At 41.4% G+C, this 51,306-nt stretch overlaps 2 protein-coding genes across 3 annotated transcripts; one reads left to right on the top strand and one right to left on the bottom strand.

Moving 5' to 3' along the window:
• Window positions 1-6,521: 6,521 nt before the first annotated feature.
• On the top strand, window positions 6,522-35,184 carry APOO (apolipoprotein O). 2 transcript variants are annotated; one of them, XM_065741496.1, is made up of 9 exons: window positions 6,522-6,531; window positions 10,554-10,664; window positions 12,991-13,110; window positions 16,372-16,426; window positions 17,399-17,494; window positions 19,418-19,509; window positions 25,475-25,582; window positions 31,504-31,599; window positions 34,444-35,184. In XM_065741496.1, the coding sequence occupies exons 1-8, from the start codon at window positions 6,523-6,525 to the stop codon at window positions 31,570-31,572; spliced, it is 660 nt and encodes a 219-aa protein (XP_065597568.1). In that variant the 5' UTR covers window position 6,522; the 3' UTR covers window positions 31,573-31,599; window positions 34,444-35,184. The 2 variants fall into 2 exon arrangements, with proteins under 2 accessions (XP_065597568.1, XP_065597569.1); XM_065741497.1 differs by lacking the exon at window positions 6,522-6,531 and adding an exon at window positions 8,636-8,653.
• A 10,984-nt stretch (window positions 35,185-46,168) lies between these two features.
• SAT1 (spermidine/spermine N1-acetyltransferase 1) lies at window positions 46,169-48,948 on the bottom strand. Its single transcript, XM_065741481.1, has 6 exons — window positions 48,701-48,948; window positions 48,522-48,573; window positions 48,349-48,432; window positions 47,129-47,230; window positions 46,995-47,035; window positions 46,169-46,668 (listed from the first exon to the last, which is right to left on the bottom strand). Exons 1-6 carry the CDS (start codon window positions 48,764-48,766, stop codon window positions 46,498-46,500), a joined length of 516 nt encoding a protein of 171 aa, XP_065597553.1. The 5' UTR covers window positions 48,767-48,948; the 3' UTR covers window positions 46,169-46,497.
• Between the last annotated feature and the right edge of the window lie 2,358 nt (window positions 48,949-51,306).

The following is a 51,306-nucleotide window of genomic DNA, read 5'->3' as shown; positions in this document are numbered from 1 at the left end:
TGTTTGGTTTTATGAGGTGGATACGTCTTTGACCTAAATTGCCAGTTTCTTTCCCACACCCACTTGCTGCATGTCCTCAGGCAGTCTAAGTATCACTTTGTTTACTCCTTTTTGTCACGTAGCTCATCTCACAAGTTTGAGTTAGACTCATCATATCATTCTTTATTCTGTGTGAGAATCTTTTATCTCCTGAAGTCAAATGTGTATGTGATGGGTGTGTTCCTAGGTATTTGAGATTTTCTAAGTTTACCATCCCTTCTTTGTCAGAAGAACTGGAAGATGCGAGCTAAAACCAAGCATTTCACCCGTGTGCAGCTCTGTGGCTTAATCTGAAGGGAGGAATTCCAGGGTGGTTAGTACATTCCTCTCATGTTAACCTTTTGATATTGCTGAAGTCATCAGAATGCATGGAATTGTGTTTGTGGTGGTGACACTGGTGCCAATACAAGGCATGGCCTAAGCACTGTTCCTCCATATTGGTGTAGCATTCGTTTTCGCTCCTGGAAAGCCAGGGATTGCTAACTTCTTGCACCTCACAGAAAGCCCAGCTGGCTGATTTATTCCCAAGATGGAGTTTTAACCATTTGCATTGTTGTGGATGTTCTGTGAGATTTGCCTTGTAACAGCTCTTCTGGCTCTGCTCTTAGAGGTTGTTCTCCTTGGATTTCTGACCTCCCAAGGGTGGCAACTGAATATCAAGAAATTACCGTAACTGCCAGTGGTAATTTTTAATATGACAAACTCAAAACATTAACAATTAAGGCATTTTACAGTGCAAAACATTTCACCCTGATTCTCAGTACATTTATCGCAACCTGGAAGTCTTAATGTCAAGTAATAGTTTCCCTTCACCGTTTCTCCTGACAGATTATCCAAAGCACTGAAAAGAGTTATGCAGTCAGGAAAAAAATAGATTATTATAATTAACTAAAGCTCTTATTATAATGAATATTCATGTTCTTAACTCTGAGAGCTGATGCAATTATTACTAAGCATATCAGAAAATTTTAGCTGATTTCTGAGAGGGCTGGATTTGGACTAAGTACTGTTCTCTGGAGCCAAGAGGAGTAAGGCTTACCTCTGCGTAATAAATATTTGCATAAACTAAATACTCTAGCCAAACGAATCTCTATACAAGCTTTTTAACACCCAAATATTCAAATGAACTTCAGAGAAGTTCTGCTCCTAAGTGCTTAAGTATGATAATTGCATACATTCCAGTTTTATGCCATCTTTGCAGTGCAGTTGGGTTTTTTGTCTTTTTTTTTTTTTTGTAGTTAATATTACTCTATCTGTTCTGTTAAACTTGTTAAACAGGTGTGAGAAGCCATATTTTCATATGGCTGCATATTTTCATAACCTGTACCACACAAGATGGAGCACAGCATACAGTGGTTTACTTTACCTTCTCCAGCAGTTTCCTTTGTGCGTGTGAATGGGTAAGTCCCGTGGATTCTCACTGTTAGAAGTGTGTGTGGATGCTGTCAGAAACATTAAAATACAACTGGTATTCAGGTAAATAAAGTGCTCCATTTTATATTTATATAGACAGAAGTCAATACCTCATTTGCCAATAAATACAAAGATAAATAAATACATTTTCCTGGTAAGAAATACAGCATTACTGCAAAAACAACTTCGTTATTAAGATGAAAAGATTTGATGTAGTAAAGATCTTAGAAACTGGTAACTGTTACAACACCTTTTACATTCTTGCAGTAAATAACATCCTAAATGTAGCCAGCTCAGTAGAAATGCTGAAGAGTTGGATTTTGTTGTGATGAGTGCTAAGAATCATAAAAAAAAAGCCTGTTAGTTTATGTTCTCACTGCTATTAGTAGTATTACGACTGTGCACCTTTTAGCTGACATCTCTGCTGGTAGCATCAGCAGCTTGTTAGCAGAAGAATTATTCATCAGTGCTTGGAGAGTGTAATTCAAAATGAGGAACTAGAGCTACTGATGGCTGCAGTAAGAAGTCAAAGATCTGGATTATGGATGGAACACTGCAGTGTTTGACCATGGTAGCAACAGTGAAACTCAATTCAATTGGATTACGCTTTTTCTCCAGGATACATTTATCTGTTTTACCTGTCACCTCTCAGGATTTAGACAGCACTAAATATGTTTGGGAAGCTGTTAGAATGTGGCCAAGTTGATGACACAACATGTGCTAAAATGCAGAAGTGCCTGTTGTGAATTGGCTGTTTTATAACAACCGTTCTAAAAGTCACATGAACACGAGAAACAGACTGTATGTTTTGGAGGCCTGTCTGGCAAAGCTGTATACTTGATGTGTCACATCTGACTGTGCTTTGTGCAGAATATTTAGAAAGCCCACCAAAATATACGGCCTCTTTCAGTTCAGCTTATTGGAGCCCTCATGATTGTGTGTTTTCATTAACGACATACTTTCAAAGTAACTTGAAAGGGAAAAAGATCTGCCAAACAGTGTTCCTTTAAGTTAAAACACACAGAAGTACAGTAGGAGGTGGAAAAATCCATAAAGATTTTAAAAATTAGCTTTAAACACAATGGCAAAACAGTAGTGGCAAGTCATGGCATTACAGATTTCATTGCAGTGAAGAAAAGATGCATGGAAAAAATAAGAAACATACAAGATTGATCATGCAGGAGAACACCAAAATAAGCCAGCTTTTCAGGTTTGTAATGTTTTCCAACTGTTGGCGTCACTAGGTGATTGCACTGATGTTTAATAAGTAGATGTGCAACAAATCCATTTTTTTTCTACCATAGCTCTAAATATGTGCCAAATACCTGTTGGGCTGTAAATAACAGACTAATACAGCATTTAGAAAGATCAGACTGCAAGGCAAAAAATGAGTTTCTTAAATTATATTTCTGCCTGGTCTGATATAGTTATGAGCTGTAACGTTTATTCTCTGAGCTGCAGCTTTCTAAAGCAAATATTTATTTTGCAAATATTTAGAAAAGCTATTTACCAATGAGAGAGAAAGATACCACACGCAAAATAAAACTCAAGCTTAGTATAGGTTCTTACCTAACATTAGAAACAGCCATGAGTTGATTGGGTCAAAGGCCTTTTTTCTGTAGCCTAAGCTACAGAACTTCAGTTTCATTTTAAGCCTGTCGGACAGTGTTTTGGACTGTGCTCATTCCATTATGTCATATGCTGTCAATATCCTAGAGGAATTTGGCAGGCAACCTTACCTGGCAGTTTTTCCTGTCATCAAAATATGCAGAGATTTCATCCAGATTACTGATATAACATAAAGAACTGCACACATACATGAAAATGAATGCATTTTTATTTGGCTTTCTTTTTTATTTGCCCACTCTTTTCAGTTAGTCATATCAATCACTTAATAGATGAACTTCCACATAAAACAAAAAGTGCACCGTTAGTATTCTTTAATCAGGTTTTAGGTACAACTGAACATTTTAGATACAACTCTTGTTAGAGGGAATGGTTATAATCAAACCTGTAATAACAGATCTAAAAGCATTTCTTCCATGCCTGTCATCTTTCACTGTAGCAATACCTGTTATATTATGTTTTGCTACTGAAACTCGTCTTGTGCTGCTTGTTCGAAATATTTCCAATATCCCATTAACTTGCAATCACCTACTGCCTGTAAAACACAACTGAAAAATATGATACAGCTTTAAAAAGAAGAGGCAAGCACAACCTGCAGTCTTTTTACTTCACCTCAGATGGCTCCTAACAGTGGTCTAATCCATCAAGAAATAAGGACTGTCTGCTATTTTTACGAATAGCACATTGAGAAACATTGTCCAGTCCTATAATATGAGGTTTAAACATCCCCATTCATCAGGAAAATGTTTATTCTTGCTTCACCCGGTTCCATCAAGTCCATAAAGAAACTGCAATAAACAAATATGGGAACTTCCTCTAGGATGGAACATGGAAAATTGTAATCACAAAGAAAATGTACGATTGTAAAAGGTACGTGGCTCATCTGTCTTTCCACAATACACTTTCTGATGAACTATTTGCTACTGTGTTCTTTGGGTGCTTTAACTTTTAAGTATTCATTCTTTTTTATATTTTTTGCAGGGCTGTCAACAGTTTACAGGCTGGTTTGGTCCAGCTCTGTGACAGATGGGGTGGGGGGACCCACAGACCCACACTCCAGGAAAGGGAAAAGGGCAGAGGGGAAAAAGGCAGGGAGATGGGCCTAAAAACAAAACAGTGGCAGTGATCTGAGGAGGAAAGCTAATTTACTAAAAAAGATCATGGAATGCAAAATAACACAATGTAATACAATATAATTGGAATTGAAGCTAATCAATAAAATGAGAGAGTGTTTGAAACGGAAGGCCTTATGTTAATGCTGAAGGAGAGACAGCTAGGGAGCTCACATGCTGCTGGGATGACCCAGTGGAAAAAAGAGGGATCTCATGACTTGCCAGCAATGTTATCCTTCCCTCTGAATGGAACAGAGAAAAATGCAGTCCTCTGGGGTACGTACGTAGTTCTTCTCTTCTGAGACAGGTGTACCTGTATGCCTGATGATCCACGGAACTGGAACATTAACTCTTTAACTCCCAGTGCACTCCATGGTGTTATGATGTGGAAGGCCGTTAACAAAAACCATAAAACTATGGCTAGGACTAATTGACTTTGTGTTCTAAAAGCAGTATTAAATATTTAAAATTACTGTAATTTTTGAAATTAAAAAAACAACGATGCAGGGATCAATATTATTTTCTCCATGTTCTTCTCTGTGTGTCTAAATTAGAAGTGTGGAATCATCTATCTAGTCCAACTGTCAACCCATGCCCACAAAGCCCACTAACCATGTCCCTCAATGCCACATCTATGTGTTCCTCAGACACCTCCAGGGACAGTGACTCCACCACCTCCCTGGGCAGTCTGTTCCAATGCTTCACCACTCTAACTGTTTCTTAATATCAAAGCTGAAACTCCCCTAGCACAACTTAAGGCCGGTACCTCTAATTCTGTCAGTAGTTACCTGGGAGAATAAGCTGATGCCCACCTGACGTCTTTTCTCCAGTCCCGGGGAAAAGGACTAGATAGATCATAGTGCTCATTTCAAAGCAGAATGCAGGTGCTCTAACACCCTCTGGTGGTGCCCCGCTCCATACCTAGGCAGTAAAGCTTCGGGTCAGATCTCAGAGGTTAGCCAGCCAGTCTCCCCTTCACGCCAACTCGTGGCTGCATGGCTTCACGACAGAACTGCAATGTCAACTGTATGACACAGCCGTTTGTCCTTGCATTTTCAGTACGTAACAATTACTCTGCACACAGAATACAGACAAACGCTCTTAAGTATATTTCTGTATTATTGTATATAATTCTGTATTATATTTCTGTATTAAGAGGATTTTTCATTGCTAAAAATTAACAGTGTTAAATGTGTTAACTACGTGAGCATGATTAAGCAAGAGAATAAGTATCTACCAAAACATTAAAAATAACAGATACCAAGATCCTAGTAATTAATCAGAAAATGATGACACGTGTATATGAACTAAATCATCTCCTTTGATTGACTCATTCTTTGTCCACTATTGCTGCCTTGGCCTTGAGTGGTGTGAAAAATCTTAAAAGCAGTGAAAGGTGGAAACTCCTGACCAGCAAATCTGAAGAAGCAAAGAACATGGTTAATTAACTGACAGGATGGGAAGAGATTTCCCATTATTTTAATTGGAATGTAGCATTGTTTGGGTTTATCCTAATTGAAGAGGATTTAATATTTACTATTGCTCTTACAGCTGAGTAACAAACCAAACAGTGTGTATGTAATGCCTTCCTCTCAGCAGATACAGTCTGACTCTGGACATTCCACCTCCTGGGCTGCAGAACTAAGGGGGTATTCAGCTACGGAGAAAGGTGTACTTCTAATCGAGTATCTTGAGATTAAAAAGGTGTGCGGTGCTGTCTTAATGCTCTAGCCTTGTCTGAATTCCAATGGCACTGACACATCTCTGAATATCCAAGTATCCCTTACTGAAAGGTGCCGCCATGCTTTCAGGTCTGAATAGTCTGGATGCACTGATGGCAGACCAGACCTCACTTTCAAAGAGGTGTTCCATTCACACTGTAAGGGAAACATGATACATGTTTTGGATTGTGTTTTGAAAGGGACTGGGGTTGCACTTGGGCCTCATTCTGAGTTACTGCTTACTGTACACCAGAAGAATCTTGGGTGATAAGAGGTATTCTGAATTCTGCTATCTCCATTGCAGGTCTAGTACCGTACAGGAGGCGTCCCTGTTCATAGCAGGGCGATTGGACCAGGAGGCCTTTAAAGACACACCGTTCCTCAGTCGCTCCCATCCCGGCCCCACCCCACTCACTGAGCGCGCCCCGCCCATGACACGGCGGCTGCGGACATGCGCATGCGCCGTGGGGCCGAGCCGGGCGCAGGCCGTGACTCATGCTACCGGCGGTCGTAGTGGCGCGCGGTTTGATGGCGTCACCACAAGGCGACGCGTGGTTCTGACGTCACTACCGCGACTCGTGTGGAGCGGGCAGCAGTAGCCGGGCGGCACCATGCTCAAGGTGAGGGAGCCGTTGCTGCCCACCCTCACTCAGCCCCTCTCTGCGGCCCGGCCCCGCACTTCCCAGCCCACACCGGGCCTCGTGGCGGCGAGGAGGCGGTGTGGCCGCGGGCGGGCGGGCGGGAGGCGCGAGGATCTTCGGGGCCGGCGGTGAGGCCGGCAGGGGGCGCGACAGGAGCGGTGCCGAGCGCCGAGGTGGGCGGGGAGCTCGGTCCTGCGGGCCGCCCTCGCGTGGTGCGCGTGTGCACACGTGATTTATAGGTACTGTCTCTGCTTTTGATGTGTTGCCCTGGGCAGTAGTGGAATCACCACCTCTGGTGGTAGTTGAGAACCGCGTAGATGTGGCAGTAATGGGGCGTGGTTAGCGGGTATGGTGCAGGTGGGTTGGACTAGGTGTTCTGACTTGGCCAGTCCTAATGATTCTGTGATTTCTGTTCAGCAGCTTCGTACTCTAGTGCAAATAGCAGCCTTCCCAAAAGGCGTGGTGAATGAGTCTTTCTGTTTTACTCTTCCCCTGCTTTGACAAGTGGCTAATAAGTGAAATGCGAAAGCACAGATGTGAGGAAAAGTATGGCACAACTTCTGTTGAATCTTTTAGTTCCTCTTCTATCACTTGTTTTGAGAACAAGTTTGTTTTTTACCTGGTGTAGGGAGCTGCTTTGGCAGGGGGCTTGGACCCGATGATCTCTAGAGGTCCTTCTAACCCCTATGATTCTGTGATTCTGTGAACTAATATAAGATTTATTCTTGCTATTGGCGTTTTGTGGTTAAGAACTCAGAGGAGGGCAGTATGGAGCTTCATTCCACAGTTGCTGTGGGTCCCTTCCACCTTGAGATATCGTATGTATCTTTGAAATGGAGTGATCTTTCCCACTCAAATTTTCAGATGTAATTTACTTAGGAGTGTTTAGGTGTCTTCAGATAAAGTTGATTTCTTCAGTCTTAAACTATGTATTTTTTCATTAAAGTAAAAAGAGTGTGCTGCCCAGACACAGTCCGTTATACTTTTTTGCTATCAACTGATACAGCTGTAAGACACGCAAACTGAAAGCAGAGCTCTTCTGAAATGCGACACTAAGTGATACTAAACCAGTTGGTTTGACAGTACATGGTTAATATGGATCTAAGAGATGAGGTCTAAGTGTAGGCTTTGGAAGCAGGAGACAACTGCTCATCTCTCATATTATTGAGTACAAGATTTATCATGCTTGTGTGTATATACAGTATGTGATTCCTGGTTCCATCTGTCCTGGGAACGTTTGATGTGGAGCGCTGTTGCAGCATAACTTGGACAGTGCATTAAGGTGAGATGGATGTCAGATTTCTAGTGGTTGACATGTAAATACAAAGCCATTGTAGGCTTCCTGCACTTCTGTCTTATGGTTAATAATAGCAGCAAAAGTTTTCTGTTTGAGTAGTCGTGTGGTCAGTGCTGTCCCTTCAGGGAAACCTGGACCATACCATTCTTAAGCTCCTCAGCTTGCACGCATACTTGTATTGAAAACTCAAATACACTGAAGCATTTGGACTTGTTACTTCTGCTGGTGATGATGAGATAATTTTCAAACATAAGTAGTGTTTGAAGCAGAAGAACCTCACCTACTGTGTAACGCAGCAGACTGGGTTTGTTTATTGTGAACAAACAAATTATGCTGTTAATTATAGTATTTCAATGTTGCTGGGTTTCATTGTTATTTTAATACAATAAACACTTGTGGAGCCACTACATACAAAATGTATAAACTGTGTGTGTGTTTATTTTGTATAACAAACTTTTGCCATATTTGGGAGTTAAACTTTAGATACTTGTCTCTGAGTGCCTTTCCTTGAAGTTATTTTTTTACAAGGCTTGTTTCAAAAAGAATATGCCTGTTCAGGTAACTGGTAGGTGCAGTTGAAATTTGTTTGAAATTACTTTGATGTAAGTGGATGGGTACCTTGATATCTTTTCTAGCCATGAGTTTTATTCTTAAACATTTGAAAAATCGTAGGAAGTAATGTTTTACTGGAAGCGTATTTCTCTGAATGAAAATGCATTTCAAATGTTTGCCTTTTCAGTGAGAGAACAGCTTTGCAGTGAAAGAAAGGCAAGAATGAGGAAATATATTCTGCAGTTATGAATGGTTAGTGGTGTCTGTGCATCTTGGCTAATGGGAGTACGTGAGAAGTCTCTAAGCATCAGTACTGCAGATTGTTCCCATCTCTCCTTTGCTCTGAACAGAGTCGACCCAGTCTTTGTGGTGTTCCATTGTAGTGCTGTAATAACGTGTTTGTAAATACAAATAATGGAAAAACTTAAAATTTAAGTAAGTTTTTCCATACTTTTTGATCCCTCATGTTTTTTTCTGAAAAGCAATCCTGTGACCTAGTTCTTGTGCTGCCTTCTCCTTCATCTTCCCTTCTTGGGCTACACAGCCCTCTGGTGCTTGTCAGCACAAATACATTCATAAATAGGTTCAACTTGCTGACCCCGCACAGTGTTCCACACTTGTGCAGGACTGACCTGTGGCCAAATGGGCCACGTGGGTTGCCTCACAGTAGAGGCGTCCCACCACCAAAGTAGGACTTCTGGGAATGGATGCTGCAGGCAGAGCCATGCCTCTCTGCTTTGGTGGCTGCAGGCTACTAGCTTCACACGTGACACGATACGTCCACACACTAGGAGCTGTAACTGCTACACAGCCAAAGCACAGGCTTATCAGAGTAGAAAAGAGAGTATGAGACACTGAAAGGTTTCCTGCTGAGCTGCATTTCTTGAGTAAAGCGTTGCTGTAAATAAGGAGATGTACAGCAAGCATTTTCACAGCCCATGTTTTTATCTTCTATTTTTTAAGGCCTCCTCTTGTAAAGAAATGCACTTCTGTGAGGGTCAGGAGTATAGGAAGAATTACACTCACCTTCTATGAGGTGGTTGTGTTGTGTGGATTAAATCTGGAGTATTCGAACTCAATGAAGTCTCTCCTATGAAGGCAGGCTGAGGGAGCTGAGAGAATGGGAGTCCTCACTGTGGCCTTGCAGTACTTAAGGGGAACTTATAAGCAGGAGGGAAAATCAATTTTTTACATGGGTGGATAGTGATAGGACAAGGGGGAACAGTTTTAAGCTAAAAGAGGGAAGATTTAGGTTAATATGTCAGGGAGATTTTTCTCTGGGAATCAGAGAATGGTTTGAGTTTGAAGAGCCCCTTAAAGGTTTCTCAGTCCAACTCCCCTGCAATGAACAGGGACACTGAAAGGTAGGTCAGAGTGCTCAGAGCCCCATCCAGCCTCACCTTGAGTGTCTTCAGGGACAGGACATTCACCACCTCTCTGGACAACCTGTGCCTCACCAGAGAAGCTATGCTGCCCCATCCCTGGAGGTGCTCAAGGCCAGGTTGGATGGGGCCCTGGGCAGCCTGAGCTGGTGGGAGGCAGCCCTGCCCACAGCAGGGGGTTGGGGCTGGCTGGGCTTTGAGGTTCCTTCCAATCCAAAGCATTCTGTGATTCTATGGCATTCCTACAGTTGTTAGAAATTGATGATTGTTCTGATGCTTTCAACTGTTCACCTCATTTCTTTTCTGAAATTCAGACATAGACAACAACTAGAAATAAAATGCTGAATTCTTTGGTACTGACTGCAGGAAAAATGAAAAATAAAAAGAAGTGCTATGGATACTCATAAAGCTGTTTAGAGCATGAATATCATATTGTTAGATTTTATACTGGCAAATTTGACAGAAGTGGGAGAAAACAGAAGATCTTTTGTGAGATGAAAGCTTTTATAGCTACTTTGTGTATACTCAATGCTCCTTTAGCATTAGGCTTTTCTAAATATCATCTGAATAATTCAGATGTTATGGTACGGGTGCCTGACAGCGTTAGATGTTGCACTGCTGATTTCCCCCCTCTCTCCTGACTTCCATCTTAATTTATAATGTATCATCTACTGGGCCATATGTGTGGTCTACATGGGTGGGATGTATTCAAACATGTTTGTATTGTGATTGAACTTACAGATATGCTTGTCTTCCCCTAATGTTTCTAGATAATTCGTCTGGGGGCCACCCCAGTAAGCCTGAGCTTGCTCTCTATCCAGGTTTATGCTTCTTCTTCTTCAGAGGAGACATCCAAAAAAGAGTTACTGAAAATTGATGAGGTAAGTATGGTTAGAGCAGTTAGCATTCTATCTGTACAGAAATACCTGCACTATTCTGAAAGATGTTATATTTTGGTGCGTGATACCCATTTAAGTACTTCTTTTTACACTTTATATTCCTACCTTTAAACTTGCTTCTCTGTTTTCAGCAGTAGAGGCATTGATGTGGCTGTGCTTCTTTTACCTAGGGCTGCACCTGATGCTCTCTGCTTGGCAGTGTAGACTTGTCTGTGTGCAAGACTTTTTTGTGCTGAAGCCTTCTCTTCTTCATTCAGTAATAACCTTTTCGCATTTGTAGATTTACTGTGGTCACATGTAAAATCCCCACGACTTTTTTTTTCTTTTTTAAATTTAAGTAGCACTATATATTTTTTTTTAATGATGGACAAATAGTGTTGGAAAATTGTAATAAAATTTTCTTAGCATTTTCCAATACAACAGCAAAATCAGAAGGTTGTATTTCTAAAAACACAGTAATTTATTCTCTTTATTTCAGGCAATTTTTTTTCTTGGCAATGTTTTATCCCTAATGTTGTAGCCTACAGGCTAAACTTCCTCTGCCTGGAATTCTACCAGTTTTCCCTGCCTCACAGCATTCAGGCATAACTAGCAACTAATATGATAAGTAATGATAATAACTGCCTGTTGCTTTATTTCTTCTCTAAGGTGTTGCAAATGTTTTGTCTGTTTTGTAAGGAGAGATGTAGAACACCCTGTGAAGGTGTAGCGTAATTACTCACTGGCATTGTTGCATAGGCTTGGAACAGCCTCCAACATGGAGAAGATGTATTTTCGTAGTTCATAACCAAATATGGTTTTATGGTTACCTTAAAATTGTAAGTACTTCAACCCAAGCTCAAGCGTTGTGTGAGCAGTAAAACAAAAGGAAACCAATTTTTGTGTGTACATCGGTCTTCTGGATGTGCCTGCATCAGGAGTTCCCACAGGTGGTTTGAGAGGAGCAGTGGCTGAAGCAGCCTCCTGACTTTAGGTTGGTGAGGTAACCATAACCTGGGCCTCTTCATGCCCCCTGCCTCCACGGGCGTGACTCAGTGATGAGGCAGCAGGCTGAAGTTACACTGAGTGTGTTGAGTCACTGGCTTGCCAATCAGCAGCAGAGCAGAATATGCAGCACTGGGTTTCTGGCTGCTGTTCTGAGTATTCACAGGCTACGTTCATGTCAAACTAGGCAGCTGTCCTCATAAAGTGTGTGGGAATTTCATTCTCACAGAGACTTCTGTTCTAGAGTAGGCACATCCATTAGGGTGTGTGTCGGGGTCAAAGTTATAATGGTTTTGAGTATGATAGCAGGAGGCGACCACATTTCCTCAGGAAATGAAACTTAAGATGTTTGTCTTTTAAAATATTATTGGAAATCCAACTGCACAAATTGTCAGATTGTGCCTTACTAAGGTTAGCAGAGAGTTTTTGTTTTTTTTTAATTATGAAAGGGATGGCATTGTTTCCTGACTTGAAATGATGTGCTATTGATGTGCTAACGATGTGCTATGCTTCTCAGCCTCAGCTGAGAACTAACTACAAAAGCAAATGTAGTATATCATAATCTCTAAACAACTGTGCAGTGTATAAACCACTAGGAGCAGTTTTTATTTTGGTCTGAGCTTTACTACTGGGCAGTACAGACTTTGGTGTTTTAATGGAGTGCTACAGTCTTGAATGTGTGAAGGTGATTCTAATAAATACGTTGTGATGCAAAACTCTAAACATTGTGTTTTTGTATTTGCTGTGTGAGGATGCTCACTGCTCTTCAAGTGAGTGTTACAGTTTTTCTTTGCTCAGCTGCATGGTGCTATTTACTCTGACAGTTGCTGATGTGATTAATGACTGTAACATTGGGATGTAGCACCATTTTCCTGCTCAGTAGTAGCCAAATTTGTATTGGATGTTACCCGTGTTAGAAACAACTTAAACCCTTTAATGATGGCTTTTGTAAATATAGACAATGATCAGCTGTGATTTCGGAGTATGTTCACTGGGAACCAGAAGTCCTGATTAAGACCAGAAACATTTTTCACAATTATGTTTTGTATTCTTATTGACTAGTTTAATACTAATTTGTAACCTGTGACTGGGATCATATAGCAACTATGGATGAATTGTATAGCAATTAGAAGTCACCTTCATCACAGTGTATAATTAAACTTCGTTCATAATGGTTGTCTCAAAGCTGTACCTGAAATTTTATTGTGTATTGTTCATATAGTAAGCACCACATTAGATATTCTCTGGTTAGACTGTTCGTACCCTGAAAACTTATTTACAGTTATAGCTCTGTTTTTAACCTCTTGTTTGCTAATATTCACAGCTGTCACTCTACTCCTCTCCAGCTCGTGAGACTAAATATGTGGAGAGGCCACAAACCCAGCTGGAGGAGGGGGTTTCACAGTTACGGCATGCTATGGAGCCATACACAGCCTGGTGTCAGGTATCATGGTTTTGTGTTGCATCTGGTGGTGCTTTGGTGGTAAGGGTCGAGGTTGGGTTTTGGTTTTAGGCACAGAATTAATAGATAGCAGCAAAGCATTTTTAGTAAGGAAATAATACCTAGGCAAGCATTTTTCCAAAATACTGCATCACTTCATGTGAAAATATAGACACTATACAAGGTAGCTCCTTTTTACCTTTTTTCACACAAACGCTATTTTTCCTTTCTGTTGATTTACTGAATTAAATCCCTTCTTTTTCACATTTTCTGTCGTTCCAGAAAATTAACTAACTAAAGCTTAGAATTACTGTCTGTGATGTTCTTTATGCAGTTAACTTTCATAAAGTAGTTATCTGGGAACAAAGTTACTTGAGAGATTGATGATCAACTTCATAAACTGAGAATCAATTGCAGTTGTTGAAAGTGCTGATGTCTCCACAAACAAATCTTCTCCTAAGCTTTATGTACTTATTCACAACAGGAAAAACTTATTGTTTTGGAGTTGCTTTTCTTAAAGTTTGCCTTCTAATGTTTTCAAAATTATTTTTTTTGTAAAGCAAACTTTCTGTGCAGAGAGCATTACAAAGGTTTTTGAGGTGCCCTCAGTGATAAAACTAGATGCTGGAAGCTGATATTTTTGATCAAAAATCTGTTCAGGTACATTAATAATGTAAAGTCATGTTTGCTCCTTTATAGCAGGCCTTTTGACTTGCTAATAAAACCGGAATGTTTTGTTTAGTATAATTAATTACCAACCTGATCTCTTGTACCAAAAACTTTCAGGCTTCTATAAGAAGGTATGGTAAATCTGGATTTGGTACTGTCCTGTGACTTGAGAGGACAACAGAATAATTAAGTTTACATTTTTTGTGCTCAAGGAGAATGCCATAAAATTTTCAGCAGTGTGTTTTGCAGGCAGCTGTACTGCACTGTCCTCATTACAGCAGTGACACACTACACCCTTGTAAAAAAATAAATAGAAAAGAAATAAATAATCTTAAAATTGGTATTTTTCTGAACTAGAGTGTTAAGTGCAAGAACACAGCTCTTCAGAAGAGCAAAAATCCCCTAGCTGCTACTCAGTGGCAAACCTAACCTCTGGGCCTTACCCTTAAACTTGCTCATATATTTTGCTTAGGTATCATGTTTATAGGAAATAGTCACTGGAGCACAAGTGATAGCCAAGATCTTTGTAATCAAGGTCTAGGTTATTGATCTTAGAGTACTGAGCTGTATGATGGCTTTCTTGTGCTGTCCTGACCCAGGGAGTGTTGAATCTTTTGAAGCAAAGGCATCGTCATCATCTGGTTGCCTCTTGGCAGCTATATTTCTCTGCTTTGCAAACTGACAGTTGTGAATCCTCTTATTAAGCTGTGAACTGTTTTTCCTCTTTCGTATAAACAGCCAAAATGTTCAGATTGGGGTGTTCTTCCTGCCTAGAAGTTCTGTGCTGTGGTACCAAACCATTTTGCAGAAATATTCAGCATTTCTTAATCTAGTGATGTGTTTCTAAAATGCCATCATCAGCAGAAGTATTAACTTCAGTTTTGAAGAGGATGGGTGATTTTCTGTAATTTATTTAGAGTTCTGGCCTCTGATTCCCTGTTGGGTTGCCTGTGGTAATTCAAACAGAGATGAAATTTGAGATAAGTTGAGTTGCCTGCTTGGACTGATTGCTCATAAGCACTGATCACTGCTTCATGTCTCACTAGCCTGGTGTCTTCTTATTTGCTTTTTTTTTTTGTCTGGATAGTGGTCATGTACATAGAATGTGCTATTCTGTTTACACGTAACAAACCATTTCCTGGCAGTGGTTTACTGACTCATTCTATGAAGAGAGCATGTAGCTCTGGGATCATCCTGCTTGCTTAACTGTAGTGAGAGAGAATCTGAGTTTTTACCCCAGATTTGCTAAAGAAAATCATTTTACTTGTCTCACAGTTGTCTTTAAAAACTCAACCCAAAATACCAAGGATATTGGTTATATTCGTAGTTTTACTTTTCTAAAATTACTTGCTGAACCCTACTGGAATCTCAATTCAAAACACAGATGTAGAAATGAACTGGTTTTGTGTGAGCAGTGACAGATCAGAATTACTTAACCTGTGAGGTCTTAAAGTGGTGGTTGTTGTTTCCTTCACTGGCTTTTAATAACAACACCCATTTAAGTTTGTTTTGTGTCACATGCTAACACTTTTTTCGTCCCAAGTTTTTGTTAGGTCCACTGTTGGCAGTGAGGAAGTTGAAGTTCTTCTAAAGATGATATCTGTGTGCAGTATCTCAAACAAATGCTTTCACTTCTCCACAGATAGAGCTCAAGTGCTGTTGCAAGACTGTTCTCTTTAGCTTTGGGCATGCATGTTAATGAACTCATTCCCTAATTAGTGAATAGTCTTATACTGTCTAACTTGTTAAGGATTATTCTCTTAATGACAGTTAGAGAGTCTACTCTTACTCAGATTTGTTTTTTTGCAATTTGATAAAAGATTATGTGAATTCTGCATGTATATGTTATATCTGCATGTCTGTTATATCTTTTAGATTTGCAGTCCAAGAAAAGTCTTGTTTTGATGCAGTGTCCTTCAGTATACTTAGGAGACTGTACCAACATCTCTTTTTCCAAGTCACTTCAGAAATCCATTTTTGTTAGATACCGTTTTTTAAAAGAGCAATGTCTCCCCCTGTAAAGCATTAGGAAAGAGCTTGTTGCACTGTTGTACTTCCCTTCTTTGTATTTATTAATGTACTTCTGCAATGACTAAATATACTGAGAAACCTGAAGTAATCTCTGAGAATAATTTGGATATGTGATCAGGAAATCAGTGAAATATTGAAGTAGACTCCTGTGTTTTGAGGTATTTAATCTCTATCCAAAGACCACTTGGAGGGAAAATATGTATGCTAGCATAACCCTGTAAGTAAATGGGGAAGTGAGAATTAAGTAGCTTTCTTAAGATGGGTAAAATTGAAACTGTGAAATAGTGCTGTTTTTCCTTGGGTTCTTTGCTGGTTTTGTTTATTAGTATATAAAGCAATGCGTATTTTTCTTTATTTCTATTCTTTTATTGAATAAAAAGATCTGGAGGTAGATTTAACAGGCCTGAAACTACAAAAAGCATTATAGGTAGTTTAACCAGGAGGTTCTGTTAGGGACCCAACACTTTTTTTTATTTTTTTTTAATCTGATCAGTGAAAATCTATAGTTAGTGCTTTGCTTAACTGGTATCTATTTACAGTTGTTTTTCTTTTTTTTCTTTTTAGGATCTTTATGCCAAAGCTATGCCCAAATTAGAAAAAGCTGTTGAACATGGTAGAGGTAAATCAGTTTAGTTTTCTTAACTAGCAGTTTATTAATTAGGACTGTACTGTATCTTATATCAAAAGGGAATTTTGTTAAAAGTCGTTGTGTATGGTTTTCTTAATCTGTTAGAGACTACTTTACTGTGCACAGTATATCAATTTAAGTTTCCTTTTCTAAACAACTAAAGTCTGAGACCTGCATCTACCCTAATAAGTGTCATTAAGAATGACATATAAGGAAGAAAAGACTGACAAATTATGCCCAGCCAAATTCAAGCATAACATATTAATATTTGCTTGTCTCAGCTCAGTAACTGAAATTTACCTCATACTGGTTTATTTCCTTGACTCTCCTAAGAATTTTGAATTAATTCAAACTAACTTCTTATTAATTTCTGTTTTGGAAGCATCCTTTCATATCTAGTCTCATCGGGACTGAGCATGGATGCTGTCTAGGATTTCTCTCAGATACTGCACCTCTTTTTCTTTCCTGAATTCAAGTCTCAGTCTCTTGATCTCTTTTAATGGCAGGTTTTTCCACCTTCCATCAGACTCCCATCTTGGAGTGAGCTTTGTTTTTGCTGTGTTCTTCCTTTGATCTGTGATTTGTTTTTTGTACAGTGTTTCAGTGAAACTAATACTTGTTATCACGCAAATGCAATAATCTATTTTGCAAAGGATTTTAAACATTAATTTGAAAAGGTTATAATCAACACACAAAAGAGCAAAGCAAAGCAGATGGCCCAGTAGCAAAGGCAAAATCTTCTATGAAAATTGGTAAATACAATACAATATTCAGTTTCATTCATGTGTCACTAGAGAAGATCTCAAAGGCTTTGAATTTTATGCCAGCCGATCTAAAATGTGCATGATAGTTAATTGTGTTTTGATAACTGTTTTGTAACAATCACCAGCATGTATCAATGATTTCTTATCACAAAAACACTTTCACATTACATTAATGCACTGTGCTCTGACTTCTTTTCAGAGGGCTGTGAATTTCTGCAGAACCCCCCTGCTGGATTTTATCCAAGGCTTGGTGTGATAGGTTTTGCTGGAATTCTTGGATTGTTTCTTGCCAGAGGTTAGTGGGAACCTTTTGAACTGCTTAATGTGAAATTTGAGATAAAATGTTTGTTTGTGGGATTCTTTCTTGTTACTAATTTTCAACTGTGACACATGAGATCTGACTTAACTGCAGAAGCATGTCTCTACAGTGTTCTTACAGTTATGCAGAACCTTCTTGTAAAAGGTGTATGTAACCATTAATTATTGTTTATGAATATTGTATTTGTTACTGGACTGTAGCCTTTGGTCCACTTCAGTTCTAGCTTAACATAACAAAAGTTGGAAAGGAATTTATTTACTTATCAGCCAAAAAGTCTTTTGAATTTTAGTCTTGATGATGTATGTATGTTACTATAGAAAACTTCCTGTAGATAAGTTAGTTTTATTGCACTAGTTGAAGAAATTAATACATGTATACTTTCACAGAAATAAATGCTATTTTAAGAAATACTAATTATGAACAAATATTTTGTATTTGTAGTGGAATATTCTTAAAGCAGTGAAGTAATACAGGAAGAATACTTTCTGGTAATGGAAATTGCAGAGTTTAAACACTAGGGAGGACTCACTCTGGATGAAAATGCACCTTAGTGTATATACGTTTTGAAGAAACAAAGTGTATGCTTGGCTGTTCAGAAATGGAAATAATTCTATGAATGTATACATTCATATATGTACTCCTCAGAATATGTAATAATACTTTCTTTCCTGGTGTGTGTATTCATGAAAATCAGGGTCTCTGCCTTAACCCCTTCAACATTTTCTCTTCAAACTGCTGCTTCTTGAGTTACACAATTACGGAAGATACCAGTTTCCAGTTGACTTCAGCAGAACTATGAAAAATGTGAAAATCATGGGGGAAAAAAAAGAAAAAAAAACAGTATTAGGCCTAAGTCTGTAAGACAAGAAGATCCTAAGTTTGATAAAACTAAAATCCCTTGCAGTACAAATATCTGAGTTATTCTTAGTTATAACTAGATAAAAGTTACCTGTTACTGGTAAAAGATAACTGTTACTAGAAGCAAGAGTAGACTTGGCACATAGAACAAGCTGTTCTATGAAGATCAGCATTACTGAATCCTGACTCCAGTGTGTCTCTTCTGTGACCCCATTTCCCTTTTTTTCCTGCTTTACTACTTGCTTTGTTTTGGTACCTGCTTCCATCTACATTCTTTGATAAACTGTTCTGTGCCCTGTAACTGACTCACTGGCACACGGTTGCCTCACTGGACAGCCAACATACACAGCCTGTGATCAGCTGTGAAAAAGGGTGAATTTCTTAGGCAGTTATAGTATGTAGACTTGTATGTAACTGAATAGAGAGCTCAAACTGATTGAAGGGTTCAGAATTTAGCTGGCGTTTGAGCCATGGATATGTAGCTTAATTGCTAGTGTTTTTTTCTTTTTAAACACAATTTCTTTGTGAATTGCTGTAGTAAAACAATAGAACTTATTCATAAGAACAGTTATGGAAGTATAAGTACCTGTGAATCAAGGTAATTTAAAAGCTTTGCAGTAGAACTTTTCTTGTTCTATGAGATGTATTGGAAAAAGTGCTGACCTAACTTTTCTTTGCCTGAGCTTTTCCTTTCTGTTTAGAAAAGAATATAGATTGGTATAATTCTCTTAAGTATCTCTTAACTGGTCTGTGCTTTATATATTCCCAAATAAATTATGTATTGCTACAGTAAACTTAGTTGTAAGGTAATTTTCACAATGGAAATATGTTAACATTCCAGTAAGAATATTTTGTTTGAAGTTACTGATGAGGATAACTACTTTTACAAATGAATCAGCCAGATCTTCTAAACAGAAGATATGCTTAACTGTATACAATTTGTATAATTTATGTGCTATTTATAAGTAAATGTTGAGCAAGGCCATTCAGTTGTCTGTTAACATATATTCTAACAATGTTGTTTTTTTTATTGTGAAACAGGATCAAAAATAAAGAAGTTGGTGTATCCTGCAGGTTTCATGAGTATTGGTGCTTCCATGTATTATCCTCAACAAGCAGTTGCTATTGCAAAGGTCAGTGACTATACCATTCTCTGGGGAAGCGTATTTTACTTGGAATAATTGCTTCCTACATTCTAATTAATCTGTTTTCATAGAAGTCCTGTCCACATGCTTGGCACTTAAAAGAATAATAGTTTCATCAAAGAACGTGAAGTCTTGACAAAGTAATAGCTTCATCAAAGATCACGCAGTCTAGACAAAATAATAGTTCATCAAAGAAGATGTGGTCTAGATTGGACGAAGGGCAGGCATTTTATGGGTGCCCCATCCATGGAGGCCCCCATCCCTCAGGGCCTGGCTGTCTGGGGCCATGGGCAGCCTGACTGACTGAGTGGCAGCCGTGCCCTTAGTAGGGTTTGGAACTGGATGGACTTTAAGGGCCCTTCCAACTTAAGCCTCTCTGTGATTTCATTTCTTTCAGTGACTGTTTTGTTTTTGAAAATCTGATTTAATCTTCAGTTTGAGGTACATAGCCTCCTTTCTGAATCCTGAAACTCAAGTAATTATAAATTGACATCAATAAGCTCAGTACGCACTGTTTGCATGCTCAGTTACAAGGAAGCCTGAAAAGTCTTGAACAAATGAAAAGAGGATTCAAAAGAAAAAAAAATAAAAGGAGATTCTGTAGAGAAATCACATGAACAACATTTTGAGATAAGCATCATTAATTAGGTTTTGCTGGATAGTTTGAAGAAAGATACTATGCACGTTCTGAAATGAGTTAAGAACTCTGATGCTTATTGAATGCCTTCTCTGTTGATGCATTTGTTATTTCAGACACTTGCGTATCATTCTAACGTAAGTTTACGGTGCATTTCCTGGGGTGGGGAAGAGGGAAGAAATCTGAAGTAACCATTACTGGCAGTCCCTGTTCATCTTATATGCCTTGCTGTCTACACACACTTTACTGTACTGGCAGATTCCTCAGTTCTGCATCACATACTTTTTTTCAGATCCACAAAGTGCCCATACTTCAGTGTACCAGAAATATTTTTTATTTTAGGCTTTGATAAATTGGCTTGTGTATGATGCTGATATATCAGGATTCAAGTATAATGTTATCAAGAAATATGACTTGAATACTGAAAGATCATTGATTTATGGGGAGTTCAAATACAGAGTTTTTTACTTTGTCAGCATGGTGATATGCTGATCTTGAAAGGAATTTGCTTTTAATGCTTCCTGGATTCAGATGTTCTAAATACTGATAGGTCTATTGGCTTATCCACGGAGAGCAAAAATTATGCGAGTGGCAGGAAAAAGACTAAAATTTAAGAAGCCTAGATATTTCTGTTGTGAAACTTGAAATCCTATTTGTCTTCTGGATGGTGAAGTGGGAAATGATTAAATGGTGATCAAACTGATGTTACTGTTTTTAAAAAAGCTCAGTTCAATCTTAACTGTGGATTTGCTGCTAACAGCTTCACAATATCTTGTTTATTTTATTGCAGCTTTGAAGTGCATGGTTGCACTTTGATCAGTTCACGGTTCTTAGTTCAACTTGAATAATAAAAAATCCAGTGAGGGACTCTGAGCCTGGAGCTTGATTGGAGTGGGTTTAGCTTTGTTGACTTGGTCAGGGCACTAGATGTAAGAGTTTGAAAACTTCTGTGGGGAGAGTGATATCCTAGATACACTGTCTTGGTTCCTCTGACCTCATGTGTGTTTTTCTTAAAGAAATAAAATTTTAAGCATATCACAGCCTGCTATCTATCATTTGTATGCTTTAGTCCGAAATTGGAAACACTTACTCCCCTAGTAATTATTTTGAAAAGTTTCATGGGCATGTGAAAAAATTCTGTAGGACTGAAATAGATGCCTGCAGCACTAAGCTTATGTGCCAGGTTAATAGGGGCTATAGAAAATATTCAGGAACATAGATTTTAATTTTATTATCCTTTCTTTTTATATTTTTTTCTTCTGCATTTGAGTATTTCATCACTGATTTTCATTTGCAGAGGTGTTCATTTTCTCTGGTAAACTTTTGGATTTGGCATTTTTTGTTTGCTTGTTTTAAGTACAAAGTACTTCCTACCTTTATTAATCACTTTTCATAGGAGAGCTGGAAATAAGCACAGCAAAATACATCTACAGTTGAGATACAGTGTTTGATGCGTCTGGAAGAAATCTTTTTACTTTAGTGAAAGTATGTAAGTTGAAAACTTAAGTCAGCAGCAGAGCACAGTGTTAGTCATACATAGTTTTCAGATAATGTATCTCTAGAGAGGGAAGAAATGCATGGACTTGGTGTGTGGGTTTGGTTTTTTGTTTTTTTTTTTTCAGTTCTTCAGTAATCATTTGAAGAAATGATAAATTTGCAAGGGATTTATTTCCTCTCTGTTAGCATCATTGTCATTTGTGTAGCTTAGAACAACTGTTCAGGCTGTATGTGTGGTAAGGGAACAAAATTTAATATTAATGTTTATTTTGTTGTAGTGGAACTTTAACTAGTGTGTAAGAGCTGTATTGCTTTCCAGCTAACCATAATGCATTTCAAAATGTTTTGCATTAACTTTTCCAGTTGGAAGGTAAACCAAACTTTCCATTATGCAATTACTTAAATCAGTCTCTTTGTCATTAAAATTATTATTTTTTCCCTGGAACTAGAATTTCTCAAGTACCATGTAGTAGTAAACAATTCATGCTTGCTTGCTTCTTGAAAGGCAAACTTAGTAATGCAGAAGTTCATTTCCATGAGAACAAACAAAATGTGTTTGAATGTATGTGTATTGTACTGTGACTACTTCATTAGCAATGTGCAGCAGAAGAGGCAGCAGATTCTCAGTTTAGTCCTCAGCATGCAGTTTTGGTAAAGAATTTCTGACTATAATCCTACTTGGTAATCTTGACATACAACATACAGAATATTGGGTATTAGTGCTTACAGAGGTTTGTGTGGAATTAAAGGATGGAAGTGTGTTCACATGTGCATTTGGCCTTAGGGTATGCAAGTGGTACAACAGCAGTGCCAGGTATGGCTATGTATAGCCCAAGGTCACTTTCCAAGTTCAGAGGCCCCATGGAAAACCAGTCAGTCTGAGTTTTGAACTTGTTTGTTCACGTTTTAGCTTACAAACTTTCCTCTGGTGTTGCACTGAGCAGAGGTATATTAGCAAGTAACAATGTAATGCAAACAAGCTGGAAATTATCTTTCAGAAATCAAGAACTGCAGATGACTGTAGGGAGAAAACACGTCCTTCTCTGAAAGGAACTTTGTGTCAGTGTTCAAATGAACAGTTTGTTCAGTGTTCGTTTGGTAGAACGAACAGCTCGTACTGGTATTGTTCCTTTCACTTTTCTGGATTGGAACTGCCACTCCCTAGAATAGTGGTGGCAACTGCTGTACCTGCTTCCTCTGAAACTGCTCTGTGAGAAAGAGGGAGGTATAAAGTACAAGATACAACACGACCTCCAGTGTCCTGTTCATAAGAGGGTGTATCAGATGGTTAGCAAGAAGTTCTTGGAAATGTTCCTGTTGCCTTGTGACTTGCACCTTACAGTCTGTCTAGAACAGTGTTTTTCAACCCTTATGAACTGTGAGCCTCTGTGTGGCTCCTGCCTCTAGACAGGTGTATACAGTGTTGGAGCATTGGTACAGTGGCAAAATAACCCATGTGGGTTGCTGTACCTTATGATGTATCTGCTTTACTCCAACAACATGAAGGGACAGTTTCTTTTTTTAGTATAACTCATAATTAATCGTGTGACTACCTTCATTAAACAGCACAATTTTAAAATATTCTAGTGTTTTTAAGCAGGATCAAGAGAAAGTTTATGGATATTTCCTGTTCCTCATTTTGTGTTGATCGCTGTGTATCCTCAATAACATTGCAGCAAAAAAAACCAGCAACAACAAAACCCACACCAAAACCCAACCTTGCGTTTGTGTTTTGTAGCACTTATCTTCCAGTCCTGGTAGGTCCTTCCAGATCAGCCAGAGGTTTTCACAACCAGTTTGTTGGAGTATCCAGAAGTGTACACTCCTGAATACTGCACAAGATGATGAATGTTTACACTTGTGTTGCTTTCATTGATGAATTCTGGAGTTTTAACACCTTCATCCCCAGAACTGTTTGTGTTGTTTTTTTTTCTTCTGATGACCTTTATAAACTTAAAATATAGAGAAAACTGTGTGTTGCACTAACTTGTTTAAAATCAAATCACAACTGTAATCATCAAAGATGATGATGTCTGTTGGTATTTGAAGCATCTTACATCTTGAATTTAGTTGTGGCTTAGAAATGCAGTTGTTGATTTGCATTTGGGTTTCTAGTTCGTTTTGTTTTAATTCTTGAAATGTTCAATATTAAGTAGCCTCTTTAGTAAGTTGTATTCAGATTTGTGGCTGATTGCTGAGATCATCTGGTTTTCTCTATGTATTTATATGTCTGGTTTTAGGAATGAGGGGTTTGTTACTGAGATGTTGACGCTGAGCTCCTTCAATGGTAAATGTGATCTTAATGTAACAGAAGATCACTAGTGCTGCATAAAGCTTCTGGCTTTTGAATACAGTGATTTTTTTTTTTTTTACAACCTCATGCATTTATGGACATAAGCTGGTCTGATAATGTATTCCAAATCCTCGTGTTACTGATTTGAGTGGAATTTTGTTACCTGAAAAAGACCTCTATGATCCTCACTACAAAGTATTTATCCCTGTATGCAGTTTGTGAATGGGCAAGTTTCTATTTGCACTTCCTAAAGTCTAATGCAGCACTAAAAAACAACAACAACAAAAAACAACACCATAATACAAGGCTAGAGGTCTCAGTACAGTTTCAAGCTTATTATGGAAGCTGCAGTACAAAGGTGGCACTGTGATCTCTGCCCAGGAGCACATCTGTTATGGTAATGGTGTGCAATTGGTACAGTTACTTTGTTCAGACAAAAGGAGGTGGTTCTTTGTGTGACATGTGCCTAGTGGTAGAGCTCCTCAGCATGTGATTTTCTGGACACTAAAAAGTTGCATGTGACTCAGGAGGAACGGGATGAGTTCATAGGAGGTATGATCAGTGGGCATTGTTACACATACAGAAATTGCCTCTGGCTCAGGGAAACTGAGCAGCACATTGTTGGAGTCTGGAAGAAACTCGAGAAGAATCACTTACACTTGCCCTGTTCTCATAGTGGTGGTTATCCAGGGTTGCTGTTGGAGAGAGTGATACTTTCTCATTTCTTGATTTCACATAATTTTTAGTTTCATCTATCTAGTTGGGCAAATTGTCTGTTTTTGCTTTTTTTTTTATAAGAAAAGGTATTAATCTGAAAGTGAGCCTGGAGTTGTAAAAACCTAAAGCTCTTAGATGTTGGGATGCTATGGATCTGTGGATGTTATCTATGATGATTATGGTTCCATATCACATAAGGAGCAGGAAGTAATTCTCTTGTTAGACTTAGGAGTTTGTCCTGTTACAGAATTTGCTGTTGCTGTAATATAGCAAACATGGTCTTTCCTTAGCTGTCTTCTGTTTTGAGTCTTAACAGCTAGTTATTTGTTACAGACATCAGCAAATGAGGTATTTCTTCTAAATTGCAAATAAAAAACAAACAAACAAGGGAACACTCCTACTAGTCTGTCAAAACAGTGAAGATGTAAAATTGCAAAATAGTGACAGTAAGAAGGATTATTTTCTCTTTAAAGTGAGCATGGACAAATTAAGAAATAATTTGCATATGTTAGAAATATTGAACAAAAAGTACTAAGATGTTAAAACCCAGAATTGTTTTCATGCATCACCATTCCACTGCATTTTAAACAGATATAATTCATGTAGTCTTCTAATAGCTTTTTCTAGCAAGTTGGCTTTTCTAATTTCCCATGTATTTCACCAAGATGCTCATTAAGGCTTTATTCTCTGAGCTTGAACAGGAAGATCTTAAAGGTTTTGAATTGTTTTTTTTTTCCTCTTGAACAAGGAACAAATAAATATTTCTCAGACTATTGGGCTCATGCTTTCAAATATCTTTTGTTTCAAAGGTTGCTGGTACACAGCTGTATGACTGGAGTCTTCAAGGATATATTGCTGTAGAATCTCTTTGGAAGGATAATCCTAAAAAGAAGAAATCTGGGAAAAAAGGTGATAAGGTAAGAAGACTGAGTGAGAAACTGTATTTCTGGATTAGGAGAAAATCTACCAGTATGTTTCCAGACAAATAATTTTACCTATTCTGTCTCAGCTTACTTTTCTGAAACCAAAGATTTCACATTATTTTTCTAAGCTGTGGAAAAATAGTAGGTTTATTTCAATTTCAGAAAGCGGTTGGAAGTTACCTTTTGGTTGTTGTTTTGTATTTGTCCTTGTTTAGTTTTATTAGAACTACATGTTGTGACTGGATAGTAATGTCTGATAGAGCAGCATGCAGTGGCATCGTTGTGCTAGGGCAACTATTCATAAATACTGCACGCAAAAAACCTCACAAAATTTGAAATAAGATGCTATTTGCTTCTTCAGATGCCTTTTGTGTTCTACAAAAATGCAAGATTCAAAATTAGTGCAGTGTGATTGGTAATTGGTATGAGCTGAAGGTTAGAATTGACTTGTGAGGAAAGGGGAACTTGTTTTATTGAATCATTACGTTATGTAACATTTAGGTTATAGTTTATAGACTGCCTAAAGCTTCTGGAGTTAATTATCTTAGTGATGTTTGTTTATCTACTGCACATTTCTATTAGCCCTCAGGGGCAGGCTGTCCTTGAAGTTGTACCTCTGACACAGATAAAGAAACTAGGTAATATGTAGACAGCTCAGTGAATTGCAGTGTAAGAGACTGAACAGTTGTGCAGTTTGGTAGAATGTGTGTGTGGGACAGCCTGTAAGATTTTCAGGGAATTTTTTTTAACTGCTAGTTAAAATGTACTGCTGGGCTCAGTAATTTTTATTCCTGATTTCTAAACAACTGTACTTCTTCTGTTGATACAAACTTCCGCCTTAGCAGCAGATTGCTTCCTGTCTCTTATTTTAGTTATTTAATGCAGCAAGGCTGAAGTAAAATGTTATTTGAAAGCAACTTAGAACCAGCAGAAAGCCTTGATGGTTCACTGTGGACCTAATAGGAACTGGTAACAGTACATACCAGTAAGTATGTTAACAGTTTGTACTACATTGATGATGATGTATGGCTTTAATGGTGGTGTTCTGGAGACAGAAACCAGAGCTACTCTCTGACCACAACAAGATATTTGCAACCCAGAAGTCTAAGAAGTGGGATGGCCACCAAGAGAAACAGATTGCAGAGAAGCATCTGCACTGGGGGGGATATCGTGTGTTGGAGTGAGTTTCCCGTGTGGGACTAGTTCCAAACAAAATGGGCTGGAGAAGTGTTCATGTGTCTTATTGGTTGTTGAGTCTTAGGAGAGCAGTCATCAGCTGACTTTCCTTGTGAACACTCACCTGGCATTGGCCCCTAGGCTCTTCAGTTAATGTACTCGTGTAACTCTGAATAAGCAAAGGTTAGTTAATCTTACTGCGCCTCTCCTCAAACCTAGTCTACCAAAAAAACATCTCCAAAAATAGGCAACTTTAAAATATTTCAGAAAGACCGACTGGCAGCGTCAGCAAGGATTGGCAGAGCTTTTTATTTTATTGTGTCCTTGAATTTCAAATGGAAACACGTGGTTGTTATTGGAAGGCAAAAACTTTTGAAGCTTTCATCTTCTCATAAGGTTTATTCAAGCACTTGCTACCTCAGAAAAAAAACAAAGAATGTGCAGAATTGGAGAGATCATTAAGTAAACACACTTCTTTCTCTTCCTCCTTGCAGAATCTTTATATCATGCTCCTTGGTTTCCAAAATGTTATTTATACAAAAGATTGAAGTACTATTGAACAGTTTCCTTCTAGAGTTCATCTAACTGTTCAGGTATTGTTGGTGTTAACTGTTGCCAGTTAACTTGGTGAGTTAAGCTAGGTAAAAAGTTACTTGATGAAATAAACTGCCTTCATTTCAGAAGTTTGGTGATCTTTATTTTTTTCCTTCTCTTTTCTGAAGTTGTAGAGGGTGTTGTCTCTATGACATCTAGAGGAGCTGAGCGGCAGCTGTGAAGTCACTAGAACGTGGGCTGAAAATTATTCCTGATGGGAAAAGCCTGCTGGGCAGTTTCCTTTGGGCCAAGTTAAACAGTATCAAGTACATAATTGAGAATATAAGGTTTAAGTATAAGACCTTTTAATGTAATGTTTTGAAATGCTTGCTGGAGCCCTACCATACACCAAGTCAGTCTGTAGTTTTGAATATGTGATTTGCATTATAGTATTCTGGTGTCCTGATGCTGGCTTGTTGAAGAAAATGGCTGTCAGATTAGAAGTGTTCTACTAAAACTATACATTCTATGTATTATAAGCAACAATCCACGTTTTTATTCTAAGAAGAGTGAAGCATTTTCTTAGAAAATGACACGAGGATTGGTTATTTAGCTTCTGTGTACATTACCTTGATATAAAGTGGGCGACTTCCTTATGTCTTCCCCCAGAGACATCAGTGCAAGAAATGTAAGCAGCTAATTGGTAGGCCAGGTGTGTTTTAAGGGTTGTGTCTCCTGAAAGTTTTTTGCTTAACTTGATTACTCACTCACAAGAAGTGATTTCACAAAAATTGGTGAAATCACAGTTAACGTTAGTATTACCAAGTTGTAAGTCTTCAGGAAAGGTGATGGTGAAGAGAAAAGTGCGTCCTTCAAACCTTGTTTACCTTAGTTTGCAGGTTATAGAGAATCCCATCTGTGATTTTTATGCATTTTTTTAGGAGTGATGAATACTGTTTGGAGCTCTTTTGAGTAGCCTTAGGCAACAACAAACTTTCATTACTCGAGTTTTGCAATTATGAGGGCTCATACTCTTCACTGGCTCCCATTAGTCTTTGTTAAGTAACTGGTCCCTCTGCCCAATAAAATTCATGCAAGATCTCCTTTCCCTACGCTTTTCTTCTTGCTTTGCCATTCAGTACTGTCTGAACTGCTAAGTCTGTGAATTGCAGCTTCTTTTTTTCTTTTTTAACCCTCTGTGAGATCTCTGTTTAATTTTCAATGAGTTTGTAAGCTGTAATGCCTGCTCTTAGGTCAGAGGGCTAACCAACTATAATGACTGGAAGATTTTTGTGCAACAGCTTAAAGGACTGTAACTTTACACGCAAAATATGGTAGCTTCTTTACAGAAGACTACTTAAACATCTGCATTTCAGAGCCCCAGTTTAATACAGCTGACCGACCTGTAAGTTTCTTGTTTGTCACTCAGCTAATCTGATGATTGTTGTCATGAAATGCACTCTTTTTTGTCCTTCCTCTTTTGTCTCTGGTTTCGCTATTCCTGTCATGCAGGAGCATTTCCTGTAAAAATTATCTAAGGTTTGTCTTTGGTAGCTTCTTAAGAGACAGTTACCTGAACTAAATGGTAAACATTGACTTCTGACAGAAAATACTGCCTGCACTTTTTATTGTTTGGTAGTAAGAACAGTAACAGTGTAGAACTTGAAAAAGTTGTAATTTCTTGTGGGATGGATCCTTCACTTGAGTTGTGATGAATTTAAGTGTTAGGGAGATGAAAAAGAGATAATCTACCCTACAAAAGGTTGTGCTTTTTAGGGTGACTTAAAACACAGTAACGTTTTTCAAGTGCTCCATACTTCCTGGAGACCAAATTTCAATTTCAACTAGAAGTAAGCAACTGAGAATTTGTTCTTATTGATTGACTGGGCGATGTCTTCATTCTAAGCAATACTTGGCAAACAAAGAGACAGAAGAAAGGGCAAATTATTGAACTGTGAGTCAGAATGCATCAGTCGTTGGCTGGAACTTATGTAAAGTATTGTGTGCAGTCCCCTTATTTTCTTTTTTTTCTTTTTTAATCTTGTGGAATCTTAGTGTATTGAATACAGGAGTGCAGAAGGGAGATTTCAGCTGCCCGGTAACTAACAAAATGTCAGTTACATAAGAATACAAAATATTTCCGCTCCTGCTGTGGGATAGAAATCTGATGCGTGAACTCCTCCGTTCATCCAGATGTGTTATGAAGTGGTTGTGTTGAGCCAGAAAATAGGAAGATTTTTGACTGTGTGCCTGCTTCTAATTAAACAAAGGCATTGTGCCATGGAGAAGGCTGTCTTGGGTCATTAACCTAAATGTGTTTGTTTGCTTCTAATCTGTTTTGGGTGTGACTTGAGGACCTTGGTACTTGGTAAAATTAGGCATGTTTGTATCCTGTGCCAGCTCAAGGACTTCTTTTTCTGGCTACCTGCTTTACTGCTTTATCAGGCTCACATACTACTGATGCAGTGAGCTATGCGGATGGAGTTACAAGGATTTATTAATTGCTAATTGGGCAAATGTGTTTGTATATGAGGAATGACAGTTTAGTAGTGGGTTGAGTTCAATTGTCTTCACCAGATCTATCACAGTTAAGTCCTTTGGTGAGACCTACTGATCTCATCTCACCAGCACAAAGGAACTGAGCTAAATCTTGATTTCCCTACACTTGCTCTTGTTTGGTGTATTGGCTTTTGTTTGTTTTTTTTCCTTCCAGGACAAAAATAAATGAATAAATAAAATAAACAACCAAACATAAAAAAAACCCCAAACTACCCTACCTGAGTATTATTTTCATTTTCACAAATCAGAACAAGCAAGTGGAAGAACACAGAACCCTCTGTGAACAACTTATTTTTAGTTCATTAGTTCATGATTGAGTAATCCCTGAGATGAGGCATCATGAGTCACTTTGTTTGCTGTGAGTTGTAAAATGCCAGAATGTATGAGTTCCTATACATTAGAATTATGAACTACGTCATTGCTTTGAAATGGGCGTGTTCTGTGGATGTGATTTCATTTACTATGAAATAGCCAGGATAGTGATCAAAACAGTGTTTTTTCTTGTTAAAGAAAGATTTACTTTTTAAAAGTCTTGCTAGTCACATTTCAAGTAGGAACTGTAAGAATTATATTCATAATTGAATCTTGTTGTATTGGATCCTTATCTCCAGCACAGCATATGAAGTGTCACATGGACTCCATGCCTTTACCATAGTGTTTAACTTGAGCTGGAGCATAAATTTTAACAATCCTGTAAAATTGTTATGTTTTCTAGTCTCTCCTGGCTTATTTTTGTTTGTATTTTCCATCACATTTATTTAAGACATATTGGTAAAAATCTTCAGAATAAAAACAAAGCACAATTTAATTCTAGTTCTTAAAATGTGAAAATTTTTGAAGTTGGGTGTGGCCTCCGATCATTTCTTCCATCCCCACGTTCAAAGCAGAACCAGCTTTGAAGATAGATTTGGTGGCACAGGCCTTGTCCATTGAAGTGCTGAATATTTCCAAAGATGGAGATTCAGCAATTGAGAAGAGCCTGGCTTTTCCAAATATGTAAATGGCCATTAAGTGGCTGTGCATAGAAGTGCGACTTCCCCTTTGTCTGGTCTTCTCGAGTCTGAAGAGACCTAGATCTCTCAGCCTGTTCTCCAATCTTGTGTTCTTCATTCCTCTGTCCATGTGTGTCCCTTTAAGTTTTTTTCTTTTTTGACATCTATTTAAAACTATAATCAAGTGACTGTTTGTTATAGCATACTTGGCAAATAGATAGACCAGATGCTGTAACAAGCCTCTCTTCATTCTTTGTTTTCCATCGTTTATTTCGGAGAAAGTGTGAGAACACTCTTTCAAAGGATATGTACTAAAAGAGGCCCATTGTAGAAGTCCACACAGAATTCGAGGAATGCAAAATAGCAACTACTCTGTCGGAATTCATCCTCTGTTATTAGTGCAGGCAAAAATGAGTCAATTAAAGCGTCTTCTGTTGAGCTACTTGTTCTTTCAAATCCATTAATTGCTGAGCTAACTACAGGAAGACTAAAATCTAGAAATGGTTTGGGTATCATAATGAACTAGCCTCATCAATGGCTTGGTTTTTGCAAGAAGTTTTTGTTCCAGCTTTTGACAAGGGCTCCTGTTCTAGCAAAAATATTAATAATGGCTTGCCTCAGTTGGAGTGTTTTGCCTCTTCTTCTCTCCTTAAGGGTGAAGTGGAGGGTGACAAGCCCCTGGAAATCCATGCTGCTTCAAATGAGGAGCGCTCGCTGAAGTAGAACACCAGATCACTTGACATGAAACAGGTAAAGGATGAAAATCGCTAATGATGACAGGCAGCAAATAAACACAAACATTTGGACATTTGACTTGTGTATAGTTGTCTTCTTCATATTGATGTAAAGGGGAAGAGAGGTAATCATTTCAATTCTATGTTTATAATCCTAACATCTGTCTGTAATATGCGTGTTCCTTAATGCTACCCGGTAGCTGTGTCCTCCATGGCTTTTGAGTTTAATAGTGCCTTCTTGATTGATTGTTTTCTTCTCCCCTTCCCAATTCTGCCTCCAGTACCAGAAAACTGCTTGCCTTCTTTGTCATACCTGTGTAGGTATGAAGGAGGGGAGAGGATCCTATTCTCTGCTCCTACATTTTCTCTGAAGTTTTGCCCGCTTCAAGGTTCAACCTCATCTTACAGCCTGTAACAATCCATGGTGTGCCTGACCTTTCAGGTTGGTGCACTTCACTAATGAGACTTGCTTCTTCAGTTGGTAGCCACAGTGAAGGAAATGGAAGCAGTGTTTCCTGATGCACTCAGCTGGAAACTAGAGTTGAGACTCCAGTTCTGTTTTAGGCTGCCTTCTAAACTGGAACAAGTCCTGTAGTTGTTTCAGTTTCTGGGGGAAAAAAAAGAGAAAACAAAGCAAAAGACAAAAACAAAACTCCTAACTTTTAAAGATAGCTCTAGTTCGTAGAACAGAAATAGCTGGGTTTTTAAGGCCTATTATTGCTAATGAATATGTAATTGGACATCATTTAGGACAGAATATCAGATTATCTTCTCACACAGAAGATATTAAGGATGTCTTTTTCTGAACATACTTTTTAGTTGCCAACCTTTGTCCTTTATTCCTTCCACAGTATATTAAAGAGTTATTTTTCATCAGGAAGTGATTCTACCATTGCTGGGGCTCCTCGTTATTTTTTTATTCAGTGTTCTTTTGACTAGTATTTTTTTCCTAGCTGCCAACTGTGTAAATAGAGCACCAGTTTTTATTCCATGCATCATCACCAGTCACAAACATTATGCAGAGTGCACACATCTGCTGAACAACAGCGTTCTGCTTTTACACAGCCAACTTTAAGAGCAAAACTAATTTGTAATGTTGTGCTTCCATTAATACATTCGATTGCTGTAGCTAGTTCTCAAAAGGCCAAAGATATTTGGAGTGGTCAATTTACTGAGTTTTTCCTTCAGACATTAGAATGAGTTTTCTGTCAGACTGTGAAGTCTCTAAATGTGTTTTCTAGTGTTTTATAAAACAGCCACATAAAAATACAAAAGAAATAATCTTGTTTTATGTCAGTTACTCAGGAAAACCAAGAGGAAGGAAAGCTGCTGAAAAATTCACTGAGTGTTGTGCTGCTTGTTAGTTAGGACAGTGTTATTAAGTGATAAAAAGTCTGGAAAACTTTTTTTTTTGTTTGTTTATTTATTTAGGGCGCTGTACGAATATCAAGATTCAACACAAACAGAAACCCATAAATAGATTTTATTTTCTTTTAGTATTTCTTACCATAAGATGATAATTTCTGTCAGGTCTTTACTCACTTCTTGAGATATTAGTACTAAAGCTATACTAAAATTATCAAAAATAAGTATACTCATGCTGTATAAGCAAAGCAAGTTTTGAGGCATGCTTAAAAGAGTTGCTGCCTCAGATGTTCTGTTGTCTTCCTTGCTAGAATTAAGATGTTGCTGGAGTGTTTAAAGTATCTAGGTGCTGCTGGTTTTGAAATCTGCTTGCTCTGCTACATGTTGTTTCTGGAGGAGATGCATAAATACAGCTACTTGAGTTTTGACCTAGAGCAACCAAATGGCAAAAGTTCAGTTCAGTCTCAGTCTTCAGCTGTTCTGTGGGAGTGGCCATTGGTTACTTCTGCTTGAAATCAGATCTGGTTATTTAACTCCATACTCAAGTCCAGCTGTTTTATTGCATCTGGGTGATCCCAGAAGTTGGAGAACACAGCTGTCATCTTTGAAAAGATGTTTGTTTATTCTGAATGAGATCAGTCCTGGAAGTCTCACTGTATTTTAAACTCTTGGCAATACTCCTAGTTGAATCTGGTTATAAAGTAACTGCTGTCTCATTTTCCTTATAAGGATTTGTCACAGCATGGGTCTTTGAATTTTGACTGATCAGCCAGAGACAAAATTGCTGTGTCTTGGAAGCTCTTAACATATTTCTCCATGACAAAAAAATCAGCAGCATTGCACGTCCTTTAGTGCGTCTTTGTAGTTAACAGTTATATGCAAACTACAGCTCAGACCACATCCGTCCCATCATGGGAGAGACAAGCTTTAACTTTCTTCAGCTGTTGTGCTGGTGAACTTCAGGGAGGTGACAAGAGTCTGTGTTTTTTCTGTGTCATCTGTCATTTTCAACCTGATCAGGTTGTATTTTTATCTGTTTGTTCCAGTTAAATTGCTCTAGATTTATACCAAAGTAAAACAGATTAGAGAAAGTACACCTGATGGGAATGAAATAGGATTGCATTTTAGAGCTCTGATTTATTATAAAAGATGCCAGTTAATGCTTTGGTGCTTTGTTGCTATGAAATGTTTTTTTCTTATATTTCCATGGAACACAACTATAGGAAGCGAGGAACTTGGTCCCTTCCAACCCAACCCATTCTGTGGTTCAGTGATTAGTACTGTCACATCAGGAAGATGAATACTTAAATCCCTACACAAGATGTTACTAGTGAGAATGTACATCAAATGGCTTTTGATCAGCTTTCAACATCAATGAAAAAAAGTGTAGTTGCACTTTGACAATTAAAAGGCCAGCGATATTGTAATTCTGCTTTTTTCTCTCTTCTTCACCCCTGCCCCAATATCATCTGTGCCCTTCTTTTTTTGACTTTAGGTGAATAAAAATATAGATAGAAGCAACGATTTCCTAGGAAAAAGAGGATAACCATCTGAATCCATTTTGATTTTGAATGTGACTAATCTGCCTTCTGCCTCAGGAAAGACTGCCCTTGTGCTGCATGGACTTCTGGAATGGCGTTTGTGAAAGGACACTGCATATTTTGGGTCAGTCTTGAGACCTTGTCCTCAGTTCTGCAGTGGAAGTTAAGTCTGCCACACTTGTCCTGTTGCAGGATCAGCATTGCAAGTAACAAGGTTCAGAGTTCCTCAGTCTTGTTATTATTTATGTATAAAATAAAATTCCTATTACCTAAAATGGTCATGATTTCCTTTTCTATACTCTTTAAGCTTATGTATCTGACCTTGATATAATATAGGAAAGGTTCTTGAGATGCTGTTGGCAGTGCTAGTTCATTTAACGGTGAGGAAAACTTGAAGTAGCACAATGTTTTGGTTGATGTTAACTAATGTAATTATGCATTACAGCAGTTACAATGAATCTTGTGTTTTGTCTGAGTCTCCCTCTTCTTTCTATACAAATCTTCTGCCTCACCAGTGCCAGTGGGAGGTAAATAATGAAGCATCTGTGAATTTCTGTCTACTAGACGGGTGGGAATGGAGCTGTTAATGTTTGTTCTTGTTTTTGCCTGAATGCACAGCTCAATGGGAATGAGAACATCATGGTGGTGAGAACCAACTATAGAATAAATTGTCTGTTTCCTCATTCCAGCAAAGGGAGGGGAGAAAAAACAAAGGGAAGGAAAATACAAAAAGTTTTCAAGTATCTTGAAATTTTCACAATAAAACCCTTTCATCATTTGTTGCCATTTTCAGCAATCTTTCTTTTGGTGACGCTTCAGCAGTTACTGTAACCCAAGTCATTTGTGGTGCTTGTAGCAGCTCATAGCATTTGAAGTTCTGTTGAATCTGAATGTTCCTAAAGTAATCACCAGCGAGTATGAGGGAAGGATGGAACTGAACAAGTGCCTATAAGATGAATTCTGAAAGAAAAAGACAGGAAACTACAAGGTGAATTGGATTTAAAATGTTTTTTATTGCTTGCTGCAGTGTTCCAGCTGACTGTATTCCACAGGGGGAAAGCAAATGAACCTTGGCAATGCTAATGGCAGTGTGTTACAGCACTGTTTACAATGTTTACAGCATTGTAAAACAGGCAAATTCATTGATACAGGCATAAGGCATGGAGTTGCCTCAGGCAGAAAATAGTATCTCACGACGTGTTCAGTGCATATTTTTGAGTGTTCTAGGCTGGTAAATAATTGTACGTGTTGTGTTTAAAAAAAATCCCAGGTTAACTAAGTATAGTGACTCAAATGCTTTTCTTTTGGGTGCATCTTTGTTTTGCCTGTTTACACTGCTGCTTAGAAATGTCCCAAAACAACAGGCTGCAAATGCTTTTATCTAGCAGGAAAATGCTGCCTTCAGCCACCTGCATACTCAGATGAGGGGATGGTTCCAAAATGGGAACAGGATGCCCCTGACTGGAAACTTTGTCTTACATCTTCTAGCAACAGTTGTTTATTTATTTATTCTTTTACAAGGACAGAAAAATAATGTTTCGTGCTTTTGAGAATGCAAGAGATCATAAGCATTCAGCTCACTTAGGATGGCTTCTAATGAGGAACAGGAGAGCAGTTGGCTGTTGTTTGTATGTGCATATGCATACACAGATGCTGGGGCCTCTTTTATCCATGCATGTGTTATCTTTTGCCAGACTTTGCTTGTGAGTATTACAACACAAGATAAAAGCAGTGTATATTCCCCACCCAAGTTTCACATCAGCAATTTGATCAACTTTCCACCCTAAGCCTTTCAACTTGGTAACTGGAGTCCGTGTAAATGAAGAAACTGTCCTCATCTCAGCTCCCTCAGTCACAGTGTCAGCAAATGTGCTGGGGATGGGTTGCAATGCTGCCTCTTAAACAGTCTTAAAGCTTGTGGAGATCATCTGGTTATCTAATGCAGCCCTTGGTCAGGAATGGAAATTCCTATACATAGTTTCTTTCTTGCCTGAGTAAATGTGGATAATGCAGACTCTCATTTTGCCAGAAATACCATCACTAGCTGACTAATCCTGCTATCCCATGGACGTGGAAAATCTTGCAGCCTTGAAAGCATGATTGAGACAGTGGGAGTGGTATTTTAGATCTGGAGAAGTGGCTTGCTATAGCTCTGTTTGTTAACCCTGGCAGAAAAAATTGTCTGAGTCCTTTTTTTTTTTTTTTAATTCCTTACTGTTATTTCCATACTTTCCTGTAAACTCCAAGCTCCATGTAAAGCCAGTTTTAACATAATAATCTATTAACAGAGAGTGTTTCAGTTTTTCAGACTTTCCTGCTGGGCCTTCCTGTATCTTTCTGAATGTAGCACCTCAAAGCAGGATCAGCTGCTGCACCTGTATGGCCTGGCAGCTGCCTGGATCAGCAGCCCTGCGTAGTGTTTTTGACAGGTACAAAAGCTGCTTGTTTACAAAGAAAAATCTTTGATGGCAATATCATAACTACAAAGCAGAAGAGGAGACGTCTCTTAGAAAAAAAAAAAAAAGGGTGTCTCATGTAACATCGTGTCCTGCATCTGGGCCATCAGCTGATTCTGGTGTTTCTTGACTGTGTGTTGTTCCTGATGCGTCAGGAGCTGACTGCTTTCTCAAGGTCTCTCTGAAAGCAGTGTTGGTGTCATTGATGCAATTGTTTTCTCCCGTTCCACGTCAGTGAAATTAATTGTTGGTCATCTTGTTGAAGACCAGTGCCTGATCTGGATGTTCATGTTGTTATCTTGAAGTTTGTGATGGATTTCATCAGAATGCTTCTCTTACTAACACGCTTTCACCTGGTGTTACTGGTAGCTGTTGCATTAGGGTTGAAAGCTGGAAAAATCAGAGGTGGGCTCGGGATATCTCACCGGTGGTTATCAGTCATCTTCCTCTAAAAATGGATTTTAGTGAGGAAAATAGAGCTGCAGTGCCTGCACCAGGCCAAGCTGTCAGGCTTTTTTGACTCCTGCTGATCTTTTGTCTATCTTTTGTCTATCAGCACCCATAGTCAGGCTGGGGTGTGAGCCACATCCAGCTGCAGCAGGTGAGCTGGGTGTGATGCTCTGTTGTGAGGGCCAGATAGTGAGGCATGATCTTGGCAGTTGCTGAGGCGTCCGGGGAGCATGGGCTGACAAAGCTTTGGTGGGTGTTTTGCAGTGGTTCTGTAAAGAGGGAGGCTGCCCCTGTGCAACCTGTTAGTGTGTTCCCAGGAGCTGCACACAAACTTGGGATCCTAATGTCCAGGTCTTTATGCCCACTGTGAAGACAGCGATAGTCAGGAAACTTATACATTTATACCATGAATATAGGACCTGCTTAAGCCTCAGGAGTTTTAACTTGACAGAGGTTAGTGCTAAAGGATGTGCTTTAGGTGTAGTCTGAATGCTAAGGTTAGTAAGAGAGACACAAAATAGCAAGATGGGTTATTTGCTATGTGCACTGTGTGGTAGAGGGCAGTTGCTCTAAAAGTCTTGCTGTGGTCCTTTGGCAAGGGAAGGCAGCTTGCTGGGTAACAAGGGGGAGCTGATCTGGGTGTTGGGCCAGGACTTGCTCAGCATGCTTTTTAACACAGGAACGAGTGACCACATGACTGAAGAAAAGCATTAACCAAAAAGGAGATTCTCATTCTTCCTTCTTTGGAGGTTGCTGCTTGATGGCTGTACAACCAGACTACTTCCCTTTTTCAAAATTTGTTTCAAAACTTTATGATCTGTGTCCTGTTGTAGTAACAAACCCAATGTCTGTCTAGTCAACCTGATGTGCTTTGGGGCTCAGCACCTGAACTGCTGGAGAAGTCACTAGTTGCAAGGAGCTGACCTGGATCCTGCCAGGGGAGGAAGCAGGCCTGGCACAAGGGTGCACAGAGGCACTGTCTTGTGACAGCTCATGGCTTCCTGGGGGTGCAGGAGAGTACTTTCACCTTCCTAGAGGTAGGGAGAAAGATGTAGCATTAAGCTGGACAAATCTAAGTGGCAGCATGTATGCACCAGTCAAAGGTTGTAAATGGAAGGCCATGGAGACGGCTCCTGTGATCGTTACAGGCTGCCCAGGGAGATGGAGTCACCATCCCTGTAGGTGCTCAGGAAACATGGAGATGTGGCACTGAGGGGCACAGTTAGCGGGCACGGCGGGGTTGGACTGATGGTTGGACTAGATGATCTTAGTGGTCTTTTCCAACCTGAATGATTCTATGGTTTTGTTGTTAGTATTTGTGTACAGAAATGCACGGAGCTGTGCATCCATCCGTAGTGAAAGGGATTCTTCCCATCCCCCACCCCCTGCCCTAGATTAAGTCCACAGAGTCTCTGTAAATACAGCCGGCCTCAGACTCACTTCCTGAGGGAGCCATTTCCTGACTCGTAGGGCACTGGAGCAAGTGCTCATTCATACCATGAATCATAAAGGTAACCTCCGTTCAAAGCACTGAGCCATGCTTTTGCTTCCTACAAAAAATGGGTTTTGTTGTTGAACGCAGGCTGCTGACATCAGCTGTGTGTGTACCCTTGGAACTGTTCCCATAGGGATTTTTGATCTGTTCAGAAAGAATCGTTTCCAACTGCCCGGACAAAAGTTGGCTGCCGAAGGCAGAGAGGCTGCCCGGGAGCAGTATGTCTGCTGTCATGCATCAGGCATGACACGTTTTTAGAGTGGCATTAGCTCCCACAGGACCTGTCCCTGTGTTCTGAGGTGTGCTAGAGGAGGGCTAGTGCAGGAGCACCCTCTGCCTCCCCCTGAGCCCTACGCCCGTGTCTGTTGGTCTCTGGCTGATGCACAGGGGTGCAGCCCTGGTCCCTGCCACAGGTTGCAGCCCCTGGGCCAGGAGCAGGATGTGCTTGGAGCGCAGCATTGTCTGGGCAGGCTGTGGTCTGGTGGGCCTGCAGCAACTGCTTGGTTTCCCTTGTGTTCCTCTGGGTGGCCCTGCCTAGGACCCAGCTCTGTGCCCTGCACTGAGGGTACCCGACTTTTCCCCTGGGGCTCCCCTGAAGGACAACCAGTGACATGTCCAGGCTGGGCTCTTGGTTCTTGGTGGCACCTCATTCTGTCCCGTGGCCCCGCTCTGGCCACCTTCCCAGCACTGCTCTGGCCTCTGGCCCACCCTGCTGGCCCTTCCCAAGCTGGGAGAGCCATGACACCTTGACCTCTCCTGCTTTCCAGGTTCCTCTGCTACAGGTCCTTCAGGCTCCTCACATGCTGTTACTGCTGTGGGTTTTATCACTGACTGCATGTTTCCCCAAGATATTACCTTGAGAGCCAGAGATCAGTAAGTTCACCCTTGTATATTTATTTATGTGGAACGTTAAGCTTTTCAGCCAGGTTAATTTGTGGCAGTGGCTGCCTGGTGGCCTCACTGACCTGTCACAGGGCTGGGCTCTGTGCCAGCGCCATTTGTCCAGCTGTGTGGCTGGGCTCCCTGTAGCCCTGGCTGCATTGCCCTGTGCCAAGGCAGCTGCCTGAGGCTGTTTCCTGCTGCACAGCAGCCTCTCCTCTGCCAAGGGCAGGAGGCAGTGAGAGCACACAGAGAAACTGTGCTGGCTTTTGTGTGTGTGTGTGTGTATGTGTGTGTGCGCATGCATCCCTACTGTCATTTATGGTCTTTCCCCACCATTAAGGGTGGATTCCTGCCTCTGTCTCTTTTCCTCCCCCAGTCATGGTGTCACAGGATGGCTGAGGTTTGCGGGAGCTTTTAGAGGTCACCTGCTCCTGCTCATTCACAAGCAGGGACACTCAGCAGAGTGCTGGGGCTCCATCCAGGTGGCTTTTGGAGATCTCCAAGGAGGATAACCCAGCACTGTGGCAGGGGGAGGTCATGCGCTTCCCAGAGCTAAAGCCAGGTGAGAGCTGTGTGGCCTCTGCAGGGAGTGTGGGGCTGAGGCCTCACCAGGCTCCAAGTGCTGCAGTGTCTCCCGCGCCTTGCTGTTACTGCTTTGTCCTCACGTACCCCTGGAGCTCACTGTGTGCTGGGGCACAGCTTGCTTTGTGGAGATGTGCCCACTGTTGCATCTAACAGAGCTCTCCCTTTCTTAGGGGGAATTGTTCTTTACTGGAAGGAGCAATTTTTCAAATGTACGTTGGTATCAAACATGAGAATTAGATCAAGTTTGAACTGTGGATAAGGCAGTGCCCAAGTGCATAACTTATGCCCAATTTTCCTTGGATTGTTTCAGGTAATATGTTAACCATTTTGACATTCAAACGTTTTAACTTCAGGAAAGGGAAACTAATATGAGACATTACAAACATTCCTCAAGGACTGTTGACTTTTATGTAGTAAGGTGGACAGAGGAGCGGCTCACTTCTCTTGGGATGAGGATTCACCTGTAGGTTTATTCATTGGATCTGTTGTCCTAAGGATAATCTCAGTATCACAGAATTGTAGGGGTTGGAAGGGACCTCCAGAGATCACTGAGTCCAACCCCCTGCCAAAGCAGCTCCCTAGCCCAGGTTGCACAGGTAGGCGTCCAGGCGGGTCTGGAACGTCTCCAGAGAAGGAGACTCCACCACCTCTCTGTGCAGCTGTGCCACTGCTCCGTCACTGCACTGGGAAGAAGTTCCCACACACATTTGTGCGGAACTTCCTATGCTTTGTGGCTATTTCCCCTTGTCCTATTGCCACACACTGCTGAGAAGAGTCCAGTCTCATCCCTTTGCCTCCTCCTCCTTAGATATTTATAGATGTGGATCTGAGTCTTCTTTTCTCAAGGCTGAACAGCCCCAGGTCTCTCAGCCTTTCCTCTTGAGAGAGGTGTTCCATGCTCTTTATTATCTTTGTAGACCTCTGCTGGACTCTTTCAAGGAGATCCCAGTCATTTTTGTACCAGGGAGCCCAGAACTGAACACAATACTCCAGATGAGGCCTCACCAGGGCAGAGTAGAGGGGGAGGATCACCTCCCTCGACCTGCTGGCCACACTCTTTTTAATGCACCCCAGGATTCCATTGGCATTCTTGGCCACCAGGGCACACTGATGGCTCAAAAATTAAGAACAGAAACAAAAACAAAACAAAAAAAAAAAAAAAACCAAGAAAATTGTTCTTATAGCAAAGATGAAACTAACTTGGCCTCTTCACTGCTGTAGTTGTTCAGCAAGCTCGAGCCGTTTGTTGGTTTCCTGAAAGCAAAACTCAACACCCTGAAGTAATTTATTGTATAATAATTCCGACCTGGTGCTTGTTTTGGATTTATAAATGTTGTGGAATGCTTTGTTGAAAAGAGCACCAGATGTTTCTCATGGTGCACACTTGAAGGTTGCAGCTGCATCTCATAACTTCATAGCAGATGCAGCAAAGGCAAGGATTTCCTGCTGAGTGTCGGGCTGCCAGGACCTTGTTTACCTCAAGGTAAGCCAGTTTGGCTTTGGGCCATGGTGGGGCAGGGAGGACAGATAAACCAGGGTTTATCTGGATAGGGCTTGTCTGCACAGGGGGATGTGGCCAAGGTGTGTGGAGGTGAAGCTGGTCCTGCCAGGGCGTGTAGCAGGGATCCTCAGGGTGTCCAACTGCAGGGTGAAAAGTGCTTTGGCTTTGCGTGGCATGAAGCAACAGTCATGTCCAAATGGCAAGGAAAGCAGAGCTGGGGATGTGGTTGTTATACAGCTTCCTTGCACGTGCAGAGCTTCCCCTGGGCATAGCTTCCCACATGTCTTCTGTGGTTGGATTTCAGACAGCATGGTGATGGCAAGTATCATTTTACTGCTCCTTGTGCTGAGAAAGTTGTCACCTGATGCCTATAAAATCCTGCTTGTTTGCTTATGGAAAGGTTTTCTTTTCAGGGATGCTCTAACCTTGACCTCATTTACTTTCATTTGAACTGGCTGCACTGTGTCATGCGGTGTACTTCAGTCCCTTGGCCTTATTTACGGTCTGCCAGCTCTTGGAGATACATTATTACATAAGATGGGTGGGTTTCCCTGCGAGGCTGAGGAGCAGTGTGTGCTGACTGCCATTACATCTGGAACCTTCAGCCAGTTTGGTCTAAAGCTGAATTAAGACCCTCTTACTATGATTCTATGATACAATAGTTCTTTGATGCTAGCCTCTATCTGCCAGGCCTGCCTGGTGCTGCTCAGCCACAAATAACTCCAGCTTGCAAATCCATCAAGGTGTGGCTGAGGAAATCGATAGGAGGTAATAACAATCCAGGGAGGATTGCTATAGCGCAAGAATTTATCTCTGAGATGTCTTGTTTTGCAAAGTAAGCTTTCTGTTTCTGGCCAGTTACGTGCCCAGCCCTGCACGTGGTGCCCAACACTGCTGCAGGCCCTTCTTCTGCCCTTTCTTCCCCCTGCATTGGCAGTCTCCACATCTCAGAGACCCCAGTGCGTTGGTGTTGGCCCACGCTAGGAAGTTGGTCAGCCGTCCAAACTGATTGCACAAAGTGTGAGACTGTGAACCAAAACTGTTTTGTGTTTATTCCTGTCCATTTGTTCGTTGTTGTTGCTGTGCCAGTCACTGGAACGGGGCTGATTGGAAAGTTCATGGAGATCACAGGGAGCCAGACTGGAGTTTGACCATAAACAAAGCTGGAGGAGGGCAGTTCAAAGGTGCCTTTGCAGTGGTAGCGGGATGCCAAGTGATAGCAACCAGCCTTGAAAATCCTCCTCCTGTGCTTTCACCCTTGTGTTTTGAAAACACCTCAGCAGCACCTTGAGAACACTGCTGGTGTGTGGGCAGTCACCTGCTTCTGCCCACAGTGGGTTGGGGACATCCTGCCCCCCTGCTCTGCACTAGTGACCCCTCACCTGGGGTACTGTGTCCAGATGCAGAGTCCTCAGTACAGGAGAGACAGCCTGGAGAGGAGGAGGCTGTGAGGTGGACCCGATGGGTGACCTTTCAGTATCTGCAAGGGGGCTGTAAGAAGGAAGGAGTCATTAGCAGGGTCTGTTGTGATAGGACAAGGAGAAATGGTTTCAAACTGAAAGAGGGGAGATGTAGATTAGATTAAATGAGGAAGGCTTTTTTTACAGTAAGGGGGGGGGGGTGGGGCACTGGCATGGGCTGCCCAGAGAGGTGATAGATGCCCTATTGCTGGAGGCTCTCAAGGTCAGGCTGGACAGGGCTCTGAGGACCCTGATGGAGCTGTAGGTGTCCCTGTTCACGCTGCAAGGGAGTTGGGCTCGATTGCCTTTAAAGGCCCCTTCTATGAATCTATGACCAGTGCCCTGTGCCAGGGAACAAGCAGCAAACCTCCCCTCACTGCTGCCAGTTCTTCCATCTCTGCCTGGGAGAAGGAAGAGAGCCTTGAGAAATGGAGAGGTGTTTTCCTTCTGAACAAACAGCCAGCTCACACCTGCTTGGTGAATGGTAAAAATGTGTAGGCATCCAAGTGCAAATAAACAGACGTGGCTATTGTTTCTGCCTGTAAATATCTTGGATCAGCTGGGCCTTGGGGGCAGGGAGAGGGAGCTGTGCCTGGGTGGCAAAGTTGCAGCCTGTTCTGAGATTGCAGAGGGGTTAAACATGAGCTGCCAACACGCTAGCTGTGTTTTATTTCCGAGCACCTGATGCTTTTATTGAAAGTGCATTCACTTCTTTGGAGTTCCCCAAGTCTGTTTGAGCAGCCGTGCCCATGCAAGCAAAGTGATGGCACAAGCTTTCTGTGCTGGGGAGGGGGCTGCAGAGTGAGCCGTGGGAGCCAGGGGCTGCAGTGAAACGGGGCATGGAGGCAGAGTAGCAGCAGGCAAGGGGCAGCTTGTTCCATCCAGCTGAAGTCGGGTGCTTTGTGTTGCAACATTTCAGGCCCCTTCCATGCTTCGTAATGTTTCCTCCTTTAGGGCACTTCGTGCATTTCCGTCCCTTCAACGGAGGGAGGCGAGAACCGATTTGATGCTAGCATCGAGTCCATTTGCATTACATTTTGCAATCCCTTCTGCGCTCGGCTGCACACGTCGCGGTGTTTTCCCAGCACAGCACGGCTCAGGGGGCAGTGTGCCAGGCTGCTGAGTGCCCGGGGCAGCCCGTGGGGTTGTGCAGGCCCTGCTGGCTGCTTGCGGGGAGGTCCCAACCTCTCCTGGGAGCAAAAGGAGCGGAGGGGGAAGGGCTGTTTTTCTTGCACGTTTTATGTTTTAAGTGAAATTGCTTGGACGAAAAAATCCTCCCTCTAGGCTGTCACTATGGCTACAGTTGTGAGGGAGCCTGAGAGCAGGAAAACATCCAGAAGGAGGGGCAGGGAGCTGTCCCTGCGTCCTTCCCCTCAACCCGAGGCCACCTTTCCATCCTCAGCCGATGGGAAAGGCTTTAATTGAACAAATTTCTCTGTCATCCTCTGCTCAAAGAGCGTTTTCCTAATATTTCTGCGAGGGCAAGGGTTCCACCTCCCTGCAGGCATTACCGTCTCTGTCATTACACCCCTTTTCTAACTTCCCCCGAGGCAGGAAAACCATAACAAGCAAGTAAGATAAGGCAGGAGGCTGAGGTACCTTCAGCCCACGCACAAGTAGCGGGCTGGTTTTGTGCTTCCTGCACTGAAACTCTGCCAGTAACGTGAACAAATACCTCAGCACTGCTCTTTTCTTGAGCTACACCATCTCTGTCAGGGACTCACAGCTGTGGGAGGGCTCCTGCTGCGTTTAGAACCCCTACCACAAGCCACAGCAGAAAGGTTGGTCGTGGCCTTCGGCTGTGGGTGTGAAGGTTTAGCACAGCTGCAGCTGCTTGTCTCCATTACCGCCACCTACCTGGGGATTTTTTGTGATCCCTTCAGAGTTTGCTTCGGCAGAGCTCTTTTGGAAAAAGCAGATGAGCAAGATATGAGAAACTCTCTTTACTCACTTAAAAATGTGTCTAGGTTGTTTACTTTCCTAATTAGAGAGCTTAATTAGTAAGCTTGTTGCATTCAGTCATGCAGCTTTGATAGCTTGATTGTGCTACAGGAGCGGGGCTTGACACTGAAGCAGCTCTGTCCTAGATATCTAATGAGCTGTTAATTTGAAAATAAAAACGTTCTTGAAGTACGCTACGAGGAATCACGCTCTGGTCTGACACACGGAGAGAAAGCACTGGCTTTGAGTAACTAAACCAGACTGAGATGGCTCACTGCAGCTCACAGAACCGCAAGTGGAGCTCCGGCAGCTTCACGGAGGAGAGGAAGCAATGTGACAATGAGGGAGGCTGGACATCACTCCTGCCCTGGCTCCAGATTCACTTACTGAGGTGTTTCACTGTGTGGATTTCTCTCATTCTTCAGTCTATTAAACAGAAGCACCTCAGTGCTACTGCCAAATACTCAGCACTTAAGTATTATATACCAACACTGTACTGCAGCTGAAGTCACAGTCAGATAAGCAGTTAAGACACTCTAGGTCAGCTGAGGTTTTGTTTTTCCCCTGATTTGTGCTTCCTCATTCTTCTGAGTCTCTACGCGTTGCCAACGCACACTACAGCTCAAGGAGACAATAGCACAAGCTCCTTTCTCCCTGGAGCTGACAGCAGCAGACTTTTATGCACCCCCTACAAAGCACAGCTGAAGCACACCCAGCACTGCTTAATGGAAGAAACAGAGCTCCAGCCACTACTAGGTCGTGCAGGCAGAACAGGAGCACCTCCTCTCCCTTCTGGGGACAGAAGTGTGGTAAGCAGTGCTTCACTTGTGAAAGCACACTTGGGTGACTCAAGTGGTGTTATGCAAATGAAGGCTACATGTGAGAATTAAAGTCAAAACTACCACCATGAAGTGAAAACTATTTATTTTTATAAAAGGAAATAAAACAAACCCTACCAGTGTGTACATTGTACACATTTGAATGACACTTACAAGAATGAAGTTTCCATATACAAAGATTACAAGCCCACACTGGTAAAGGATGGATACAAGCACGTATTCAACTCGAGATGCCTTCACTCCAGCTCATGGTACCAATTATTCTATGACCACAGTTGCATATAGGATTAGCATCCACACTACTTTATTCCACTACAAACACAGAAAGCAAGAAGGAGTTTATTCAGAGAGCATGTATATTCATCATACGAAGATTTTAGTTGCTGGAATCACCTCTCACTACTCTTCAGTTGCCATCTTCAAGAGATACTCTTTGTCAATCTTGAAGAGCCTCCAGCCCTCTTCAGTGGACAGATCAGAGGCACCCCTTCTCTTGTAGAACCTGATGGAGGGTTCGTTCCACTCCGCAACCAGGAAGTGCATACTGCTGCAGCGGCACTTGACAGCAACCTGCAGGAGTGCAACATTTCATGCAGCAGCCACAGGTTAAGACCAGCAAGAGCTGCTGACACTAAGCAGCAAGCAGCTGTGTATCACTAAAACGAACTTCATGACTTGTTGTATCTTCCAGTTCAGCACTCATTGCTGTGTAACAGCATCTAGAGTGTGTTTAAGGCTGCCTGCTGCTCTGCTATCCCTTTTAGTAGCTCAGATGCACTAATCCTGTGTAGTGCTCGAGGAGAAACTTGACTGCAGACAACAGAAAAGCAAGAGCAGCAAGACTACTGCTCTGTCACACATCCTCAGTGCTGTTTGGACTTATCACTCAGGCATACCTGACTCAAGTTCTTCAGAATTTCTGATCCAATGCCAAGTCCTAAGGAAAAAAAATACAGTTAAGAAAAAAAAGTTTGAATTTAAAAAAAGCCCCCCCCATAGGAAGCAACTCATCTACTCCCATAGTGCTTACCTCTGTACTCAGCCATCACATAGAAATCCTCAAGATACAACAGCTTCCCAATCCATGGATCGTAAGTGAAGTAATACATAGCAAAGCCCACAATGCTGTGTCCTGAAACAAAGCATGCAGCTTTAGCTGGTCTGAATTTAAAATGCAACTTAAGCTAGTAAGTCTTACATGCATGTTTAAATATACAGATTGTGACATGCAGCCATTTGCCACTAGGTTAGAGTAAGAATTAAGCACAACTGAGTACAATACAAACTTGTATCAACCTAACAGAAGGCTGCCCTCTTCACACCCTGAAATGCTCAAGAGCAATGTTATAGTAAGCAGTGAACAACAGCTTTTTCTCTACCAATACATACCCTACTGATTTATCAGTGTTTTCTTTCTGCAATATTCTTTCTGGAATACAAAGCACTACCGAGCAGTTCAGAACCTATGCAGCTGCCCCAGCAATCTACTGAACCCTAAAGAAAATTCATCTGCTGATGTAGATTTCAGTAAGTACTGTGAGTGAGGGCACGCTCACAGACAACTGCTACAGCATTTGACACCTCAACTTACATGTGCACTGATACTATCGCACTGTTTTGTCTTCAGCACCACCAAGTCAAGCTAAATAAAGCTGCAGCTTCAAGTACAATTCCATTGCTCAACGAGGAAGAGAAACCAACTCTTCCAGCAAATCAAATCTAAGCTTTGAAAACTGTAACATCTACCATAATACTCTGCACATACTCTAAAAGAAACGTGCAAAAATTTCTGATCTACTGTGTCTTGGGTAAAGGTTTGGGAATAGCACTTGTCCCTGTAGACCTTACCTCATATTATGATCATCTACTTTATTGTGTAACGGATCTTTTAGTTACCTCCCCGCCCATCCATGTACACAGAAGGGCCATGTACATGGCGAAGCTAGAGACTGTAACCTGAAGATTGGGGACAAATTAAAGAAAACATGTGATTCAACAGGATTACATAAAGTTAAGTTAGGGTCAAACAAGAAAAGCCATTTAATTACTTGGCATTAAGTACATTGTTACACCTGATCATCCAGCATCTCCAAGGTTAGCAACTACTTCAGAAGAGCATCGCTCCACGTTACTACATTTAAGCTCAACCTGCTCCTCCTAGCCCAGCTCCTTGCTGGAACCTCACATAAAACAGCTCCCAACAAGCACAAGGCATCACTCGCCATGAAAACAAGCGGCACAGAACCTCACCTTCAGACGACCACTGTTCTTTCGGCACTTCTGCAACGAGACAGTGGTAGAAAGGGTGCTCGCCGAAGCCATCCTCGAGCAGCTCTGGAAAAGCCAAACAAACGGCTGTGCCTCAACAGCAGCGGGCAACCGGCACCGGGCTGCAGCCGGGCGGGCAGCCGCCGCCTGCCTACCTTTCTCAGTGAGCACCACCTGATCCTCCATGTCCTCGTACTTGGCCAGTTCCTGGAAGAGCACAACAAGTCAGCCTCCTCCCCCGGGCCGCTCCCCACCCCCCCCGCATTGCGCAACACCCTGTTTGCGCCCAGCCGCCTCCTGCCCCTCCCCCCCGCCCCGGGTGCCGTGCCCGCACCTTGATCAGTCGCAGCAGATCGGAGCAGTCCTCGGGACGCGCGGCGCGGATACTGAACGAAGCCATTTTCGACGGCGCTTCCCCCTGCGGCCCCCTCGACTGACGAGTCCCCGGTGTGTGAACAGGAGGAGCAGCTGCTTCTTCATTCGTGTCCCGGGCGCGGCGGCCACCTGCGGTCAGTCAGGCTGCGAGCATGTCCCGGCGGCACTCAGCAAGCACGCAAATCCCGTCCAAAGGCGGCGGATTTCGGACTCCGACTGTACCGGCGCCGGCTCCTCAGCCCCCTTTTATAGACGATCGCGCTCCGCCTCTCCCCGCACGAGAGCCAATGGGAGCGCCCGCAGCGCTCGCCCCCAGCCAATGGCAGCGCCCCTCCTTGGAATCTTGCCTCTCCCCACCAGCAACAGCTGCTGCGGGTGTCTCGTGACCCACCCCTCTGTCCCCGCGGCGCCCCCTGGCGGAGGCGGGAGGTGCAGCAGGATGGGCCCCGCCCTTCTCCTTCAGCGACCCGCGGGGGGTGGCAGATCTGGGCGCCGTTATCTGGGGGGTTTGATCACTTGTTTTGCACCGCTGTTTGGAATAAAAGCTCCCGTAGCTGCCTGAAGTGTCGAAACGGTGCATACCAAACTCTGTGTTCCCTTCTTCCTCAGAGCATCCACACTCCCCAACAAGAGCGCACGTACACCACAGGCACAAAGACCTTCCCAACTGCATGCTCTGGCAGAGGGAGCAAAACCAGGCCCCTTGGGCAATAAAAAGGCCTCATGCACAAGTACCCTCCTGTGACTGTGCCAGCAGTGAGGGCTCACACAGCACCCATCCAAACTGTTGTTCCCTGACCGGATCAGGGCTGGATCCTGGCCGATGTGACATGGATTCCTGAACATCTTCACAGCACTTGCACCCTGTTTTTCAGTGCACACAATGACTTAAGAAGTTCACCCTCATTTAGACATAGGGACCAGTGTGGAACATGATGCTGTAAAAGAATTGTATGGAGGAGTGTATTTTGGCAGCCAGGTTCAGTCAAGGAAATCATCCGGCGCAGACTGGGACATGCTGAGAGTCCTGGAAGACCCTAACACCCTAAATTCATTTTAACCCTCTATTAGAGCAAATAGGGAGATGTCCAAAGAATAGAAGCAGATCCAAAACAGGAAGTGGCAGTCCCAGAATCACAGAACTTCAGGGGCTGGAAGGGACCTCTAAAGATCACTGAGTCCAAGCCCCTGCTAGGGCAGGTTCCCTACAGCAGGTTGCTCGGGAAAGCATCCAGATGGGTCTTGAATATCTGCAGAGAAGGAAAATCCACAGGCTCTCTGAGCAGCCTGTCCCAGGGCTCTGTTACCCTCAGAGTAAGAAAAGAATCTGCCGCATCGACTTGACTCCCACACTTCAGATATTTATAAACAGTAATGAGATCCCTTCTCAGCCTTCTCCCGGCTGAACACTTCCAGGTCTCTCAGCCTTTCAGTCAATGGCCAGTAAAAGAAAAGATGTGCTCAGGAGGATCTATGTATCTGAAAATCCTGAAAATATGATAGGGAGACAATCAGTATGAACTACCAAAGAACAGGTCCAGCTTAACGACAATGGATTTCATGAATAGATATCTATTCAACTCCTAGACATAATCTCTCTGGGATCAGAAATGGGGAATACTGTCTTTGTCAAAAACAGTACGTGAATTGTCTCAGCTATTTTTTATTGCACAATGAGGAAGTTATACTATCAGAAAACTTACTGTTGTGTAAGGACAGAAAGTGCCTGGTTTGTTTCACTTTCAAGTCAGAAGAGTCATGTGATTTTAGAAGTTTCAGCAAAAAAATAACATATTTTCCAGCCTGACTGTTTCTGAGAGTCTTGCTCTTAAGTAGCTTAGAAATAAGCTGACATTGTGTTACCCCAGTTCACTGGAGTTAGGTTACAAATTCACAAGGCACAAGAATAAAATATTTAAAGAACTCCTAGCCTCAAATATAGTTTTATGAACCGATTAGAAATACAGAAAAAAAAATCAACCCACCAGCCTCCCTCCCCCCCCAAAAAAACCCCACCCATGATTAAGATATCTAGATCTCAGAGCATATGGTGCAATTCTTATGTATATGTTACCATTGGTATTTTTTTCCAATGCATTAGCAAACATTTAAAAAGTGACTCTAAAAGAACTCAGTTTTGCAAGTAAATCTGACTCCTGGGCTTTGTGCTTTTGAAGCAGCTTCTAACAATTGCCTCAGGTCCATTTGCCTTTGAGAATGTTTCCTGTCATCTCAGCATCACAGAATGAGTCACAGAGTGGCTTGAGTTGGAAGGGACCCTAAAGATCATCTAGTTCCAACCCCCCCTGCTGTGGGCAGTGACACTAGACCGGTTTCTCAATGTTGCTGATGTCACTCTTGATGTAGCAGAAATCAATATTTAAATTCCTGATGATTTCCAGCCTATTTATTTACACTTCTGATGGGAATGAGTGTCCTGGTATTCATGGTATTAATACAAGCATATGGAGTGTCTTCTTGAGGTGTGTTCTCCCCATGTCCTCTCCAGAGATGGTCACTCTGGTTCCTTCCCCAGGATCCCTTAGTGGTGATGTGTTCGAGCAT

The sequence above is a fragment of the Cyrtonyx montezumae genome, unplaced genomic scaffold (assembly GCF_038088225.1).
Source record: "Cyrtonyx montezumae isolate F1298 unplaced genomic scaffold, pur_monq_1.0 scaffold_3, whole genome shotgun sequence".
Taxonomy (NCBI): domain Eukaryota; kingdom Metazoa; phylum Chordata; class Aves; order Galliformes; family Odontophoridae; genus Cyrtonyx; species Cyrtonyx montezumae.
The sequence above is the reverse complement of the archived record's forward strand: the minus strand, read 5'-3'. Positions and strand labels throughout refer to the sequence as shown.

What these genes read in the sequence shown, in the direction of transcription:
- APOO (XM_065741496.1), top strand. An exon ending in AGTTACTGAAAATTGATGAG is followed by an intron (nt 10,665 to 12,990) that starts GTAAGTATGGTT and finishes TAATATTCACAG; the next exon opens with CTGTCACTCTACTCCTCTCC. An exon ending in TGGATTGTTTCTTGCCAGAG is followed by an intron (nt 17,495 to 19,417) that starts GTTAGTGGGAAC and finishes ATTGTGAAACAG; the next exon opens with GATCAAAAATAAAGAAGTTG.
- SAT1 (XM_065741481.1), bottom strand. Translation starts at nt 48,766, where the DNA reads ATGGCTTCGTTCAGTATCCGCGCCGCGCGTCCCGAGGACTGCTCCGAT. An exon ending in ATCTGCTGCGACTGATCAAG is followed by an intron (nt 48,574 to 48,700) that starts GTGCGGGCACGG and finishes GTGCTCTTCCAG; the next exon opens with GAACTGGCCAAGTACGAGGA. An exon ending in GGTGGTGCTCACTGAGAAAG is followed by an intron (nt 48,433 to 48,521) that starts GTAGGCAGGCGG and finishes TGGCTTTTCCAG; the next exon opens with AGCTGCTCGAGGATGGCTTC.